Genomic DNA, 72,089 nt, shown 5'->3' on the forward strand with positions numbered 1-72,089 from the left:
GATCTCATTTTCAATGCACAATTCTTTGAAAATATCAGATGAATATTCCCCCCCTCTATCGGTTCTAAGGACTTTAATTTTCAAGTTGGTTTGATTATCTACCTGAGCTTTATATTCTTTGAATTTTTCTAGGGCTTCTGATTTTGAATGAATAAGGTACACATGGTCATATCGCGAGTGATCATCTATAAAAGAAATAAAATATCTTTTTTCACTTTTGGTGGTTACATTTTATTATTAAGCTTCGTCTTTTTGTCTATTGGGGTAGACATGGGGTTACACATACTCATATCAAACTTTTCTAATATCTTTTTACAGTTGGTTGCCTGAGAAAATTGAATAGTCTTCTCTCTCATGTTTCTTATTATCTTGATTCCCAACACATATGAAGATTCTCCAATATCTTTCATATCGAAGTGTTGTGTAAGAAAATTTTTCGTCTTTACTACCATGACAATTGAGCTATTGATACTTAATATATCATCTACATATAACGATATAAAGACCACATCACTCCTACTGACCTTTTTGATATATGCAATAATCTTCATTATTTATAGAGAATCCTGCAAGAGCAAGAGTATCTTGGAATTTTATGTACCACTGTCGTGATGCTTGTTTCAGGCCATAAAGAGATTTATTAAGTTTGCATACTAGGTTCTCTTTCCCTTTCTCTTCAAATCCCTCAGGTTGGGTCATGGAAATTTCTTCTTCTAAATCTCCATTTAGAAAGGTTGTTTTGACATCCATTTAATTAACCTCAAAGTCAAAATGGGCTGCTATAGTTATAACGATTTGGATGAATGGAAATTTGGCAACAGACTTCATAATTTATCCCTTCTTTCTGGGTGAAATCCTTTGCAACCAACCTAGTTTTGTATTTTTCTAATTTCCCTTCGGAGTTCAACTTTTTTTTGAAAATCCACTTACAACCAATGGCCTTACACTTTTGAGGTAGAGGTATTAATTCTCATACGTGGTTTTGGTTAATGGAAGCGTACTCATCTTTCAGGGCTTCTACCCAGTATTCCCTTTCAGGACAAGTCAAGGCTTCACAGTGAGTTCTAGGTTTTGAATCTGGATCTTCCCCAACCTTATCAAAATGTTCTCCAAGGTAGGCAAAATGTTATAGGTAAAAAGGTGGTATATTGACTCGGTTACTTCGTCTTAGTTCAAGTAAATGTTCACTTTCTTTAGGGAGTTCAGGATCAGGTGAGTTGGTTTAGAAGTTTCAAGTTCAGAGTCTCGAACTACATCTTTGTTTTTGGACTTCTCATAAAAGTCGATTTGTTTTCTACTCACCCTTGCTTTGAGGAACTCTTCTTCGAAGAAGTGAGCATCGCAGCTTTCAATAATTGCACATGTTTCAAGGTTATAGAATCGATACCCCTTATCATGATATGGGTAACCAATAAAAATGGTTTTGACAGTTTTGAATTGCAATTTGATTCTATTTTGATGTGGGATAAAGACATGGGCTGAGCAACCCCAAACTCTCAGGTATTACAAGGAGTGAGTACGACCTGTGAAAGTTTCGTAAGGAGTAAGTGGGGTAGCTTTTATGGGAGTCCGGTTAAGGATGTAACATGTCTTTAATATGACTTCTCCTCAAAACTCTAAGGAGAGATTTGCATGTCCCGACATACTCCTTACAATTTTCACTAAGGTCCTACTCCATTCTCAGCTACACCATTTTGTTCAGGAGTATAAGGCATGATGTACTGATGGACGATCTCATTTTCAATGCACAATTCTTTGAAAATATCAGATGAATATTCCCCCCCTCTATCGGTTCTAAGGACTTTAATTTTCAAGTTGGTTTGATTATCTACCTAAGCTTTATATTCTTTGAATTTTTCTAAGGCTTCTGATTTTGAATGAATAAGGTACACATGGTCATATCGCGAGTGATCATCTATAAAAGAAATAAAATATCTTTTTTCACTTTTGGTGGTTACATTCAGAGTTCCACATATGTCATTATGAATGATTTCTTATACACTAGTAGTTTTTTTTGCCCTGGTGATATTTTTTCTTATTAATTTTCCTTGCACACAAGAGTTGCACACTTTCGATAAATCTCTCTTGTAATTTTGAAGAATCCCGTCCCTTTTTAATATTTCCATTCGTTTGATATTAATGTGTCATAACCTCATATGCCATAGGGTAGCATCCAATTCATCAGGGGACGAGACATAAACAACATTCTCTTTTATTTCAATAGTAAATAACCCATCTTTTATTTCAAGTTTGCAGATCATGTGCCGTCCAGTCATGATCACATTTTCCCCCTTTTTGACCAGCACTTTCACCTCAATGAAAGTAGTTATAAATCCAGCTATAGACATCTTAGGAACCGAAACCAAGCACTTCTTCATATCAGGAGCATAAAGTGCTTGCTTTAGGATCAAAGTGCTCACACTCTTCAGTTTCAGCTCAAAATCACCAACTCTAAGTACACCAGTCTTCTGATTTCTTCGCATGTACATATGTTGTTGTCTTGGCCCCATAGGAGTGAAAGAATGAAAACCATCCTTAGTGACATGGGCCGTAGCCCCCCTAGTCAAGACACTAAGAGACTCCTTTGGGTTCAGCCAGCATAGACTCAAAAACCACACATACTAATTCCTTGTTGGTCCCTCCAGCTTTTTTGAACTGACAATTATTGGCTATATGACCCACCTTCTTGCAAATAAAGCAAGTTTGAATCTCTTTCATTGCTCCCTTATTTCCAAAATCTCTCCTTTTGAAATATCTTTTCTTCCTAAAATAATTTCTACCATTTCTTTTTTTAAATTTAAAAGAGGGTGGAGATTTTACCATATGTACAGCATCTCTTGGAGTTTGCCTTGAATTCCTCCTCTCTTCTTCTGATTTGATTGTCGTGATAAGCTCCTCCACTTTTGATGTCTTTCTTCTAGCATAGAGAGAAGATATAAAAGTCTCTCATGAATTAGGAAATGAAATAAGATGAATCACTTGCATAGATTCATTAGGTTTCATGCCTATGTCTTCTAGCTCTATGACTAGCGCCCGAAAGACGTACACATGATCTGTAAACTTGGTACCTTCTGTCATCTTTAACTCATTATACCTCCTCATAGTCATGGTTTGCTTCATAAGAGAGGGTTCAACATACTTTCTCTCAAGTTTATTATAAATCTCACCTGCAGTATAGATTGACTCATACTCAGAAGCATATGAGTTAGTCATGGTAAATAAAAAAATGTGTTTGCATCTCAGATTCCTCCTCTTCCAATTGACGTACTCATATTTCTTGAGATGAGTCGTCAGTTAGACGACGAGGTTGGTCCTCAAATAGTACCTCATGCAAGTTTTCCTCATAGAGCACAAATTTGATTTTTCTTTTCCATGAAGCAAAGTTGGTCCCATCAAACTTTTCGGCTTTCAGAATCTCTGAGATGAAAGTACGAGCAGCCATACTTTCTATTCTTAAGCAAAGAAAAATAAGAAAAGACTCCTAATGGCAATAACGTAAAACCAGCTCTGATACCAATAAAAGAAAGACCGATGTGATATTTTGACCAGGAATACAATTATTTTTTTTTTAATGATAATAATTACCCCTTTTTATTTTGGCAAAAAGATCACTTACAGATGATCTTCTTACAATCAATAAATATTTCAAAATAAAACAGTACAACAATAAAATAAAACTCAACCACTTGATGCTATTTATTTAACTTAATATTATGCTTGAGAATATAAAAATAAAAGAGAGCAAGTAAGTAAATGAGAAGATGTTGGAGATTACCTCAACCAGGCTTATTACACCTCACACCGAGTCACCACATCCAATGTCACGGGATCAGCGGTCTAGCTTCAATTTCGAACAGAAAAAGCTAATTTCGGCCAAACTCAGTAACCACCCTTAAATCTCTACAAAACCCTAACCCTAAAATTAACTAAAGCTTTAACCTTAATTTCTCAAACCCTTAGTATCTTTAGGTCAAGAGAGAGAGTAGTAGACCTAAGGTTGGGGCGTGCCTCCTATGGAACTTTTAGAGAGAGAAAGTTAAAGAGAGAAAATTTTGAGAGGAGAAACAGAGGGCGTAGCCCCTAGGGAGGAGAGAGAGAGAAAGAGAGAGAGAGAGAGAGAGAGAGAGAGAGAGTTTATGGGAGAGAGAGAGGTGTATAGAGATAGGGGCACAACACCCCTGTTTATAGTGAAATTTAAATATAGGGTTTCTCATAATTTGCCTTTTTCTTGATATTGAATATAAGCCATGATCAAGATGACTTGTGGGGTAAGAGATTTGAGTCATCCATACCATAGATGGGTCATCAACATTATAGAAGGTGCATGAACCATTATCCCATTTTCCTTAAACCGTTTTCCCATCAATATATTTAAATAAAATAAATGTCATGCATTCCATAAAATGGCATGATCCATCTCACATATTCCATAAGGATATGTCAAATATTATCAAGTTAATATATACTACCATATTTAAAAAAGAAAAGGTCAATGTTTACTATGTACTCAAATTGACCATATTCCTTAAAGATTTGACCACATGCTAAAAATCAAAGTTACCAAAACTTAAATGACTTGAACACAAAACAATCAAGAAAGAATCCAAGGGGGTGGGGTGTGCCACCCCTATGTGGCGCATGTGGGCCCCCACCCACATGCCACATGGTGAGCCCATATGCACTATGGGCTCCCATGGAATTTTATAAATATTTTTTAAAATTAAATAAAATAATTTAATATATATTTGAATTTTTATAACTTTATAAAATCAATAATTGTACTTTTATAAGTCCAAAAATCATAAATAAATTATTTAGATATTCATAAAAATTCAAATAATAAAACTAAAATCATTTCAATAATAAAATGAACACAATTAAATTAATATGATGGAAAAAAGATCCATATGGTTTTAGGAATTCAATCTGTAATTATGAGGTACTTCACCTTCAATTACGGACTACAAATCACACTTGCTTTATCAAACTGACCCAGTATTTCCCATGACCCACATTCCAAGCAGCGGCTCATTAGACCAAAGTCTGCCCGATGAGTCAAAGCGCCCAGTCTGTGGATTACAGGTCCTCCCCTAGAGACGAGTCAAGGTCACCACAACTTGGTGCGACCACAGCTCTATATTGCATAGGGGTATCTCTCGCACATGCATACGCTTCACCCAAAATTTGAATAACTGGCTTTCCTGAATGATCTAACGATATGCGTATGATGGAACATGAATGAGGTTTTGGCCCCCGTCTCTGTAGGCCTACCATCACACACAAGGGTCACATAGTCCCTCGGCTCACTCATCCAAGCATAAGCTCCGACCTCATCAATGGCTAACCCAAAACCCTTCTCGGTTTATTCTTCATGACCAGGTACCTTGAATTTTTCAACCGACTGGCCTATATCGTCAAGTACAGTCCGGTATCAGCAAACATCATTTGCTTACTATAGTCCTCGAAGGATCAGACTCCCACTGAGTTTATGTTCAACTATAATAAATGTTTTTCATTACACACTCATAAGGCCTTTAAAGGCCACATAAACCCAACAATTTTGACGGAAAAATTTTTTAGAATTGGCCCAAGAATCTATATTCATCTTTAATTATAAAATTTTAAACTCCAAAAGTGGTTCAAATCAAGTAGATCTATTAACACATGAAAATCTTGAGAATGGACGGTCTATATAATGTGTTGCAAGAAGTACCATTTTGGGACTTAATTTTTTGCTTTTTTTTTTCCTATATCTATACATCTCGATGTCAAGATGATCAATGAGATAGTTTTTCCATAACAAATGCCTTTTTGAGGTGCACCTTAATTCCGCAATTTAATTGTCATTCTTCTATAAACTTTTCCTAAAAGAAATACATATAGCATGGCAGGGAAGGCGGGCATCGAATGGAGTGGAAAAGAGCATAAAATAGATATCAAGTTAACGAAACAAATTCAAAACACAGCTGCATACAAGCCAGTACATAGCTGCAAATACAAAAAAGAGATTTGAGGGTTTCTAGGATCGGACCTTGCAAAAGTTAGCGTCATCATTGAAAGAGAAGAGAGAAGGTAGTGATATTAAGATAAAATACGCAAAAGAAGTTGGTCAACCATGGAAACTCAGAACCATTTTTTCGTGCATATTTAGAGAAATTTACATACGGACTGGAAACAAGATGCGGTAATATCGCATGACCTATAATTCGGGAGAGAGTCAAATAAGGTCCTATTAATAAAAAAAAATATTTTTAAATAAACTGGCCAAAATTACAAGAAAAAATTTGATTTATTTGGGCAGCTTGAAAGTTCAATAAATACACAAAAAAAAGAAAAAAAATGATTGTTAGGCGGTTCGAAAATCCAACCTTGCCCAAATATAATCAAAATTTGGATTTTGTAATAGGCAAGCTTTCTATGTTTCCCCTATAATATAAAACTTAGGTAAAATTTTGTATAGAGCCATATTTCTTCGTATTATTTCATAATAGACCCTCATTCCATTTTTCTTTCAAGTAGCATAAGAAAACCGCTAAAGATTTCATCATACCCCTCATCTCTTATCTTTATCTTTTATTAACTTTTGATCATAAAAATTAGCCCCAATAAATCTTTTTATACAATTTCAACCCAAATTGTTTTTTAATGTGTGGAAAGGGAAAAAAAAGGTTAAAAAAAATTTTAGAATGAAATGATCTAAAAATATTTGTTGGGGCTAATTTTTATAGTCAAAAGTCGATAAAAGAGATATAAGAGATGAGGGGGTACACTGAAATTCTTAAGGATTTCCTTATACCGTTTGAAAGAAAAACTGAAAGAGGGTCTACCATAAAATAATATGATGAATTAAGGTTCTATATGAAATTTTTCCTAAAACTTATATGCTTCCCCTTATCCAACCGTCCCTTCTGAATGGAGGGCTAAGAATGTCCCAATCACAATGTCACGTCTCTATACTATTTTATTTTTTATTTTTTTCTATAAACTATTTTGACACCAAATTTTATACGTCCAATCCTCTATTAAACTCTCACAATTGAAAAAAAAAAAAAAAAAAAAATTATAATAAAAAATAACCAAAATGCCCCTGAAATATTCAAAGGGTATTTTGGTCATTATATTTTATCGAAATTTTATTTTTAATATTTTTTTTATAGGTGTGCCCCAATGAGAAGATGACACGTATCAAATTTTATATTCATACAATTTATATAAAAAAAAAACTAAAAATAAAATACTTTGAGACATCGGATCTAAGATCAAATGATGAGAGGCTCTCTTGATCAAAATTGGACGGCTGGATGGTAGGGGAAGCATAGATCTTATATGTTGTAGGGGAAATATAGAAACCTTACCCTTTTTTTAATAACCCAAATACATACATTTTCTTTGAGTTACATTTTTAAAGTGAGAGTAAGATGGAAAAAAAATTAAAAATATTTAGGCAATATGTCCTAAATTATAGATCTTGTCGTAAAATTGTATCTTTTTGAGGTGTGCAGACCAGTGCTCAATTGCACGAACCGACCTTAGCCCAGCCACGGGCCGGATACAAGTAACCTAGAACTAGTCTAGGTAATCAGCCCTAACTAGGCAGGTCCCGACCAGGCTAAAAAGGGTTTAAAAAAGTTTTAAAAAATTCAAAAAAATCCCAAGAATATGAAAAAAATATTTAAACAAAATAAATCTATATGAGAATAAAAAAATAGTAAAAACTGGATTTTGAAAAATCAAGTTTTGCCTAAGTGTATTTTAGAAATGAAAATTGTTTCATGCGTGCTAGATCGCATTTCTACAATATGCGGTTCAGAGGTATAAAGCATCCATCTTAAAGCCGGATGCAAATAGGTGGTCCATCAAGTGTATTTTCTTAATATAATTGTTATTTCTATTTTTTTTAAAAAAAATCATATTCATGATCTCCATGTTAAAGATTATTCTCTAAAAATTAAGATGAAATTATATTAAAAATATATTTATTACCAAGCCCGCATTTCTAAAATATGCGGGCTGGTCGCATAGAAATAATGTTCTTTTAGAAATAATTCAAAAAGTATGGGAAAATGTAAAAATACTTTTTAAGGCTAAAATACTTCCCTATCTTTTTCAAAAAAAAATAAAAAACATTTAAAAACCTATTACAAATAAATTTCTTATTTTTATATTTTTTAAATATTTGGTTTTTCAAGAGCACTACAGAGCTCCATGGGCCCTCCACACGATAGCAACCAATTGCCAACACAGACTTTTTAGATAGTAGGTAGATCATTTATCACATTTATCTCGAAGCTAACATGATAGCAAATACGCCTGCCAAAAAGGGAATATCTCTTTCTGACGCTATAGTATGGCGATCTAGACTTCGGGATTTTATTTTTCTACCTTTATTTCATGATTTGGCATAATCGTCCTACAGTAGAGTTGTTAAAATGTGATATATATTTTCTCCATCTTCATTTAATGAAAAACAGGCAGGAAGTCTTTTCCCCACTGATTTACCCAACAAAAGTTCCGGCTAAAGAAGGCCATGGCTAGTGGCCAATTCTAAGTAACCCGACCGGTTCCAATTCAACCGCTCCCGGCCTGGTTGTCAAGCACTGTGGGCACATTCACCCATGACAAAGTAACCAAGGGAGATGTGGGTCAGATCCAATCTTTGTTTGCAGGGTCAAATTTTGGCACAGTACTGTGCTCTTTATCCGAGAGAATATACTGCGTTGCAATTTCATACTGTTCTTTCCCAAGTAGTGACATGTACATGTTTAAATGTGACATTTTGCACTTTGGAAATTTATATTGAGAAAATTACAAAGAACTCAATAGTACATATTCTGGAAATTTATATTGAGAAAATTACAAAAAACTCAATAGTATATATTCTGTGCCACTTACCCCCAACCAAACTTTTTTTCTCACTGTTTTCCCCAAAATATACTTTCTATGCAAATACCCACCAACCAATGTAATGGTGCGCTTTGGCAGTACTCAGTTTTTGTCCGGTTGTTGTCTTAGGGCGGTCCAACACTCGCGCGCTCCGGCAATGTGATAGTGCATTGCGGCAATGTGCTACTATGGTCCAAAAATCAACATCAAATATGGCCAAAATGATTTTTGTGTATGGTAAAGACATTTCCATCTAAAAAATGAATTGTTTCCCTTGGGGGTATTTGTGTAGAAAGTCTGTTTTGGGAAAAAAAGTGAGAAAAGTTAGGTTGGGGGTAAGTTGCATAGATAGTGTGGTCTTGGTTTTTTTTTTTTTTTTTTGTAAGTTTTTCATTTGTATTAGGTCCATATATTGCCAGACTTTCTGGTGCATGAACGACATAATTATCGGACTTTCTGGTACATGAACGATATAATTACCAGTGACGTGAGTTTTGGTACATGAAGGTCACAATTACCCTAAACGTGAGTCAACACCTTGAAAGGCATTAAAAAATTCGAGAAAGTTTTTTTTTTTTTTTTATTATTATTATTATGGAAGGCTATAACAATTTCAACCTAGAGATGAACCTCAATAAATATAAAAATAACTCCTAATTGTGCTTTTTGTGTACTTGAAAAATAAATATAAAAATAACTCCTAATTGTGCTTTTTGTGTACTTGAAAAAAATAATGTCCTGAGATTGACCATTCAATTTTTGGATGGTAAGATATAAGTGTTAGAAAACTCACATTTCAAATTTTTTTTTTTTAGAACAATCGTCCAATATTTCTCTTGTAGCTCCCAAAATTTAACTTGAAAAAATCCTCCCAATTAGGTCGTCTAACCGAGGGAGTAGAAGTTATACTCCTGAGGGAGCATAGTATACATGTTCATAGCTAAAAAAGATTGTGGCCTCTTTACATCAGAAATAAAGTCTTATTCTATGCTTTTCTATTTATCTTTTATTTTAAAATAATTTGAAGTTTACATTCTTTTAAAATAGATCTTTTATTTTAAAATAATTTGAAGTTTACATTCTTTTAAAATAGTTGTTTCCCATAATGCAGCTGGCCCTGAAAAACGCTCCGAATATTAATACACTTCAAAAACAACATTATCTAAGTACTTTTAAATGGAATGATTGGTTTACAAGTAAGAGTTGTGGGTTGTAGATGTCGAAGTAATAGAGGCTAATACAATTCCAATGGGTTTGGTTGTTGTACTATGGCATTTTGTGCCGTATAGATATGCTACAAATTTAAGGTCTGTTTTTGTTAAAAGAACCAGTAGTTATGGAACTTTAACGAAATACATGGAAATATGCTATCTCCAATTTTCATATTGTTAGTATTTTGTACATCTAAGTTACTCATTACTATCATTAGTAGTCCTAAGGTTAAGAAAAGTTGAATGAAATAAAGAATTTAGATCTATATGATGCATATATAAGCTCGAATCCATGGTCCTATGGAGAAAATTCTAAGAGATTTTCAAGACAGATTGATTATTTTGTCAAACTATTTTGTGTGGCTAATTAAGTTAGATTTATAAAACTGTTTTCTATGGCCTTGAATCTACATGGCACTACTTAATGTACATAGCGAGAACAGAAAGAGAGAGAGAGAGAGGCACCTGAAAATGGATTTTTATTTTATTCATATGCTATGGAAAGGACAGGAACTTGATGTGAAGCTTCCTCTAGAATGAAGAATTTAAAATGTTAAGTTAAATTCAACTAGAACAGCTTTTACTTGAAGTCTTGAATAAAAATTTGGCCTTATACGGAGGTGCAGCTACAAATGGAAGGATTATTATGTGTATCTTAAGTATTATAACCTTTTCCTTTTATATAAATTTCAAATTTATAAATAATAAAAAATTACAAGAAATTTCATGTCGTAATGGCGAAAGATCATTTTCTCTATTTTCTTTTAGGAAAAATTGTGTCCGATCCTAAATAAAATAGGGAAATGTGCAAATTTTTGCAAATTTCATGTGGAGGTCCTTTTTTTTTTTTTCCAATTTTACCTTTTTGTCCAATGTTCCAACATTGAATTGCTTTTTATTTTACTTTTTAAATTTTTTTTGAAGCGTTAGAACCATAGTCAGCAAATCGCTGATTAATTGCCGATTTTTTGAAAAATTCAACATTTTTTTTAAAAAAAGTTTAAGATGATGTTTTTTTGAAAAGTTCGTCAAAAAATCACGTTTTTTTTCATTAAAATGTTAAAAATGCATTTTTTTGGAGAACGAATTAAACGGGCCCAAAAAAAATGTATTTTTACAGGTATTTTTTTTAAAAAAAAATCCTAATATGTGTAATTTCTAAAAAAAGTATCATTTCGATTAAAAAAAAATCCTAACAAAGAAAACCCATGCTCATACAAATTTCATAATCTTCATGTTTTTGAAAAAACGTATTATTTCCATCAACAAACGTAATCTTCATGTTCCCGAAAATTTCATAATCTTCATGCTCCTGAAAACCCCCATCCCCAAGAACCCCATTTGATTTTTTCTCTCTAACAGAGAAAACCCCCATCCCCAATTTTGAGCTTTTTCCAAACTCACAAAGCAAAACCCCCATCCCCAATTTTGAAGAAGCATACCCTGTTTTCAATGAAACGCAGGTCTTCCAAAGACCTTGTTGTTCTATCGAGCTTCCTTATCAGTGAGATAAGGGGAGAAGAGAGTTCTATCGAGCTTCTTCCTGTTCTTAGGTCTTCAACGTTTTTCCCAAAAGGCTTCAAGCTCACAAATGGTTTCCAAGAAGCGTTTTTCAATGAAAAACAACTATATCAAGTATAGAGTAACCTTTATATTAACCATAGTTATAAGTGACTTAACCATAGTTAAAGCATTTAATGATAAAAAAAAATTGTGCATGTTTTTGGGTATATTGATATTTGCTAAAAGTACTTAAGTAGATTTGGGTTTTTAAAGTCGATTTTAGGTATGTTGATATTTAAGTAGATTTGATATTTGTTGATACTTTATTTTATTTTATTTTTTTTTGGTATGGTGATATTTAAGTAGATTTGATATTTGTTGAAGTATTTAATGTAAAGATTTATATGGTGTATGTTGGGTATGTTGATATTTAAATAGCTTTGATATTTGTAAAAAATAAATTGTACCTTTTTTTGGGTATGTTGATATTTAAGTAGATTTGATATTTGTTGAAGTATTTAATGTATTGATATTTGTTGAAGTATTTAATGTAAGGTGTACGCTTTTTTGTGTTTTTTAAGTAGATGTGATCTTTGTTAAATTATTTAATGTGAAAATTTATATCGTGCATTTTTTTTTTTTTTGTATGAAGTAGTTGTGATCTTTTTTAACTTATCCAATTTTTTTAGCGCAGTCTGATATATTGGTGATATCTTTACATTAAGTATTTGTGCCGATCCGTATTTTATATCTGATATTTTCATCCGACTTTTTAAAATAAAAATGATTTTTTTTTCTATTTTAAGGTAAGCCGATTTACTGAAAATCCCCGACTTGCTAACTATGATTAGAACCACTCTAAGGTCTAGATCCTTAGACCACTTCGCTTGCACAATCTACGCAAAAGCCAAGCAGTCAAGGTTTGGAACCTCGGTTCGGTTCCTCCACTTCAAAAAAAATATATTAAAATAAAAAATATAAAAAAGCCATCCAATGTTTGGAACAAATTTTTGAAGAGAAAAATTGATAGAAAAAAAAAAGGTGGCAAAAAACATAGCAGTCCAATGTTTAGGATATAGGACTGGTGGACCTCCTGGTAAATTTTAATAAATTTTAGACCCCCGAATAATTACCGTATTTAAATATGGTACAATGTTAATTTTTCTTTTCTTTATAATTATTTGGGAATGATCCTGTCGTATTATTTCATGCCTATGATCCTATATTTCTATAATATCTTTCTTGTTAGATTTATCCGAGTGTTTTGAAGAATATTTAATAGAATTAAAAAAAAAGTTGAATCTTTCAGAAGAAATGACACTGAGAAATTCTTAAGAACAAGATTCAGCATATACTTTTATTTTTTGGATGCCAATAAAAAGTTTCTCTTACCCCAAAAGTTACATAGCAATTACAATGAGGACAAGGGCTCCGTAGTGGATTTTCTTTGAAGCTTTGCCTATCGAAAGTTAAAACTCACATGGTCTCAAAGGGAACACGACAACTAGATGTGAGATCTTCTTTTCACTTTATCATCAATCAGGAGTCATCCTCTCAATGTAGTAAGAGAGAGCACCTTATCAACAATCAGCAGTCATCCTCTGAATGGGGAGAGAGAGAGGAGTCATCCTCTCAATGGTGTGGGAGAGAGAGAGACGCAACCTTTGCAGACATTATAAAAGACAGTATACAAAGTAACAAACACACAGGAATTACACACGTTTCTTTTATTAAATACAAGCATACTTTAAAAAACTCGACAAAACATGGGGATTGCAAGAAACGTATTTTAGGAAACACAGTGAAGAATCATAAGGGGTCTCACTTTAGTTGTGAACATAGAGATTATGTACTCAAAATTTGGTTGAAAGTAACGTCTTTCAAGTAAAGAATATGTTTTAAGGCTCACAAAAGGAAGAGGTGCACCCAAATCCCAGCTCCCCGACAGTCGTGGATTTTGAAAACTGGGGATTGTATACAATGAGATCATTTTATTTTTTATACAAAGAAGTCACAATTACTTACAACCATCTGATGTGAATTTTAATAGCCTGATGTGCTACAAAGTTCGAAAAACTTTCTTTTAAAGTTTGAACTCTGTCAATAGAACAAATACATCCACTTAATTTCACAAATAAATGGTCTCATATGTTATGGACCTTCCATTTTCAAGTGTTTACAAATCCAGTGCTTTAAGTTGCATAATCAGGAGTCAAAATAGATTTTCAAGCCATATGACAAATATTTTCAAGGCCAAAACTACATTTCATAGGAATACAATGTTAGTCATGGTTTTATGCTATAATTTCATCAAAAATTGATTCAATTAATAAACAAAGAGCATTACAAAATTATGGTAATGAGAGCAAAAGAATATATCCCTTCCGAAAACCTTTGGCTTGGGCTCATGTTTCAAACACGTGTGGTTGGTCAATCTTAGGTTCCTTTCAACAATAAAAACGAAAAACACGTAGACAAAAGGTTAAAAGGGCTGCCTGCATGTTCATGGAATCCAAAATCTAGGGTTTCGAAAAAACTAGGGCTTTTTCAACTTGAAAGGTTCATGGAATTCACCTCTTTTGTCAAACCCTAAAAACCATATATTAGGATTTCCTAGGTCATGGGGGGTGGCCACCAAACCCTAAAACCCTTTCCACACCAAAAGAAAACCCTAAAGCTGTTAAAAGAGAGAGACACGTCCCATCACCACGTATTCCTTGCCTTATCCAATCCCCAACAACCTTTATCACCATCAACGAAGCAACCTCGATCTCCATCAATGACCACATTACCCCCTCCAATATTTAACATTTATTTTGTTTTTTTCGATGAGCCCCCTACCCTGATAAATATTGAGCCTCAAACCATCAAGCAACCGATTTAGCCCGACCACTTATTCAACAAATTATTACACCCTTTCCCTCCCCAACTATCTGTTCACCCTTGTCTCTCTCTCATTCGCTCTTTGTTTGCTTTCTCATTCTGCTCCACATGGGAAAAAGTGAAAAGGCCCCTTTTTGTATTAAGAATAATATAAAAATAACAAATCTACAAAGTAAATCCTCGTTAAGGCTGGCAACAAGGCCAAGCCAGCCCTAGCCTTGCTCGGCCCTAGTAACTCGAGGGCTAGTTTGGCTTCGGGACCAGGCCAAAGAGGCCCGAGCTTTAAACTAAGCCGAAGAGGCCCGAGCCCAATCAAGATCAAGCAGGGCCTCGTTAGAAAAAAAAAACAAAAAACAAAAATAAGGATAAAAACTGGGCCTAACAGGGATAGGCTAACAAGCCCTTGCGTGGCCCTAGCCCAACCCTCAAGCCACCAGTTCTAGTTTTTCAATGCCAGACTTCCACCCCCTAAAAAAAAGTTTAAGGTATTTAATTAGATCCCAAGAAATGATGACAGTTATAACATAAATCTCTCTCTCTCTCAAAAGCTAGCACGTGCAATGCACGATAAAAACCTTAAAAAGAGAAAAGAAGTGAGACAATAAAGGCAGGTATTATATGAGAGAATTTATGTAGAGAAGGTTTTCTATGAGTAGAGGATGTATGCATCCCCTCACCGTGGAACATCCTTCTTTAAGGTGGAAATTGAGAAAGGATGCACTTTCTATAAGGCCTAGGCGTAGGGCCTCGCATCAAATCCATGTCGGTATAGAAATTTTCTTGGCGGCTCTAAAATCAATTTTCAAAGCCAATTATGAAATTTGAAGCTCAAAAAATAATACAAATTTTATAGATCAATGAACCCTTACACTATTTTTAAGGCTTAAAATCGTAATTTTTTCACAATGGTAATTATAATGGTCAAGGCTAAGATGATCGAATTGAGGGTGTTCCAGAACTACCATCTTTGGTGAGTTTGAAGTCATTAAGGAAAGGGCACCAACGCAAAATATGAAATAGACATTGCAAAAGAATTAAAACAAATTACTTTAGTATTTTATTTTTTTTCTTCATATTCATTATTATATGGCGTAGATCATGAATATCCAAAAATTTGGACCCAAAATCCATCTTTAACATGGAGGTTAGAGGGGGAGTGCTTTCATGTGAAGAGTCAACTAAGTCATGGAAACCCCATCCATTTATGTATGGATGGGGTTTATATGAAGCAACAACCTTACTTAGCAACGTTACTTATAGAAATAATGTTACAGTATTTTACACCATACATTTTAGTTTGATGGTATGAATTTAATATGTTTTTTGGACCGTTTCAAAAATTGACATGTTTTTTAAGAAGGTGCCAAATTTACCCCGTCCAATTAAAATTTATGAAATAGATTACTACAACTTCGCTTGTATATGATGCATATATAAAACCGTTGTTACAAACTGTCCATCTCAGCCAACAAGAGTGACGCATTCTCTCGTTCTGACAACAAAAATCACACAAAAGGAACGAGAGAAAGACATCAAAAGGGAAAATTCATAGACGGTGCCGAGGTAGTTAGCGTGGCAGGTGCCACAAAATGACGTCTAAAACTCCACTCTCACCAAGTTCCGAGAGAAGTTAAAATAGATGTTTCAAAAAATGAACTCAAGAAGAATGACATTTCTAAAGAAGACAAAGGAGGAAAATGAAGAACAAAATATAAAAGATGACTAAAATAGAAAATTGGGGAATAATAAAAATTTAGAAAATACCAAAAGCATAATAAAATTGAAACTAGAAATCGACATATAAGAAATTTTAAGAAATTTAAAAAAATAAGAAAAATTAGGAACATTAAGAAAAAGAAATGCAGAGTATAGTTGAATCAACTTGAATACAAAAGGGAAAGAAACACTAAGCATTACCAACTTCCTGGAATAGGACCAATTAGGTTTCAAACTTTCAATCATACATGAAAGAAGAAAAAATCAAGGAAAATATAAAATCAAGATATAGAGCGAAAAGGAAAAACAAAAACGAATAGCACCAAAAGAAGATTAAATCAAAGTGATGCAAAAGAATAAGGGGAATGATTTCATGCAACAAAGGACCCACATACAAAATATAATAATGCCCTTACAAGTATTATTAAAAATTTAAAAGAAAAAAAATAAAAAGCTTTGCCATTGTCCTATCGAATCTAAATCGCTTCTCAAGTGAACTCAAAATCTGACCATCTATCCAAATGAATAAGGCGGGATGGAGGGTAGGCATGGAAACAGGCCGACCCAGTCCCAGCCGAAGCCCCGCCTTGATTCCCATAGGGCTGGCCCAGCCCAGCCCAACCCAACTAACAGGGCCAAAGGCATTGGCCTAGGGCCGGCCTTGGCCCTATCCAAGCCAGGTCTGGCCATATGCAAAAGCTGACAAAATAAAAATAAAATATAAAAAACGAAAGGGCCAAACTGAGCTGGCCCACGCGGAGCCTAGACCAACTTCTCGAGCTATTGTAGCCCGGTCCTCAGGCTTGGCCCAAGCCCTAATTTTATGGGGCCAGGTCACCCGGCACCGTCCTTCTAAACTACAGATGGCATGACACGTGTCAAAGAACAAGAGTCACATCACTAAACTATTTAATCGTACTCTCTTTAAAATAAACTCATTTTGCATCACTATTTGGTCAATGATCGAGGGTAAATCGGTAAAATTCCCTTCAAACATCAAAGTTGGCGTCCCACTCAAGATAACATTAGGCCAAAAAAAAAAAGGGGAAAAGGATGGGAGAAACTTAAAGAGTATATAAACAAGTGACTTGCAGCCACAAATGACCAAAACACAAACCAACACGACACAACCAAGGCAAGGCAAAATAGTGACATTCTCCAAACAAGCAAAGAAAGGCAAAGGATTCCCAAGTTTTCCCTCCTCCACTTCCAAACTTGGGCATAAAAAGTCTCCCTCAAACTTCCATTTCCATGGCTGCCATAACCCCTGTGCTCTTCTCTCTCTTTCTCATCCTTGCAGGTACTCAAACTGCATTCATTCTTGTAATCTTATTAGCATTTGGATGTCATGTGTTATGTTGATTCATTCATTTTCCTTTTAGCATTTGGGTTTTTAGAAGTTAGTTGTGATGAGTTATGTTTCTCCTTAGCTCTCTCTCTCTCTCTCACAAGCCTTCATACATGCATTCTTCTCTCTCTCTCTCTCTCTCTCTCTCTTCTAAAATCCTTCATACATTTGCTCATCTAAACCACATTAGCAATTCAGTTTATTGTTTTATGTGCATTCATTCATTTTATTGTAATCCATCGAATGAAATGCATTTTATCTTTCTATCTCATCTTTTCATGGGCTAACCTTCATCCATTCCTACATCCTTGTAAATCCCATCAACATTAGCATCATGTGCCATCTTCATACATTCATCAGTGCTTTTATTTGAGTTAATTATTTCCCAATGGATGCCTGATCCTATTTTCCTCTGTTTATGAAGGTTTTTCATATCAAGAAGGAGCAACAGCCTTGGGAATCAACTATGGCCAAGTAGCCAACAACTTGCCATCACCAAACCAAGTAGTGTCCCTCTTAAACTTCCTCAAGATTAGCAAGGCAAAGATCTATGACACTAACCCTCAAGTCCTCACCGCCTTCTCGAACACAGGCATCGACCTAATCGTCACACTCGAGAACGAACTCCTTTGGACCATGGCCGACCCTGAACAAGCCATCCAATGGGTCTCAACACACATCAAGCCTTACGTACCGAGCACCAAAATCTCTGGAATTTTGATAGGAAATGAGATTTTCACGAATGGAGACCCTACCCTAATGGCTAACTTGGTGCCAGCCATGGTAGGTATTCGCAATGCCTTAGCCCGCTTGGACCTGGCCTCTAGTATCTGGGTCTCTACAGATCATTCCCTAGCAGTACTGGGAAGCTCATATCCCCCCTCTTCAGGATTTTTCCGACAAGACCTAGTCGGATTAATGACACCATTGTTGGAATTCTTGGCTGCAACAAATGCACCATTTTGGATCAATGCCTACCCTTATTTTGCCTATAAGGACGACCCATCAAGAATTTCTCTAGAATATGCCTTGTTTGAGCCTAACCCAGGAATGTACGACCCATACACCAAAATTTTCTATGACAACATGCTCTATGCACAAGTGGATGCTGCCATTTTTGCTCTCTCCAAGTTGGGTTTTGGAGGTTTGGAAGTTAGGGTTTCAGAGACTGGGTGGCCTTCCAAGGGGGACCAGAATGAAGCCGGTGCAACTTTGCAAAATGCCCAGACTTACAATAGGAACTTGTTGCAGAGGCAATTACACAATGAGGGAACCCCATTGAAGCCTAAACAAAGGTTGGAGATCTACTTATTTGCCTTGTTTAATGAGAATTTGAAGCCCGGTCCAACCTCTGAGAGAAACTATGGGATTTACCAGCCTGATGGAACCATGGCTTATAATGTGGGGCTTACCTCTTTAGAAACTTCTTCAGCTGCTTCTGCTTCCTCTGATGCCTTAGCCTCTAATGCCACCAAGGTAAATGGGACTCCTTCACTACAGTGATCAGAAAACTTTAAAGAAATTGGTGCATGTTGCTCGATGGGGTAATCGGATTAATCACATGCCACCCCCATACATACATACATACATTTCATGTATATTGTTGGCCGAATTTGTAATAATTAAAGATCAAAAGAAATATTGACAAAGTTATACATGTCATCATCATCGTCAAAACCTTTTTCCAACTAATTGGAGGCGGCTAAGACAAAGTTATACATATATGTGTGAATGAATTGCTTGCATACATACACATGTAAATAGTAAATAAATTTGTTTGTATGCATGTAAGTATGAATGAGATAACATCATCTTGCAAACTTATGGATGACTTCTTGAAATTAATTTTTGGGGTTATGTGGATTGTGGAACAGGTAAGATGTGAGATTGGGAGCTTGGGGTTTTGGATTGCTGCATTGTTATTGTGTTTACAAGTTATGATGAGAAGGCAATTTTAGGGGCTTTAGAGGTACTTGGGGCATCATTGTTATGGACTTCTCTTAACCCAAACACTAATCCCTAAGACGCAACGAAGAATTTGATTGAAGGTGGAACTAACAATCCCAAATATGTGATGCTTGTAATCGTGGCGTAAACTCAGGTATGGATCCTTTAAAAGTACTAAAATACCCTTTAAAAAAATCATTGTTTTCATTTTTAATATTAATGAGTTACATGCAAATAATTCATGCTTTTATTTTTTTATTTAGGAAAAAATTATTTAAGGGTTTAAAGCTCTTTACAAAATCATTAAAGATGTCAAAACTACTCAATTATTTTATAAGATTTTTTTTTTTTTTTCCATTTAACTCAAGTATCTCCTTAAAATATCTTCAAAAAATACCCAAGTTGCCCTCCATAATTTTGCCCACGTAAGAGGCTTCAACCAAATGAAGTAACCCTGCTTGTTTAGGGTAGGTCAAATTACAAAAATTTCCCCACTTGTTATAGCTTCCCAAATACCAATTTGCACACTTCTCAAAAGATTTTTTCATGAGCTAATGAAATAAAAATAAAAAATTTCAGAAAATAAGAAAAATCCTTAGATAAATCTTAGAAATTTAGGAAAAATCTGGAAAATTCCTCAAAAATATTGAATTTTGTAAGGAATTTTCACCCTTTAATTTAGATATATTTTAATAATATTGCAAGGAATTTTCACCCTTCAAAAAGACATTTTCCGTTCTACTTAATAACTCTTATCTTTCTTATTTTGTATACATCTTTTAGGGGATGGCTGCTGAGAGATCTCATGGCATGGCATGTGGTGGATCAACTTTGGGAGGTGGAATGCATTTTGGGGGCTTGTGAAATGCTGCTATCCCTGTGCCTCTTTTCTTTTTTTTTCTTTTCTTTTTCCTTTCTTCATATTATTAAGCCCAGGTCTGAGAAGGAAGATGGGCTGGTTTGTTGGTTCTTCATGTGAACAAATCCTGCCCTCCAATTTAACATTTTAACCTTTTTTTTCTTTTTCTATTTTATCCTTTGAGTGCTCCTTCTCACATGATTCAGCAGTCCCAACTTTATTCTTGTGTAGAAAAACCATGCAATGAAAGTATCTTTATAGTGGAGCTCTCTTTCTATATTGATAAGGTATTAGAATGGCCACTAGATGGCGTAAAGCCCCTTTATTGATTAGGCATGCTACAAAATGTTCTTCCAAATATATCCCCATTGTGTCATAACAAATATTTATATCATTACATGCCACCATCGCATTGTAAGAATATGAGAATAAATAAGAAGGTTCAGCCCCATAATATCTCTCTCGTTCTCGTAGTGTTGTTAAATTCGTTTCGCTTAGGCCGAAAGGCCGACACCCAAACCCAAATGAATCATATCACATGCGATATTTTGGGTATACAGAAATATTTCCATAATAAAGGCCGTCTTAAAATATCTACGATTTTTGTAAAACAGCATGTGTACTTTGTTCTATTTACTCCCTCGAGTGAAAATACTACCTCGGAGGATTTCTGGAATTTGAAATTTGCACTAGGTAAATCTTTTCAAAAAATAAAATTTACATTTTGAGTTTTTTAACGCTTAGATCTGGCGGTCCAAAATTGAACAGTCTACATTCACTTGTCATACTTTAATTTCTTTTCAGGCTCACAGAGTACAGCTGAATTTTTTTATTTTTTTTTTCTTTCTTTGAAGTCAGTCACTAGGTTGAAGAAAATCCGTCCCAAAATTTGGGGTGGTAATAATACCTCTATATTAAAATTTAACTAAGGGAATAAAGGGACAATGTGCTCCTATGGGAGCGTGAAGTCGTTTGAATTTGTAAAATATTATATATATTTAAAAAATTTATCAAAATACACTTAAGATATAAACTAATGAACATTCTACCCATTTCTTTTGATTTAATTTCAAAATCTCGTCAAATTACACGTGATCATGTTAGGAATACTTGAAAATCGGTAAACTGTTAAACTAGTTAAGTATGGTCTATTTTGATAAGCTCCACACATATTTTTTGAAAAGAGGAAATAAATGAAAGCTGCCTAGGTTTATAAACTTTTTAAGGCTTTCTGTTTAGAAAAAATATACAACGAGATCATTTATCTTTGGTATAAGGTGGTCATGATTAATCTTAGTCATTGAAAGTGAAATTTGATGGCTATAACTATTCTATTGACCAAATTTTTTCAAGCTTTGTGACACACCTAAGCTATCATATTTCAAGTCGGATAGTTGTATTGACCTCCTTGTATCAAAAATAAATGGTCTCATTGTATATAATCATTTCTGTTTATATGAAAAATACCGATAAACTTTTCCTAAGATTTTTAATTATCAAATCAACCGGCCACAATAAAGAGAACTTCGAAGCTAATCTAATATCTCTCTATTAATTGAATCAAAATCAAGGTATATATTGGTGTACAAACAAAAAGAAGCCTTGAATGGACAAATCATAAAAATTAATGGAATTTGGAACCAGTGCACATGGGCCTTTTCGTCATCAAGGGTACCCCCGTAATTCTTGAAAAGCAATGACCTTTCGGAAATCTGCCCTTTAAAGCATATTCCTTATGTCACCACTATGAAAAGAAAGGGGTGTAAGGATTCCAAACTTCTCTCTTAATATAATTAATAATACATATAAAACAAATAATTTTATTTATTGAAGACATCATTTTGCTTCCTCTCAAATTAAGTCTTTTCTTACCATTCGGGCATCATGGGCCCCACACTCTTTAATGAAGCGAAGGTTGGGCTTCTAATACAAAGCATGCGCATCAAACTAACACTAATATATTTATCTTAGAATTAGAAGAATAAGATAAGGTGTGTGGTTTATACAAGGTGGCTACCTTATTTGGAGAAGTAACGTGGTAAGGCTATCGGTTTTAGTTGAATATTGTAGATTTGATACGCTATTTGAGACAATATAAAAAAATAATATATATGTTAAGGCAGTATCAAATCCACACAATCTAAATAAAATAAATGGCGTTTGCAACATTACTCCTACAGCTAAGATTGCATCTTATATAAAGTGGATTTTATAGAAAGAGAACATCCCAAATTCTCTAATGTAAAATCAAAGAGTTGGAATTTGTCTTTTTTTGCATTAGGTCTTAAAAGGATTTTCAATGGAAAAAAGTATACAAACAGACTATTTACATTTAGGATTGTATACTATGAGAGTATTTATCATTGTTACAAGAAGGTCACAATCACTCCTAACCTTTAAATGTCAAATTGGATAGCTTCGGGTAATGTCTAGAAGTACAAGAAATTCTTGAACTTTGAGTTTAGTCAACTACAGCTTACAACCACCCGATTTGAAATCTGACAGCAAGAGTTATTGTGATCTCCTTGTATTAAAAACAATTTAAATATGATGGACAGGATTTATTATCATCTGCTTATACAAATAGATTATTTACTTTTAGTATAAAGAAGTCATAATAACATTTCTCCATCATATTTCAAATCGAGTGGTTATGAGTTGTTATTAATTAAACTCAAAGTTCAAAAAAATTCTCGAACTTTGTGACACATCCCAAGCCATCCATAACATCTAATATCTTGGAGCAAGTGCAAACTCTTTGTAACAAAGATAAACGGTCTCATAATATACAATATTTGTTTTATATGGAACAACGAATGACGTGCTCCCAAAAACTCATAATTATGACCTTTTTGTACCAAAATAATGATTTTTATTATTCTTATTATGCACTATCCGAAAAAGGATATTACCTAAATTACTGACAAAGAACAAAACGATTTTTGGGTCAATCTACCCAATAGTTTATGTCTAATATTACAAGCAAATATAGTCTAATCGCCCCCAACTTTTGACTGAAATTCGGCTAAGTTTGAAAACATGGTCTAATTGGTCAGTTGCTCCCAAAAAGAAGATGGGACCTCCCACTAAAAACAAATGAGAGCCAGTCTTCATTTTATCTTCCGAATACCTATAATATCCATTTCAAAAGCAACGGTTTATCGGGGTCCTCTTTATGTCGGGCCAATTTGCCAATCCTTGTAGGGACATAATTCTTCTAGGGTCATGGTTTCAGACCAAGGCAAAAAGTTTGGTGGTATCCCCTTTTTCCATACTGGGACCATGAATCATCTCTCTTTAATGATGTAGTCTCTCTCTCTCTCTCTCTCTCTCTCTCTCTCTCTGTGGCCACTGAACCGACCAATGCCGATCAAATACTCTCTAAAGGAACCTGTTGAGGAACAACGGTTAAGAGGATCACCCTTTTGGGTTGTGAGGGTCACCCTTTTGCAATGTTGGAATGGTGACTCAATTCTTTTTTGTAACATGATGGATTGGTCACCATTCTTTGTAGAATAGTTGGGAGGGTTTCTTATGAAAAAGCCCAAGTACAATCAGCAATCACCACCCATGTTCCCCCCTCTCTCTCTCTCTCTCTCTCTCTCTCTCTCTCTCTCTCTCTCTCTCTCTCTCTCTCTCTCTCTCTCTCTCTCAATACAAACTACTACAAAAAGCAGTCAGCATTGCAACCCTGAAATTGCGAGGTTCCAACTTAACTAAAAAGAACAAGATTAAATGAAAGCAAGCAAATGAGCAGATAAGCATGAAAGTTCTCCATTTTTTGTCATGTAATTAAATTGAGAGTATATGACAACCAATCCAAAGCCTGATACCCACATCACACAGAGTCCACAAATGAAACAAAATAGAAATGCCCATTTGGGTTTGTGAAACAAATAAATATTCCTCAATTCCCATAGGTCTCTGACCTGCGCCGCCCATGTATTGAGCAACCAATTATCACCAAGGGAATACCAAAATCATACTGTTCTAGTTTCCTAAGGATCAGTCCAACCTCCCAAAAGGCCCCAACAACCTTCTTACCATCTAGCCAGAGGAAGAGACCCACTAATAGATAGTTTGATTTGCTTCCATCAAGGGAATTTAGAGAATGAGAGAGAAACAGGTGTAGCACTAAGCTTCCGTTGCATCCATCATTTTGGAAAACAATGAGAGAGAACGGCAAAAGCGAAAGATAAGGTGGGTGTTCAGTCATACAAAAACGTCCATTGCCTGTGAAGATGTACTCCTCAAATAATGGTTTCCAGGAACCACCCAACAGAAGCCACAACAAATCTTTGGATAATATCAGTGCGAAAGGGCACGAGGTACACGAGGTCTAACCGGTGTCTTTGAAGGGCTTACCCTGAAGCAACAATCTCAACATCAGCAAATGAATTCATATAAACCAAACTAATGATCTTTTTAAGAAGGAAGGAGAGAGCTCACCTAATGGGGAGACTTGCCAAATACACCCCACTGCAACCTAATGCCATTATGGCACTCTCTGCCTGCCATTAGTGAAATAAATGGTCAGAAGAGATAAAAAAATAAAAAGAGAGAGAGTCCCAACCTTCAAAGATTGTAATCTAAGCATATTTCATGTCATGAATGGTCTAGTACCTAGAAAAGCATCATTAAAAAAACTGTAGCATCGAAATTATAAGATTTGCAATTAAGGGACACATTTAAGCTTTCATACGAAACAATTCAAGGTCACCAACCCTCCTTCAATCTTGTATCGGGTTAGTAACTCTTGTGTTCTCTTTAACACTCTTAACCACCGGCTCAGAGAGCCAGCCCTATTGGGGTGGGGCTCTCTTCGTCCAAATACAACTTGTAAGTCTTTAGAGTTGAAACCCTTTATTAAAAGACAAGAAGCTGCAAGGCCATATGTACTGAGATAAGGGGTAGGGGCCTTCTCTCGGGATACATGGCCACAATCCCTTTCCTAGTAGCTAGCTCTCCAATGGAAGCCCTAGGTTGCAGCGACATAAGAGGAAATGTCTGAGCCTTACTCTTTTGGATGCTTCACTCGTGGCTCAAGGACATAGAGACCTTTATAAATGAACTACAAGACCTCTAAAGCTAGCTTTGTAGGGCCTCTAAGCTAGGAACTCATAAAAAAGGAGCCGCTAGAAGCCATAGAATAACTTACTGCTATCCTGTTACTGATACAGGGACAGAAGATGGCTCCCTAGAAGAACAAGCGCTTTACAAAAAGAGCTATTATCAACTAATTACATGATATGATACCTGGAGATAAGTCCCTGGCAAAGAATCCATTTTAACAAGATACAGCAAGCATAACGCCATAGAGTGACAGCACGGATACAGCTTGATACCATAATCAGTCAGAACTGTCCACTAAGTTTGCTTTATATATAACTGTGGTAATAGATGTATATATGTAGTTATGCATGTGTATGTTTATATACATATATGCATATCTGCATGCATGAAGATGTCAAAATGCCCAGAAGAGATGAACTATTTAACATTGATCTAATTTCAAAATACACATAAAAAGAAACACGATCATGAGTTGGAATTGTTGCAAATGGATAAGATATTGAATAATTCATCGCTTATGGGTACTTTGATAAATTTCCCTAGATAGATATAGAGATGCATATGCCTAAGTCTATATTTGTCTAGGAATCAGTTTAACCCATTGACTGCCACTATCTGTCCCATGTTTCTCAAAATAAGTTTTAGTGAACCAAAGTACTAAAAACTGGTTTCCCAACAAATTTTGTACGACTTAAATATATTTGCATAGTTCTATTGATTCATAGCTGTAGAAAGATTTTCCCCACATTTCCAATTCCATTCTAGTTCAGATATAGAAGCTAAGCAGAAGCATCTTCTTGTAATGGTCTTCATCCACATACAAGTTTGGTAAGAGACATAACCTATATAACGGTCTTCAACAAAGGTCCTAGTGCTATGAGCTAGTGAAAACATTCAGGGATTCTGGTTATTTGGAGCTTATTTTGATGCTAGGTCACAAACAATCAAGTCCAACCACATATAGAAACAGCAGAATGAGAAATTCGATGCTGTCAAAAAAAAGGCATAATCATATACATGTATTTGTACACACACAAACACGTATATATCTAGGGTGAGAGAGAGAAAGAGAGAGAACGAGAGAGAGAGAGAGAGAGAGAGAGAGAGAGAGAGAGAGAGAGAGAGAGAGAGAGAGAGAGAGAGAGAGATAAACTGCTAGCAATCTCCCTTCTAATTAGGTGGCTTTCAATCTTTATTTGTTTTTCTAAAATTTCACCGTATTGCCATTTAAGAGAGTACGATAAGCTAAGGGTAATAAAACCAAACATGCAACCCCGAATTCAAGGGGGTCAACTCAACCTGCAAAGTCAATGGGTCCACTTGTCCACAAATACATTAGTCATAAAACCTACCAAAGTTTCGTTCTAAATCTATCATATACTAAAACAAGTCTCGAAACTAACATTCACAAATCTATTGTTCACTGACTACTATTTTCCACTCTTCACCTATGAGGGATGTCTTTTTCATCCCTTGCATAAAAGGGCCACATATAACTAGCTAATAACATAACACACAACTAGAATAAACTTTTCTCCCATAGGAGGCAACCTACTCAATGTAAACAGATTTCCAAGACAACCTACATAAACGAAAGATATAGACACGTATTCAAATGCAATCACATACACCTAATGTGAGTTCTTCAAGCCTAAATCAAAAACCTAAATGGGTATGTTGGCGTGTGTGCATAGATACCTTCTAAATGTGAGTTCCTCAAGCACCTAAATGGTATGTTTGTGTGTGTGCGTAGATACATTCTAAATGTGAGTTCCTCAAGCACCTAAATGGTATGTTTGTGTGTGTGCGTAGATACATTCTAAAATGTGAGTTCCTCAAGCACCTAAATGGTATGTTTGTGTGTATGCGTAGATACATTCTAAAATGTGAGTTCCTCTAGCCTAAATCCATAATTAGATGGAAACTTCACATAGGTTTCGAATTTGCTAACCCATTTCATAGGTTTGGAATTAGGTTAAGTTACCCTCTTCTATTTCCAAAGAAAGCTAGGTTTAATTATCTCATGTTCTAATGAACGTCTAGTTCTAGTTAACCTTTCTTATTTCCATATGTTGCCTACATTTCCATTTTCATAGGAGATAATCTCTCCTTTTTCCATGATACACCAGGTTTAGCTAACATCCGTAGTTTCCATAGACCTTTTTCTCTCTATTTCGATGGGACGTTAATTCTTTGCGTTTTCTCTCTATTTTTTAATATCAATAGTAAGAAATTTTGATTAATTATTCCTTCCTACGAGGGAGAGAAAAAGGCAGAGCTCTCCTATTTCAAGCTCCAATTTTAATGGGATATAAAATCCTTTCATATTTTACACAATTGATACCATTCCATACCATTGATGGAAGGAAGTTCTCTATTTATCAAAGTAACAAGGTTAAAGAAAATATAAATTTTATTCATAAAAAATGTTTTAGTTAATTAAGAAAATAAAATCTAATTTACATTCCCATGACCCACAAATTAGAGCCCAACAAATAGCTTTAAAGAATTGAGCCTTCAATATTAACCATTTTATCAATTAAAATCATCAAAATGAACTATACTGCAGTGGATGTACTACTTTTTCCATTACTTAGTTTTGTGAATTCTTGTATCATAGATTTCGACTTTTAGGGAGTATATAAAAAGTAAAGTGTGTGCGCATGCATGTGTGAGGGTGTGTGTGTATGTATCTACCTTTTTTAGTAAAATTTGGAGATAAAGTTACGTATAAATTACAAAAGATAATTGTTTTTTGCACAGTATCAAAAGTATATTAATTAGACGAAAAAGTACAAATTATATCTAAGTATTACAAACAATCAATCGTCTCAAGATGGTAACTCAAAGGCCTACTAATCAATTTCTATATCAAGAAAGGGTCTCAAGAAACCCCTTGATTCGTCAAGGTGTATGCTTCTTTATTGGCCCCCAGAAAGACATTCGTGGGATCAATGAAATAAAAAACGATATGCCTTCCGCCTAGGCAACCACCCCTCCCTACCTAGGGGATATGGATGCCCTGCCTAGGCATAGGTGGTCCTTTACAAACAGACTAGCCCTAAAGAAAGTTTTGAAAAAAACAATCACATTTCTTGAGCATTTTTAAGGTTCCAAAGGTTAAAAAATGGGGGGGAAATGTCAAAAAAAAACTTTTAAGTCAAACATGGCCCTCGTCCAAGAGTATTTCTTCTCAATTAGGCAAGGGTGTGACCTAGGCGTCCTCCTAGGTTTTGGCCATTAGGTGCCACTTTACTTTTTTGAACTGGATTCATTGTGAACCACAAAGAGAAGTTATAATGGGAATTTAATGTGGTTTAGAGGTTCATAGTCATCAAAAACTCTTAATATCGAAGATAATGCATCTTTTGTATTGCGGTTTTCAACTTCAGATTTTTGCCAGTTTGGGAATTGTATGGACTATGGAGATTGGAGACTACGAACTATGGGGTATGGATTTGCAGTTGTGGTCTTGAATTTAAGTTATTTAGTATTTGGTCATTATGAATATTTGAGAGTTTATGGATAGTTGGTGGAAATGCCTGGGAACCTGAATCGTTTTAGGAACCGGAATCGCGTAATTGTGACTGGGTAGAAGATTCTGTCTTAGGAATCGTTGTCCATACAATGGGGATCGCCAGGAACGAGATTCCTAGTTTTTAAGAATCATGTTTCAACAGAATAGATCCAAGTTTCATCCACCTATGGAATCGAGATTTCGTCTTTCTTAGAATTGGGATTTCCATCCCCTTGGAATCGACACTTCAGGAGTCAAGATTCTTTAATATGCGGAATCGAGTTTTTAAGAATCATGTTTCAACAGAATAGATCCAAGTTTCATCCACCTATGGAATCGAGATTTCGTCTTTCTTAGAATTGGGATTTCCATCCCCTTGGAATCGACACTTCAGGAGTCAAGATTCTTTAATATGCGGAATCGAGTTTCCGACATCTATGGAATCGAGTTCCTAACATATGTGGAACATAGATATGTTGTTGTTTCGAATCGTGATTCTAACATATTTGGAATCAAGTTTTTAAAGTATAGAAATCATAGATCCATGCCAGTTTGAGATCGAGATTTACAATAATATGGACTATGGAATGCGTTTGACGACCCCTACCAGGAATCAAGATCTCATTTTTATGAAGAAGGAAGCCACAAGCACATCTTGAGCCTCATCAACTTTAGAACCTATATTGGGTGTCTCTTATTATAAGGTTTCTCGAATTTTAAAGTGATTGTGTTGACTATTGAACTTATGGTCATTATATACAAAAGACAAGTATTCCTAAATTGTGACTTTGACTTCATTATTATAAAGACAAAATAGGATTATGTCAACGCCATGGTCTTACTTTTAATTGTATGTGTTGTATTTACTCATTATATTTTAAATTTAAAGTAAAGGCCATCCAGGGTGGCACAAGTAAAATAATGAAACCCTGCAACCACTAGAGGCAATCGAAGGAAGATTTCTACTCCAATTGACATGGAATCAAGATTTAATCCTCGTTAGAATCCAGATTCGATATATCTGGGAACGTCTACCCGCAATTTATGGGTTCAAGTTTTCAAAGATGTGTTGGATCGATATTCCGAAATTAAGGAATCGAGTTTCCTTGGTTTTGATAAATGGTTTCTAAAGATGTGTTGAATCGTGATTCCGAAATTAAGGAATCGAGTTTCTTTGGTCTCCGAAAGAAGGTTTCTAAAGATGTGTCAAATGGAGATTCCGAAATTAAGGAATCGAGTTTCCTTGGTTCCAAAAAATGGTTTCCATAGAGATTCCTTAACGGAAATGCGGAATCGGGTTTCGGAACCGGAAACGCGAGGTTGGTGGAGAGATTCCGGTAACTATGGTTTTATGGAATCCTGGATATCATTTGTTATATCTTTTGATTTCTTACAATTTTGAAAATTGATTCAATGATTTCAATGTGATTTCATTGTTCAAGCACATATAAATGAATATATACTAGGTTAGAACATATATAATGAATAAATGTACAAAAATGATACATACATACATATGTATGTACATGCATCTATATGTGTGTATGCACATTTAGGCCACAAATATATGTATACATGTCTATCTAGGGTGCCTCAAAACCTGAACAACCGCTAGCACCAGAGGGCCACCCCCCGAGCTGCCGCCTAGGTGTCCCTTGGCATTTTTCTCAACCTGGCAAAGGATAACTCTCTTGAATCACATTTGTCAAATATCTCCTAGAAAATACAGCCACAAACCATGGAACTGAAGTGTCTTTGTGGACCCACTTGATGACATTTTACCAATCTCGATTAACTACCATCAGAAGCTAAAAATGGGACAGACCGTCCATAATTCTATCAATGTCCATGGGCCTCAGCAGTCGAATCAGATCTGAATAACTCATCAACTTTCTTCCTTCTGCATCCCTAAAAATACCACCTCCACCAGCTCGGCCAGGGTTTCCCCAAGATAACCTGTCAAAACTATGTTGTATGTATCCTATCCTTGAACTAGCCCACACCACTTTGGACTGTGGTACAGATGAGAACCACCAATGTCCAATGCATAAAAAGATCAACAACTTAGTCTGAACAACACCAAATCTATATATATACAATCCATTGATAAAGGATCACCTAATGCACTCAGTAGCACTACAAATGAGAACATTTTGTTCTTTCCAAATGCACCAATAAAAAATGAGATAATCCTATGTAGACCAAAAAAATCTAAAGGGAGAATGCTTTATAGATCATTAAATATTGCTACTACTTTCTTTTGCAACTAACCTATATATTCACGATACTGTTGTAGCTACCATAATTAGTAATATTACCATATTTCATAATATTGTTATTTCAAGAGCAGCGTTATTATATTTTAGTTAGTATTTTTACCTAAAAAGATTTATAATAACAAGAGTATTTTGGTAAAAATAGGGAAGTAAACTACAAAGATGTGTGGATGGAAAAAGGAAATACACCATAATTTTATGTATCTTTTTTATTGGATAAAATGATATGATCATCCCTCTTAGCCTTTTATTTTGCATGTAACATGCCATTGTGCAGTGTGTTGCACATGCCCATTGCTAGTGGGCATGAATGTATGGCTTTTCTGATGTTATACTTAGATTGAGTATCATTGACTACTATATATACTAAGTTTCTTGTGATTTGCGTTTATCCGTCAACTTTCTTGCTTATCGTTTCTGTTTGATTTAGCAACTCCTTTAGGTCTTTGCTCCTCTACTTACAAAGTACGAAACTCTCCTTAATCAGGTTACCTTGCATACCTCTTTCTCCTTACACAATAAGAATCTCTCTTTATACTAAGGTTTCCTTCCATGTAAAGGATTAAAATAAAGTTTTATTTTTTATTTCTAAGTAAAAATGAGCAACATACTTTCTTTATTTTTTGTTTTCTTAAATATGAATTTCTATTTAAACTTTCAGTGATAATTTAAAACTTAATATTATATATAGAGTTCAAACAAGTCAGGTTTAATTTCATGCATAACATAAAAATAAATTCTCAAATTTTCTAGATTCTTGAAGTTTTCTATATTTTAATGAAAATCAAGAATACGAAACCTTTAAAATCTGTTAATTGAAAATTTTTATCATTTGATATACACTGCAGCAATTTATATTAAGATATTCAAAAAAGAGAAGTCATATAATTTGATTGATTGTGTTTGTGCATCACATGTCCTGTCCAATAATATCATCTATGCAACAAGTTTGGACACTTAATTCCTCTTCCCTCTTAATGCAAAATATCTCCGTGGGGGGAACTTATTTATATAATAGGGACACGAACGAATTCAATGCCAAGGGAAAAGTTGTTTCTTGATTACTTAGAGGGAACGACACAATACACCTATGACAGTTAACGATTACAAGTTCCACGTGCCTTTGTCCTCTATCAACAATTTCTGCTCCATGACTAACAAATGACATAAAGTGCCACCCATCAAACATATTTTGCAATAAGAGAGTGCAACAACAAGCTTATAGCCACACATAAGCCGAGCTTCAAAATACACGTCTTCGATTTGAAAATAAAAAATTTCCAAGAAAAACAAAAGATTGAGCTCTTGAAGTCCTAGATCGGCCATCCACCAATGAACAGCCAATGTGCCAAAAATAAGGGCTCGCCAAGATGAGACCCACATGTGCATTTTAATTGCCTAGATGAGACCCACAAGTGCAAAATTTAGAGACAAATGGAACCGAATGCAAAAGTGGCTTACACTACAGTATAAACTCGTTCGCTTATATAATCTTTCTCCATGTCACACACACACACACACACACACATTTTCTTATATAATCTTTTTCCATCACATTCTCACACGCACACGCATGCAATTATGCACATATGTGCGCATGCGCACAGACACACATACACGGGCAATGTGGTTAATGGTCAAAATTCATTTTCTAGGACTTATATATATATATATATATATATATATATATATATATATATATATATATATATATATATATATATATATATATATATATATATATATATATATATATAGACACACACACATATGGTTAATAGCAACAATGCATTTTCTAGGACCTAACACATAGGTAAACAGACATGCACACTGTGATGAGTGCAAAAAGCCCCTTTTCTAGACCTTCAGAGAATATGTGTGCATAAGCATCTTATTCCACTCTCAACTAAAATTTACATGGCAGAAACTTTTCAACATATTACAAAAGCTCAAGGTTTTCACTGCATGCCACCTGTTTGTTCATGACAACTTGGAATCATCTTCCCCAATCCATCAAGTCGAGGCATTTATCTATTTAGATCTGCCAAAATCTGAAGGCAAAGCTCCTCCGGACTCCAGGTGTTTTAAGAACCCCACATGGAAGAAGATTCCATCAAGATTTTGAGAACTCTCTGGACCTAATTTTCTGCAGAACTTTTTGTGGTCATCTGAATTCTAGACTTGAATGGAGCGGTCACTCATCATAACTACTGCCCAACGCATAAAAAATCGGATGATTATAAAACCTACTAGTGGGTGACACACTGTCCTTCACTTCTTCCATTTCAACAAATACTTCTGTATGGAGAAGACAATGAATTGAGTCTTAAACAAACGAGAATGTCAAAGGAAGCCTGCAATAAGCTAAAAGGTGACTGCTAGAATCTTACAAAGAGAGAGAGTGTAGTTACTCGAAGAGATCACTTCGTGAACTTTAAGCAAGAATTGTAGATGAAGATGCTTATTAGCTTGAAGAGCAGGAATAAACAACTGGCATGCAAGTACTTGATGCATGCTCTCCAACATTAGTCTAAAGGACAATTACAACCAAACTTTATAGGGAATAAATGTGACCAAAATTCCACTTACCCATGTAACCAAAAATAAGAATATCGAGCCATCCCTCACCCAACCAATAATGTCTAGGAAATCAACTTACACTGAAGGGGGAGCCAAGAATTGGAAGAAGGATTTGAGGCCAATAAAAAGGGCATTTGCTTATGCAGTCCTCGAATCATACGCATTCTTTGAGCCAAGAATAGCAGTCTCGTCATATCATCGCAAATGTCTCACAACACCACCCAAATCAGAAGGACCTGAGCTTTCAAAGGAGCTGGAGGGGGGAACCCACCAAATGTTGGGGCAATATATTCAAAGACTTCCATTCCGATCACCAACAACTAGCCTCTCTCATACAATCTGGAACTCTAATATGACCTTTAATAGCAACCCCACATGCTAAGGCCATTGCAAATCTTCTCACCAACTTTTGACACCACGGAAGAATCACCATCCAACATCTGTCTACCATGCTCCTGCAGTATGCCTAAAAAGCTAGAGGGAACAATATCAAAAGGAGGCAACCATGTTATGATTTGGAGCTCATCAATATGAAATCGAGATCAGCAAAACCATAAAATCCAAAAGAAACTGAAGAAGAAAGAATTGCTGTAACTGGAGAAAGGATAGTTCTAGTGCTTAGGAGTTCCCTTTGCCTCCATGCATCAGGAATAATAGTTGGGAAATGAACACCAAAATGTTGGATATGCTCGCCAATGACAACCTTGTCACATCCATCCGGAAGCTTGGAAACATTAACAATCAAGGGTAAACCAGACACGAAAAACCAACTCCTAGGGGGTCTAACATAACCACATCGAAACTTAATGCAAGACCTCAAAGAAAATAAATGGAACAGATCCCAAACTGAAAGAAGTATATCGTATCCTATCCAAGGAATATGCCTTACTATAATCTACAGATTAAATAAAATAGCCCATCACTCCCACACCCCCTTTCCTCGAAGCAAGCTTGAACTAGAGAACCGTATCTGAGATAAACACTGGGAGCCCACGAGAGTTCTTCGTGCAGAGTAGCCTCCCCAAAGCACAGATCAAAAATGAACGCTACTTACCCTCCACACCAACCCCACCACCCCCAAACCACATATTCCTAAATTCAAGACGATACACCCTGATCCAGAGGCCATATTTGACTCCACCTAGGTCCCTAACATCCCAACTACATAAAGTAGTACCAAAATTGCCCACAGCTTGGTAACACTAAAATCTTGATCTTGGTCCTTCACTTGTCATTGCTCCTTGTTCAACAATATTGTGTACATTCGTCTAAATTATATTCTACCAAGACTACGTCGCTGCCTAGGATTATAATGTTCTCCAATTGGATCAAATTTGATTTCCTCATTCACATTTTCCTTGCAATAAGAACTCTCTCTCGATTTTTTCAAACCAATAAAGCCAGTCCTTCTGTCATATGGAACAAGGACATAAGAAGCCCTGGGATAATTGAGAGTGCTTTCTTTGTTCAAGGCAATTCTGATCTAAAAGGGCAAGAGCTTCTAGAGAATTTTTCGCAGAGTTCAACAGATCTATAAAAATCATTCCATGATTATTTAATCGACATTGTTTCTATTATTGAAGATGATCCCACTGATGTGCTCATTGGAGACAAGTTTCATTCTTAATTCAGAAAGACATTGGATAAGGTCGCATGTTCACCAAGAGCATATATATATAAATGGGATTATATACCATGCTACAGATATATACCACCATCATGTCTCAATGAAAAACAGTGGAGATGAACCATTCCTCCACTCGAGCATCCCATGACAGAGGAAGAGTGCATCTCTACCGTCCAGCATTAAGAATGGAATGTGGAGACCTACATTGGTGTAAAAGTAGTATACAACTCAAGTATGGAAGACTTTCACAGAAGCACATACACAGAGTCCAGAAACAGAAATTGTCTTAATAACAGGATGCTATGGAAATAATAATAGAAAATCGTATTTACTCTAGGAATTGTTCCCATAGCCTCCAAGCAATCAGCACATATGTATTGAAAATCTTGAAGCATTTTGTAATATTCACATAAATCCTTTCTAATTCTGACATATCCATGATAGGATGCACCAATTCCTCCAAAAACTAGAAATATAAAATATATATATATATATATATATATATATATATATATATATATATATATATATATATATATATATGTCCACAGTTCTTCAAAAGAGAACATCACATAGAGAAACTAGATAAAAATGCAATAATAGATTTCATCTAAAATCATGTTACTGACATGTAGACAGTTGTCATTATCAAAACAGAAAAAATAAATTTAAATGACAGAAGACATTTATGACGTTTATAGATCAATATGCAAAAAATACTTCTTAAGTAATTCAATTCATTAATTAACTTGACTTATTCAGAAAAAAAAATCCACTTGATTAGCTGTTTCCATCAACATTTCTAAGACCATGACAAGCTCACACAGTTTGGCTGGTGCTCAGAGAGAAACTTAACTTGGACATTATTCAACTAAACTCTGAAAAAAAATGACAGGCAATTGAGCTGGTGAAACAGGATTGCAACAATGCTGGAATAGCTAAAATGAGTTATAGAACCAACAGTCAAACCAGCGATAGTACAGAAAAAATTGGCAAGGAAGGCAGCAATGTGCGCTAGATTGAACCACTAAAAGGGAAACAACAAATTGAACACTTTCTTATTCAACCTTCGGTTTGATTACAATTACATCGTTTTCTCTTGTTTGCCAATGCATATGCTACACAGGTTGGCAGGCAGAAGAAGCTAGGAGAAACTTGGTGGCCAAGGTCAATCAACATCGATGACAGAAACCAGGAAAAACTTATACGAGCCAATGCCAAGGACATATGCATGCTATATGCAGGAACCCTAGAAACATATAAATATAAGCAGGCATCCAGTACAGAACCTTTTTTTTTTCTTATCATACTGTGCTCCCCAATGTTGTTACCTGAATTAACAGACCAAATTTTTTCAAGAAAAACTGTGGTCCAAGGCTTTACACACTTAACTGAGATAAACCAGTCATTGATGCATTTTATCCTTCTACCCTCGACTATCAGATGTTTGGACTACAAAAAAAACCCTCAGTTTCCTATTTTTGGTACCATACTAGTGAACCAGATTGGTAAGAAGGAAAAAACTTGACAGGCATAGGTGCCTGCTTGGAGTTGAGATTTCTTGGAGACATGAATATCATATGCAGGGGTACCAGGAATTATCCCATATCTTTTCCAGTAAAAATTGCTTCTACAGACTTCAATAGGAGAGTTATCAACCATGGCAACACTGTATAAACTGCATACCATTGCAAACTCAACAAATGCAATACGTGTTGAATGTACATGATCCCCTAAGAGCCTCAGCCTTGAGACCTGCATTCAAATATAGGCCACCGCATTTTATTAGTTACCGATCTATAAAAATTTTGTGAAAAATTGTTCGAAGATATAGAAAATGAAAAGTACCATAAACCAATGGAGTATAATATTACACTCCAATGGGACAACTATTATTCATTCCCAGTGATGGTTGGTGGATATTAACTGTACCTGGATCAACTTTGGGGTGGGCCCCACTCTAGTTAATCCCTACTTTTAGTCATCAGGAACAAATCACAGATGCCCATTGAAATATAGCATACTCATTTCGGTTACGGTATTACTTTCCATGTACCAAATCCAAAGATGATAACTGACCTGACCACACAGCATTTCAAAGAAATTTTTGACATCTGCTTGAGAAACCTGCAATTGCATCCAATTGAACATAATCAGCATATTTGTTCAATTTTCAGAGAATAAAATACAGAAACTGCTTATAAACAGCATAAAACTAGATTTTTAATGAGTTATTCTATCGGAAGGGGTTTTAATCAGATACCTTCTTATCAATATTTGTACAATAAACTGTCCGCGCACACATTTCTCGCTCGTCTTCAGACTGTAACAAAAGTTGAGTACTAAGTCCTCTGCAATAGAACACACACTACCACGAAGGGGAAGTATATCATACATATATTGTGCATGGTGTATATAATACACAGCTGAGCCATTCAACCACTGTGAAACAGTGGAGATCAACTACAGTCCCAAGGAATGACCATCATGGAAACTACAGTTCATCTCCATTATACACCATTTTCAGTTGTGTATCATGTACCGTGCACAAGATGTATGTGTTCTAATTTCCCCACTAAAACCACCACAGAATGATCAATTCTGAGGAGAAGAGAAACAATTTATAAAATGACACAAATACCCTTGGTAGAAATGTCGGGTTCACAGGCAATATAGCAGTCTTTGAAGGTAAAACTCTGACAGGATAAAACCCCAGCATTGTGCCATTAAGGTTTAGTGCTGCTTTTGCACCTTCTGTTAAGATCAATATTTAGCACTTCTCTTTGAAAGTTTATGAACCAAATATCACAAAACAAAATATCCAATATATAACTGCAGAAATAAGCCAGAAGGACAAGGTCTTTATAGCCAACTTACGCTCGGTTGCGAACTCTATAAATGCAAACCGAAGAACTGAATTTGGGTCCCCGCATACGCGACAATCAACTACCTTCAGTAAAAGCAGAGTAAAAGCTTTAGAAAATACATTTTGCAATAGCACTAACAAACTCTATTACATACACATATTCAAGGACACATGCATATGTGCATAAATGCATAAGTATTCAAATTCACATTCCAAGCACATAGATAATGTAATCATGCATCAAAGCCAATCCCATGATCATTTTCACCATCAAACAAGAAAGTAAAACACGTCACAAATTAAACCAAAGTATAGAATAAGACCTTTTCCCTTGATAGAGAAGAATGGTAGAATAGGATTCGTATAGTCGACCCCAGATAATTGGGATAGGGATCTGATAATGATGATGATGATACAATTGGACCTTTTACCTTTGGTACAAGGAGGTCAATCATTCTTGGCGCTTAGATTTGAAATTGGGCAACTGGGTTGTGCTATTGGCCAGGCTCAAATTTCAAAAGAAAATTTCTCGAACTTCATGACACACGCCAAGCGGTCAGATTTGACATCTGATGGCTAAAGGTGAATGAGACCTCCTTGTACCAAAGATAAATGGCCTTAAGTATATGACTCCTAAATAAAACAGGTTTGTAATGCAAATACGAGTCCATACCCCTTGGCCAAACCCATAAAAACATGCTCAAACACTTACAACATCCAATTATGAAAAAAAAAAAAAAAATGCAACCAAATTAATAATTATCAACAAAATGTCCTTTAACAATCAAAGAATTTCAAAAAATTTATAACTTCTTAAAAGTGAATGGTGCGTATTTGAATTTAAAATGTAAAACCCACAACCAGAGACTAATTAAGAAGAGAAACCAGGTCAATTTCTTCAAGTAAATCCATCGATAACAAAAATCAAGATAATAAAAATCTCGTATAAGACATTCCATCTAAGAGCATAAGGGTTTGATTCCAGATGAAACAAGATAGAAATCTTTAATGTCAAGTTTTGAATAACTTGGCACATTCTCATTTAGCAACCAGTATACTATTCTTTATGGATTACTCACTATTGACGAACAGTACAGTTGCTCACCGTATTTTGCAGGACAACCATACTCTATACAAAGCGACATAGAGAAACCTACTAAGTGATTCATGTCCATATTGCCTTTCAAACTGTAAAAGAGCAGTTACATCAATAGGGAGAGGGTCCACAGAGCCCCTTCAGTTTTCCTTGTAAAGGAGGGAGAGGAGGTATGAGCTAAAGCAAATATTCATGTATGCATGATGTGCACATGCATCCATAATGCATGGGGTGGACATGCATTCACAGTACACGAACATTGGAAGCATGCATTCGTGCATGTGGATAAAGAAGTACAAAGAAAATGAATTAGGGTGTACGTAGATTCCTGCATAGTGTCTATTACCTACAGCCTTTACAAATGGACATGCGTGCACACACACATAGGTATACAATGAAATCCTGATATCCACAATGAAGGCCCAGGATCATAATATGGGGAGTCCAATAGCGATTGCAATGTGATCTCATGATAGTCAGTAGCTCAGATAGCAAAATAATACTTATGGATCATATTAAATCAATTTTCGGATCCCTGCATGAAAAGCAACCAAGTCATTGTGCTCTGATGGGTAATGCATCACATGGGCACATTATGTATGTGTGTTAAAACAAACACACATACACACACACACACACGCACACTCACAAACATGCTCGCACGCATGCACACACACACACTATGTATGCGTGTTAATACACACATACACTCCCACAATGTGTATGAATGTTAACAATGTATTATGTATGTCTATATTTGTCCATGCATGTGTCAATGTGAGTACACACATATTACCTATGTAAGCCTACCCACACACACATTTACCTATATAATAGGGGGGCCGGGGGGGGGGGGGGGGGGGGGGGGAGGGAGAGAGAGAGAGAGAGAGAGAGAGAGAGAGGGAGGAAGGACCCTCCTATCAAACGAAAAACAATGCAGCCCCTCCTTGTCAAGGTAAAGGCCCCCATGCAGGGCACCCGCAGTCACTGTCCCAAGAGTGCACAAGGCCCAAGAGTGTCACAAGGGGTCTCTCTAAACAAGACAGCCACCACAGATGGCCCAAGATTCCCTCGGAATCTTCCACCGAAAATGAGTTTCAAACATTTGTCAGTGTTTTGGTCTAGAGAGACAACCGCAAGGAACCAACTTCTACTCGAAATCTGATTTGCTTCTCACTATCAGAAAATAAGATTTTGAATTCTATGAAACTAAAGATTTCTGTAACTGAAAAGCACCCATAATTCTTATGCACATATTATAAGTCCAGTTGAAGATCTTGGTAGTTATTTCCTTCCATCATAAATGTTCTTGTAAATATTTTGCATATACTTGTCCTCTTCAACCCTAGAATTATTTCCTTTAGTTATTAAGATGACAATAGTTGAAATTTAATGCTGGATTAGAGTGTGCCATGAGTTTTTCAGCATTGATATATGCCTCTATAAGATTGTAGAACATACATCAAAAAAAGAGTCTTCTAAAATGACTAGTGTGATGATTTGTTGAGCAAAATAACGCACCAACAAATTCTAGGAAGTGGGAGAGCTAGGAATTCTAGATAATTTTTTTCCCTTGATCTATGGATTACCCAGTGGAGTCACCAGTTGGTCGGCCTTGGATTTATTTAAAAACCTTAAAACCGTGATTCTTCTTTTTGGAAAAAGAGAAATGTGTGCCGCGCCCCCTTTGGTGCATGCGCATGTGAACACACAGCATATAGACTGAAACTTCCTGCGAGGTTTAGGCTCCATCCAGTGTTTCATGCCAGTTGCCTTAAGCCCTATCATCCAGATCCAAGTGATGAATCGAGGAATACTTAAACAAGGGCACCGCCGAACATGACCACTTAATTTGAGAAAGAGGTGGCCGAAAGAGTAGTCGTCGAGGTGCGAAGCCCTTCTTAGCGCTAAGGTAAGGCTACCAGAGAGTAAGGCTAGCTGGGAGCGGGACGCGACTCTTTGGCAATTCGAAGACAAAGTCCCGATGTGTGTGCCCACTAGGATAAGGGTGGGCGGTGCGGTAAGCGGTTCGAACCAACAAAAGAAAGGAACGAGGTAAGGCTTGCCTCGAGAAGAATGCACCCGGGCAAGTTGCCCTCTTAGATGCCGGCGCTCTGACACGCCTGCGAAAAGCCCCCCGGTCGTTAGTCGACGCAGCTTGGACTCAACCCCTTCGCAATCCTTGGCCCAGTGCTCCCTTGGGAGCTATGTACATACGTATGGTCCAAGTCATATAGACCCTTAGGCTTGTCTCTTCAGTTTGGAAAAGTCCGGATGTAGGCTTGGTTGGGTGTGAGGTAGGATAAACTAAGCTAGGTTTGAACTAGGCTTGGTGTGGTTCGGGGTTTGGGTCAGGTTGGCTCACAATGGGTTAGGTGGGCATGGCTAGTGTGGGTTAGACGAGGCTAGTCTGGGTTGGTCTAGACAAGGTTAGACGAGGTTAGGCTAGGTTGGTCTAGACTAGGTTAAGGCTAGACTACGCTAGGTTGGGCTAGGTTGGTCTAGGTTAAACGAGATTGGGCTATGTTGGTCTAGATTTGGTTAGGCTAGGTTGGGCTAGGTTGGTCTAGACTAGGATAGGCTAGGTTGGGCTAGGTTGGTCTAGGTTGGTCTAGACTAGGTTTGGCTAGGTTAGGCTAGGTTGGGCTAGGTTGGTCTAGACTAGGTTAGGCCAGGCTAGGTTAGGTAGGCTAGGCTAGTCATGCTAGGTGTGCTAGGCTAGGTAGGATAGGTATATTAAGGGGTGAGATGACCACTCAAAAAATGCTATGGCCCTTCAGCATCACCTCCCCTAAGAGGCAATACCGGCTACATGGGGAAAAGGTACTAGGCACACGGCTTAAGTACCCCAAAGACTTTTGATTAATAAATGGCCAACCCATTTTAGGAAAACTAGACCTAGAAAGGCCCGTTTGGCATGAAACTTGCTAGTCATGGGTTTTTCGGCCTTCTGAAGCCATTTGTGGTGGTCTGGAGACTATATGATATCACCTTCAGGAAGTTTTGCTATGGTGCACCTTGAATGCGCTCTATACTCCAAACTGTATCTTCTTCTTGTCTCTTCGCCCCTTCACCTGCTCGGGGCGAAACTTAGGGAAGGACTTTGGGATGTCAAAGGCCACTCTTGTACACCTTTTGAGGACGAGATGATGCCCTTGCAGTGGCTCTTCAAAATTGAGCGTATTCCGTGCAAGCTTCCGTAGTCCCTAAGCATATCTCGCGCTTGTGGGCTATGGTTGCAGCTGCGTCCTCTTTTATTCGCATAAGATGCATCAAGAATACGCGCCAACAATGAGTTTTATACATGATTCTTAGAGTTTACTTTCCATCCTTTCTTTTTGTTTACAGGGATGATATACCTTCATTTCAAGTGTTTCACTATCCATGATGCCAAAACACCCACACACATTCTGATATTTAAGACATAAATAAACAGTAAAACCATGGAACGCTGATCATATATGAGTAACCATATCCTGGCATTAGAAATCATACTTTGAAGCATGTTGTTGGGAAGTTCCTGAAAATGTTATAGATGGAACACAAGTGAAACCTCTTGCATTAGAAGCTAAATATATACTTTGAAACCCGAAAAAATGGTAGACTGGCAAAGGTTTAGTGATTGGTGACTGTGGCTCTCAAAAATTCAATATCTCTGGCTGGAACATCGCTTACCCCATGCATAAATTTTGGTGTTGCTTAGAATATTTGCATTTCCAAGATCATTCGACAGTTCAACCAGTTGGAAGTTGGAACAATCTCAAAAGAATGGTTCCAGCAAGCACCCTAGCTAACTAATAACATTCTAATAAACTACTAACAGAGAAAGAAGCTGTCAAGAAAATAAACTATCATATAAACTATCAAGAAAATAAACTGTCATAAGAAAAGACATAAAAATCACAATCATATGAAAAATGGAAAATAATGTCCCGAAATAGCCAAAGAGGGTAACAGCACCATCTGACACATCCAACCATATGGAAGGCAACTGTAATTCTTATCATCATATTATACAGCTAAATCCACACATATTCAGTTGCTGATGCATCTCAACTCTGGATTAGTTTGTTGGTTTGAGTCTTCTTCCAAAAACAGTTCTCTACAGTAAGGCATCTTCATAATGTTACGTTAACACGGTCTATCCAGGGATCTCAAATTCTAATTAATATGAAAGGTGTGGTTGTGTAGAATTCCAAAGTAAAAATTCAAAAAGTTTTCTGCCTTATATTGATAACTAGAATTTCTACTTACAATTGCCACAATATAATGCAAAACTTAACTTACTACAATCTAGAATCTTTAACTCTTACTGCCAAATAAAATTTTTATTCAAGAACTGAATTCAAATTCAAAAACTTAATTCAAACTACAATATGAATTTTAATAAAATTAAGAACTTAATCTAAGTAGGAGTCCTAGTCCAAGTCGAAATCCTAATACAAATAGGACTCCTAATACAAATAGGATTTTCTAAACAAGTATGAATCAAGAACCAAGAATAAAATTAATAAACAAAACTGGGAAGACTTACTAAACCTTCGCTTAAGGTTACCCCTTTAAGACTTAGTACATCCCCTGCTCATTTACAAACTGATGGAGCACTTGATTCTTAGGTCATGCTGCTGAATTGGGAAGTACCTATGGAATACCCTATCACAAAACTGTTGGACTAAAAGCATAGGCTACTGCAATTAGGGTTTCTTTAGACCCTTTTCCAAAACTTTGGGGCACGCCACTGTGAAAACTCCCCTAACCAAAATTAGGGTTGAGCATGCCCCCTCTCTATATCCTAGGTGGTGCATGCCACCCCTAGGTCTCTATAGGGGGGCATGCCACCTAAGAGGGGGAGAGAGAGAGAGGTGGAGTGGAGGAGAGAGAGAGAGAGGTTTGGAAACAAGGATGAAAAGAACAAGGAGAGGACTCCTCCTTATATAGGCCTTAATGGTCTTAGGGTATTCCACTTAGATCATAATTCATTTTGACCAAAAGATTTCTTGATAATCTTGGAGGTAAGAGAGAAACAAATAAGAGTCATCCATTTCTAAAATCAGCCTTATGATTTAAAAAGGAATCTAGGAACGTTATCCACTAAATCTTTGAACCCATATCCACTTCTAGTCAATCTTGGATAAAACCAGTCAAACTCATCTATTTTGACTAAAATTTCTTTTCCCTGAAAAAGACAATAGAAATTCAACGTCTATGAGTCTTGGTCAATTTTCAAAGACATAAAACATAAAATATTCTCTCCTTCCACAAAATATTCCAACAAAAACTTTTCCAAATCATATTGGATCCCCCACCATATCTCCCAACTTATTGGGAAATAAGTGGGCCCCACTTCCACTCCATGCGGACCCCCCCTCCAACGTGCGTCCCATCATTCCCCTAATAAATTCATATATTACATTACTACCCTTTCAAAGGGATTAAAGCCATAAAATAATTTATTAAAATTCTGAAAAAATATTTAAAAATCACATAAAGATGAAAACAATATTTCTGAAGTTCTTAAAAATTCTAAAATATTCAAAAATAACTCTAGAAGTGAATTAATACGAATCGAATAAGAAAAGTGATAGTCAGGGCACTCCACCCATGCTAGAAACCCATGACCCACAGTTACTCATAGGGGCTAGCCAGTAAAAATATGGAACCATGGTCCTAGTATGTGAATTACAAGTACCCCACCAAGAACAAGTTACATGCACATATCACTGTAGTACAAGGGCGATTTTCTCTATGCACATGTATACATATCCCTTTACAAGGTTGCTTTCCAGAATGCAGTTGTCCTATGTACATATCGTGCATAAGTTTGTTGAGGATTTTGGCCCTCGCTCTTACAGACTTTACAACCACACACAGAGACCACGAAGATCTCGTGGTCCCTGAGCATCTCTCCAACCTCAATAAGGGATGATCGTCCTGAAACCCTTAACAGTAGTGTCTATGCTCAAAGAAAAAGGGTTTTGAACATGACCTGAATTGTAGACCACGTAATCCTAGGTAAGTCAAACAACATACAACTCCCCTAGAAATGCATAATTCAATATATTTATTATATTTACACGCTCTCACATGCTTTAAAGGCCACAAAACCCAACATCTCCCACTTGGCCTTTAAAGGCAGTACAATTACTCCCTCATACTCTCTTTCAAGCCCATTCCATGTACATGCTTAGCAAACGCATTTTCCACTATCATTTAGTCAAAGGATTTGCTAACATAGCCTCTATCTGGAGATAAGTGATCTCGATCTCCCCTTCTCAGATCTCGTTGTGTGTCTAGATTTCTTGTACTCATGGCAAATAAGAAGTCTGATCTCGTCCCTAACATGGCATGCATCAATGACCCAACTGCACTTCTGCATTGGATTCTTTGCATGGCCTTTTTTTCGTCTGTCGTTGTGGAACACATGGCTAACCTTAACTTGGTCTTCTTATCAATAGGGGTTAATATGGGCCTACGATTTTCCATCTCAAATCAATCTAGTATTTTCCTGCAATATATCTCTTGAGCTAACTGAATGGTTCTCTCACTTTTATTTCTCGTGATCTTGATTCCCGCAACATATGAAGCATCTCCAAGATCTTTCATATCAAAATGTGGTGACAAGAAAGCTTTTGTTTCCAAAATGGAAGTCATTGAACAACCGCAATTAGCATGTCATCCACATACAGGGAGATGAATACAGCATGACTCCCACTAACCTTGACATATATGCAATAATCCTCCTACTTGGGCAAAAAACCAGCTTTTAGACAACGTCTCATGAAACGTTATGTAATACTGTCTTGATGCTTGCTTTAAGCCATAAAGAGGCTTCTTAAGTTTACACACTAAGTTTTTTTGTCCCTTCTCTATGAAGCCCTCTGGTTGTTTCATATAAATTTCTTATGTAACTCCTCACATAAAAAGGTTGTTTTTACATCCATCTAGTGGAGTTCAAAGTTGAAATGGGTCACTATAGCTATAAGAATCCTAATGGAGAGGAAATTTAGCTACAGGGCAGAAGGTCTCATCATACTCTTGGCTACTAATCTGGCTTCGTACTTTTCTAGCTTTTCTTCCAAAATCAGCTATTTCTTAAAGATCCATTTATAGCCTATAGGTTTTCTATCATGAGGTAGGGTGACTAGGTCCCCTGTTTGTTGGAGTTCAGTTCATCAATCATTACTTCTTTCCATTGATTCTTGTTTAGTCAGGTTATGGTTTCATGATAGGAACAAGGTCCATGTAGGGATTCTTTGTCAATCCGCTCATAATACTCTCCAAGGAAGGTGAAGAATTCAGGTCTTCTCCTAATACAGTTACTTCCCCTAGGATGAGGTGGTTTTGGATCTCAGTTCTCACATATGTCACACACTATTTCATAGATATCAGCTTACTTTAAGTGGCACGCCCCTCAAGGAACTCATCCTCAAGGAAGTGGGCATCCTTACTCTCTAGAATAGCCCCTGATAGAGTTATAAAATCAGTACCCCTTACCATGATGTCGGTAGCATATGAAGATGCACTTAACTGTTTCAGGTTCTAATGTTATTCTATTTTGGGTAGTATTATGATATCAAGTGAGCATTGTCACACTCTTAGGTGGTCAAGGGATGGAGCACGACCAGTGAAAATCTCATGAGTTGTTAGTAAGACAGCTTTCGTAAAAGTCCAGTTAAGGATGTAACCGGCAGTTAAAATTGTTACTAGAGCTTGGCATATCCCATCATGCTCCTCACCATTTCTACCAGGATCTTATTCTATCTCCCGGATGCCCCATTTTGTTGAGTAGTGTATGGCATAGTATACAATACCATGCTCAGTGCAAAACTTCTTAAATAACATTAAGGAAGACTTCTTCTATCAGTTCTAAGGACCTTAATTTTATTATTTGTTTATGTTTCTACCTCTGCTTTATACTCTATGAAATGGTCTAAGGCTTCTAACTTTTCACTCAATAGGTATACATAGCCAAAACAAAAGTGGTCATTTGTAAAAGGGATAAAGTACCTCTTGCTGCCCTTAGTAGCCACATTCATAGGTCCATAAATATCACTATGGACAACATTTTTAAAATACTAGCAGCTCTCTAAACTTTTTCACAAAAGGTTTCTTAACTAGCTTTCGTTGAACACAAGATTCGCATACTTTGCTTAAATCATCATTTTGGTTTTTCAATAATCCCTCTCTCTTTAATCTTTCCATTCTCTTGTAATTCCCCAATCTCATAATGTCATATGTATGCATTATCAACATCACCATAACACAAGACATACCAATAGAATTCGTTTATTGCAATTGAAAAGAAACCATTTACAAAAAGATCATTAATGACTATTTCTTTACCCAATTTTACTTCCACCTTATTGCCAATAAATATGGAGGTATATCCTACCTTAGCCAACCTAGAGACCAAAACCTAACTCTTTCTCATGTTTGGAACATATTTAGCAAGTCAGGGAATAACAATATACAGGCTCACCACAAAATCAAGATAATTGGTGTTGGTCCAACAAGTCGGATAGAAAATTTTGGGCAAAAAATACGGATCGGCAAAAATACTGTAAATAAAAACATCATCAATATAATGGATTGGGATCAAAAAGAATTTAAAAATAAATAATTTGCAGTAACCATCAATAAGTAATGCATCCATGAAAAATTTACTAAACTAATTTAATTAAGTCAATTAATTTAGATGTCTCATCCCATAATCAAAACTTAAATGCAAAATAAGTATAAAAAAAATAAAATCCATTAGGCATAACCGAGTCACTAGATCCAAATTTAAACACATGAAAAGCGACATTAAAAATTATAAGGCATGATAGAGTCATCAGAGTTAATAGAAAGGTGAATTCTTGCTAGATAAAAACTTCAAATCTAGGATAAAATGATTGTAAGAGAAAATCAAATAATGTATAAGCCAAGACAAATAGAATTAAGAATTGAAATGGCTCCTAAAATTAGAGAAAATGGTAGTAAAAAAAAAGAATTAAGAATTGAAATGGAGGCTAAAATTAGAGGAAAAAGATGGTAAAAAAACAAGACCTGTTGCATCGACCTTTTCGTGACCATGAATCACTCTCCTCTATAAGGAAGCTATTGCTCCCTAACGATAATCTCGCCCATCATCCTCTTCTTTGTGATGGTGTTTTTTTGGTTTTGGAGATAACAAATTTTTTTCTAGGGAATGTAATTTTTCATAAAGTGTTGGATTCAATTCCCTTTGGAGAATAAGATTTTTCAGAATGGATAAAGATAAAAAGTCAAAAAAATTTGAATTGGATTTGAAAGTCTTTTAGAATGTGTTTATCCAAAAACACTCAAAATAGAAGGGATAAAGAAGGCAAGTTCCAAAATATTGAAATTGGATGCACAAAAATAGGAAAGTCTTTTAAAAACATTTTTCTTTGGAATAGAAGGAATAAAGATATATAACTTTCAAAAAAAAATGAATTTGGATGCAATAAATGGAAAAGGTAAGGTCTTTTTTTAACCAACTTTTTGAAAAATCCATAAAAACGCATTTTTAACGTTTTTATCAAAATAAAGCAATTTTTTCGACATTTTGGCCGGGTCAACTTCACTCGTTCCTTCTGACTCCGCCTTTGCCTCTGCTTGAAAGCTGCTTTTCTCCCAGGCGGATAATCCGAAGAGACGCCTAACTTAAACTGTATCACAAGAAAAACACCATTTTTTTGAAAAATTCACATTTTAAACAGTGACTTGCTAATTATGGTCTAGAGTATAAAGAGTTTGCTTTAGGACCATGCTCTTTCCATTCTCTAGCTGAAGGATATAATCACCAATACCCAAAAAATTTATCTTTTGATTTCCACCCAGGAAGATATGTTGGTTCCATGTGGCTACAGGCTTAAATTTTCAAAAACCATCCTTGGTGTTGTTAGACACGTGAGCAATGGACCCCGAGTCAAAATACCACCCCCAGGATTAGTATTGTTTAGTGCCTTGCAATATTTTTCTATGTGCCCATACTTATTGCAATTATAACACTTGGTATTCTTTAATACCTTCTTTTTTTTAAGTCCATTATCTTCCTTATGATTTCATCTCTCTTATTCTTGTTCATGCACTTTTCCTTCTTTTTCTTGAATGAACCAAAGTTGGGTTTCAGGTTTACCAAATTCATGGAGTCTCTAGAATGTAGAGCATCATGCAACATTTTTCTATCTTCTACTGCTTTAAGCTTGGTGATTATCTCATCTAACTTTGGCATGTTCTCCTATGCAGTGAGGGTTGAGGTGAGGCTTCCCATGAACTTGGTAAAGTGTTGTGCAGGTGGCACACTTGGATATTCTTGTCGGGATTTACTTGTGCTGCCTCAAGCTCTTGGCCATGTGCTCTGAAAGTCTAGATTGCTCAGCCAATCATTTTTAAGACTGAGTACCGCTTCATAGCAAGTATCTTTCTAGTGAAGAAAGGAATGGCATCATCCTCTCAAGCTTATGATGAATCTGCTTTGCAGTCTTTAGGGTTTTGTACTCAAGAGCATGGAAGTCATCCATAGCTATTAACAAGAGATGCTTAGCCAGGGTATTTCTATGCTAAGCATCCCTAATTGGTTGCCTCTCATAAGCACTACCTCTCGGTTCAAGTGGGAGGTTCTCTATGAGTAGCTCACTGAGCCCTTCCTCAAAGAGGACATAGTCTATCTTCTTTTCTAATTTGCATAGTTCTTTCCATCGAACCAATCAGTCTCAAAGGTTCTGCCATTAAGCCTTTGGTTGCCATGTTCTTGATTTAAGAAATACAAAAATTCCAAAACTATGGCACAAAAAAAGACCTGCTTTAATGCTAATAAAAGGTGTGGCTATGTAGAATTCCGAAATATAAATTCAAAAAAATTTCCTCCCTTTGTTAGTAATTGGATTTTTACTTACAATTGCCAAAATACAATGCAGAAATAAATCCACTAATCTAGGATATTTAACTCTTACTACCAAATAAAACTTTTATTCAAAAATTGAATTCAAACTCACAATATGAATTCAAATACAATTAGGAATTTTAATCTCATTAAGAGTCCTAGTCCAAGTAAGAATCCTAATTCAAATAGGAATCCTAATACAATAAGGACACGACTTCTAAACTATTATAAATAAAAACTGAAAATAAAATCAATAAACGAAGCTAGGAAAACATCTAGGGTTGCCACCTTAGGACTTGGCACGCCCCACACACAATTACTAAATGATAGCACACTTGATCCTTAGGTCCTTTAAAATCAACTGAACTTAGAAGCACCTCTGGAACACCCTATCACAAAACTATGTGGTTGAGAGCATGGGGTACTACTTAGTATTCCTTTAGACCCTTTTCAAAAACTTCCACCTCCCCTAAACAACATTAGGGCCTAGATCTCTATGGAGAGAAGAGAGAGAGAGAGAGATTGAGTGGAGGTGAGAGAGAGAAGTCTAAGAAACAAGGGTGAAGAGAATGAGGGGACTCCTTATATAAGCCTTAATGGTCCTAGGGTATTCCACTTAGATTAGGATCCAATTTGACCACAAGATTTTCTAATAATATGTGAGGTGAGAGATAAACAAGTTAGAGTCATCCATCCCTCAAATCAGCCATCATGATTTAGGAAGGAATCTAAAAACCTCATCCCCTAAATCTTTGACCCATATCCTCTTCTAGTCAATCTAGCATAAGACCAGCCAAAACTCATCTTCTACTTTGACTAGAATTTCTTCTCTCACATAGACCTAGTAGAAATTCAAAGTCGAAGAGTCTTTGCCAATTTTCAAAGCAATAAGAATATTTCTCAAAACACACAATATTCTCTTCTTCCACAAAATATTCTCACAAATTCTTTTCTAAGTATTTTCCAAATCTTGCAAGATTCCCCACTAGATCTCCCAACTTGCTGGGAAATATGTGGGTTGTCCCACTAAGTGGGGGGTGTGATCCATGTGGACCCCCCCCCCTCCAAAAAAAAAAAAAAAAAACAAAAAACATGGGTCCCACCATGCCTCTACTAAATTCAAATTTTCATTACTATCCTTTCAAAGGGCTTAAGTCATAAAAGAATTTTATTAAAATTCTGTAAATATTTAAAAATACATTAACATAAATAAAGATGAATATAATATATCTGAAGTTCTTAAAAAAATTCTAAAACACTCAAAAATAACTTTATAACTGGATTGGTACCAATGGGCTAAGAAAAGTGACTATCAAGGCACTCCACCCCTGCTAGAAACTGTAATCCACAACTATCTTCTTAAACCAACCCAACCCAACAAGACCTGACCCACAGTCATGCATAGGGGCTAGCCAATAAAAATGTGGAACCATGGTTCTAGTATATGGATTACAAGTTTTCCTCTAAGAACAAGTTCCATGCACTTATCACTATAGTCTAAGGGGGACTCACTCTATACATATGCACATGTATCCCTCTAGAGGGTTTCGTCCCAGAATGTCATTATTATATGTACATACCGTGTGGAAATTTGTTGATGTATTTGGCCTTCGCTCTCACAAGCCTACAACCACACATCATGAGACCACGAAGCTCTCCTAACCTACAAACCATTCCTAGGCATCTCTCCAACCTCAACAAGAAATGACCCTCCTAAAACCCTCAACAGTAGTCCCTATGCCCAAGGGAAAAAAGTTTTGGACATTGACCCAGGCCATAAACTGCCTAACCCTGGGTTAATCAAATATGCACTCCCACTGAATCGCACATTTCACTATATTTACTATATTACATGCTCAAACAAGCTTTGAAGGCCACAAACGCCAACATAATATACTTACTTAGAATTCAATTTCTGCCAAAAACACTTCTCTCTAATAAAGAAAAACCATCATGGATTATTAACATGGTTTCTATTAGATGATTTGCCAATAGTAACTGCCAAATGAATCCTTCTAATGGTTGTGAGGGAAAAAAAGTGTACACCAATATGGACACCATGGCATAATAGACTAAGTTACCGTATTCAACTATTTTGAACAATTGCTACCTCCTAGTTATTTTATTCATTGATTGTAACTCCTTTTTTATACTAATTTTATTTGCTAATTGCACTGGCCTTCATGTTTTCAATTGATTATAAAAGCCAAGATGGTTGCTTTTCCTTTTTGTTAATTTTCTTATCTAAGAAAAATAATTTGTTTAATCAGATATTTATGTGCCTGCTTAGCTTTCACTGGTGCATATTCAGTGCACCGCAGATTCACTTATAAAAGTCTTCAACCGCTCTATTTAGTTCAATCTGAAACATGGATTTCTGGTAGAAAGAGAATGCGTGTTCCATGTGAATGTTCAATTTATTCAAAAATAATACAAAAGAATACAGAGAAACCATCAATATGCGATTTTTAAAAAATAATACATAATCATACATCAAAACTTAGTTCTTCACAACCTCACCAAAAGGGTGCGGCTAATACAAACAATTTCAAGCAATGTCACATAATGGAAACCAAACTTCTTGACATTAACAATGGCCATGAGGATCTCTAAGCCACATTTAATATAATTTTCTTCTTAATTCATAGTCTCTAGACTATTAACTTTTAATACATGATGCCTACAACTTGGGTATTCAATAACAGTATCAAACTCAGATTCTTGCTCTAGTACCACTTCATAACTCAGAAACTCACACTCCTAAAACTTTTTTCACTCCTCAAAAGGTGTCCTTACCAACACTTTATCTTTCGTACTTCCACTCTAACATAAATGCATGCACAATATCAAGAATGTGCACTTTCTTTTACACAGCCAAGCCCATTTTGTCACAGTTGGACAATGTCTAGCAGAAAATGGCATGTTTTGCCAACATGCCCCTTAAGGCATGTGAGAATAAAAATGAATTTCAAGTTCAACACTTCAATTCAATATCCACATTAAGTTATATTCTAAGCTATCCAAGATGTTTTGAGAAATCAAAGCCACATATCTAGTGTTCTGTCACCAACAGATATGCAAAACAAGAAAACCAGTATTTAGCAAGCATTTGAACTGGGACACAATCCATTATAAGAATGTACAGCTTTGAAGATGGAAACCACTTGTTACATGACTAAACCAATGACCAAGGTAATGGTGCCAAATGAAGAGCACATTAGTAGAAATAAAGATGTAATGGGAGTAGCAGCCTGATATAATGGTAGTAACCAGTATCTCACTACGTACTCCTTCCTCCTTATTAATCAATATAGAGGTGGTCAGGTGGCAGATATCAAACCTTGGCTAATTTTCCTCCACCCTGTCCAGAACCACTCCACAACAAAAAAGAATCTTTACATATGCACAGGAAAACTAAGTGCACTGTTTGGGAACTCCAAGGAAATAAAAAATAAAAAAATATGCTGCCAAGTCTCCCATAACCGACTCATCAAAAAAGAAAAAAAACAGTTTCCAACCATCAAATACCCAATCCCTCTATGAAGTCTTAGTGTGCAAAAATGACCAAAACTAAGCTAACTTTTAGTCAATAAAGATGAAGAAAAATAGCATAAAAGATAGCCGCTTTGGGATAAAAATCTCCACATAATGTTGTTGAGATGATTCCCATACACAAGCTGGGCAATGTGCATTGTCAAAGTGCACTGAGTTCCATTTAGAGAAAGGCAAAATAAGAATACTTTAAGTACAAAGTCAAAAATTGTATAAACACCCCAAGACCTACATTCCAGCAATATATAGCCAGGGTTTTCATGCTTTTCTGTACGGACCAGTCAATTTAAAAAAATCAACTTCATTGATGTCTCATGGCCCTTAAATTATTATAATGTATGACAAAATTCAAGCACGCTCTGGACAAAATGATTGAACAACATGGCATAGGCACCACGCAATCACATGACAAATGAAAAACTTAAAAAATCGGTGCATCTCAAAGTGAGAATCAACATATTTCTTGAAAGATCAGGATTAATCAGCAAGTTTATAGATGTTTGACAAAGAAAACCAAACTGATCATCTCCACTATGACCTAATCTCTAATGAATATGTAATTCACTTAAAATGGTTTGCCCCACTACATACTATTGGATGTCATGAACTACATATGGCATGTTAAAGTCAGAGATAAAAAAATAACAAACATCATATCTATCCCCATAACTTATACATGAAATTCTGCAAATATATTGTGGTATCCAGTTTTCCTATGATTTATCTTGAGGAGATAAGTGAGAAAAAAGAGATAACAACCTGTCCACAATTGATAAATAAGGCAGCAAGTTGCTCCTCCGTAACCTAATTATCATAGTAAAGAACCCCATTATTACATATACTACTTACTGAAAAATATTAGAACATTTATTCCAAAATTGACAGTATTAACTTTTAGACAATTTGAAGAGAATTAGTTTGCTTGCTTACATTCTGATCAATATCAGACACATAAACAGTCTTCCTGATGCTATCATCTCTTTGCGCTCTGAGAGCTCTACCATTTAATCGCCTCCTCCCTTGACTGTAAATATTCTTCCTCTGGTAAAATCAATGATGGAATAAGAAAACCATGACCCAATATTCAAAACCCTACACATAAATAAGATATTGTTCCTTCAGTAGGTCTTTTCCACATTTAGGGAACCCATCATCCAGTTATTTGTAAAACTTGCCGAACTAGAGTTATCAGGGTAAATACATATCCTACATTTTAGAGAGACAGGGAGATTATCTTCACTATTTATTTTTCTGATAAAACTCAAATTGTTTACAACTAACCGCCTCATACTTGTACAAAGGCACAAAATTCGCTCAAAATTAAACGAAATATAAATGAAAAGTAAATAGAAACGAAAAGTGAAACTAAAACTATAATTGATTTGATTCAAATGCAGGAGAGGGAAAATAGCATGGAAATGAATTGGAGGTTGGAAATGCCACAAGAGAGACAAGGGAGACCAGTAAACTAAAATCAAAACCCAAAACCCAAAGTCCATCTCAGAAAACAAGCTCCATCGAGTAGGTGAGTGAATGAGAGAGTGAGAGAGAATGCCCTCCAAAAGAGTAGATTTAGAAAAGAAAAATCAACAAAACAACGCCACAATAAACTAAAAACTAATCCAAATGGGAGACTGTCAAAGACTCAAAGCTGATCATAAACTTCTCTTTTGTAGAAACTTCCTCCAGAACCCCAACCAATTCCAAAATCAAAACCCATTTCTCACGCATTTCCCATAAGAACCGAATAACAAACCAAAATGTTATTAAAAATAATAAATAAAAAACCAAAATCCATTTCTCACGCATTTCCCATAAAAAAACTCATAATAAAAACCGAATAACAAACCAAAATGTTATTAAAAATAATAATAAATTGTTAGATCAAAATCTTACCCGTCTATGGTTCATGGAACCATCGTTGCCCAAATCCTCATTATTATCATTGAGATCATTCGAGTACTGGCGATTAGTAACAGAAGAAGGGAAGAATTCTTCAGCAGATGGGTTCAATTTAGAAAGCAAATCCACAAGCTCTCTCATATCTCGATTAAACTCAGACTTGCTATCACCAACACGTTGATCACCAGAATTTACTGCATTTTCAACAACCGTCATCGTAGAGATGGAAACAAGAGAAAACTCCCACGGATCAAAAACAATCGTTGGTCTCTCTAGCTGTATCTAAAACCCAATTCTTGAACAATTGGTCAATATTCAGCAAACGGGTGAAAAACGGGGCAGGAGCAGAGGATCCTTAATGGGTTTCCTTAGAATAGGCTTTACTTTTTTCTTCTTCTGATTCCAGTTGTTATGAATTTATGATTTTCCCTATTTGCCTGTCTCTCTCTCTCTCTCTCTTCGCCCTTTCTCTCTCTAAAAAAAGTTTCTCTGTCTTCAACGTCTGCAGCTCACAAAGTTGAAGCTTTTCAATGGCGTGGCACGTTAAAAATGGAGAGAGGTTCAGAGAGAGAAGACATCAGAGTGACGTCAATGGTGAATGTTCGTTTCCTGGTGAGGATAGAAGGAGTGGGCCTTTGGCTCCTTGGGATTGTGAGAGAAACTCTGGGTTGGTGGGTCTACTTTGATTTTACAAAACAATTGGTGAAACAAACGCCCTTTTTACAATACTAACAATCTCTTGTTATTGTTTATTTGTGAAGGGATTATGTGCTCCCTCTGGACCATTCTCAAATTAACTAACTCCAGTAAAACCCTAATTAGAAAAGTATTACTGGGGCTCAAATTTCAAGGAGGTAATTTTGCTCTGTCCAGGTCGTACTCTCAATTAAACATTAAATCAATTAATCTCTTTTTACTTTTTTTATTCATGTCTTTTTGAGTCTTTCTATTAAACTTTCCACTTATCTAAATGGTGTTTATAACCGGTCTTGTTCTAAGTTGGCAACTCCCCCTAAGTTTGCTTGTTGAGGTTTGCAGCTTGCTGAAGTGTACTTTCTCTATTTTTCTATTTTTTTGGAGTGATCTCTTAGTTATCATGAATTTGTTCATTCTTAGTTCTATTATATTTTTTCTTTCACATCCTCTCTACAGTTCTATTCATTTTATGGATATCTTACCGGTACTTTATAAAACCTTATTTTCAATTTCATTAGTATACAACGATCACATAAAACTCCATAAGCATATCTCCGCTTTGTACATGGGCAGCATAGTGACGCCTTATAAAACCTCATTTTCAATTTCATTAGTATACGATAATCACATAAAACTCTAGAAGAATAACTCCACTTTGTCGAAAGGCAATATTGTGGCGCCTTGTAAAACATCTTTTTCAATTTTATTAGTATGCGACGATTACATAAAACTCCATAAGCATATCTCCACTTTACCCATAGGCAAAATTGTGACGCTTTATAAAACCTCTTTTTCAATTTCATTAGCATACGACGATCACATAAAACTCAAAAAACATATCTTCACTTCGCCCATGGGCAACATTGTCCTTGATCTCTCTATTCTCATGGATTATGGATCCCATATATCTCAAAAAATCTCTTTTAGGTACTTCTTGACGCTCAATATTGACTACTACTTTTGTTCCTCAATATTGACTACTACTTTGTTTCTGCTTCCAGTATAACTAAACTTCCATCCATATAATCTTAATCTCGGCTAATTTTAAAACTTGTCACATAATAAATAAATAAAATCATATATACATTGTACATGCATTTGAATATATAAAATCTTAAAATTGAACAGATATGTGGAGTTTTTGGAGATCTAGAGGGGTGCAGTTGGCATACGAATGCATCAGTGTAGGCGTAGAGGTAAGGTGCACCTTCAAATTTTATCATGGTATATAATTTTGATGTAAAATGTTCTTAAGATTATCTCAAAATCTATTTTTATATCTAATTATAAAATTTTAAATTTCAAAAATGGTTAAAATCAAGTAGATCTATAAACATATGAAAATCTTGAAAATGGACAGTGCAGATAATATGTTATAAAATGCACTATTTCTGAGACTTAAAATCTTTTTATTTTTCATAGTAATACATCTCGATGTCGAGATGATCAATCAAAGGGTTTTTCAACATTAAAACTATATTTTTTGATGGATTTTTGAAGGGTATCCGTAGTTCTACATTATAAACTTTTTCCATTTGAAGAACTCAAAATATGATGTAATATTTTTAATACTGAATTAGGGATTCTAGAATGGATTGCAAAATTGTAGATCCATAACATGCTCTTGATCATGTATGTATTTAATCAAAGCCCAATTATATTTTTCTCTAATGGCATTCTCTCTCCATGGAATGGGGATCATAAACTAAGGAGAAGTTATCTCTCTTGGATCTAGTTCCCCTATCATCATGTGAGATCACAAGTCTGTTGAGATATCTTCCTCACCCTTATCATCATATGGGATCCAATTCGTTAGGCTCTCTCTCTCTCATATGTCAGTTGCACTCTTACTCATGCGGGACCCCATCTATGTTTGTTAGAACTATAAGGCCTCTCTCTCTCTCTCTACACATCTGAAATCCTATATCTCTCTCTCTCTTCCTATGTTTCTTTGAAAAAATGGTTAGATTTCTGTCTTGTATTTATCCATTATCTTGGCCTTTTCTCAAACTAAGGAGTATCCCTTGAAGAGCAAGCGAGTGAGGCCCAAAACCTTGCTTTCTTTACACACCACTTTGTTTGGAATCTATTGAATTACACCCATGTTCTCTTCCCTCACCATCCATTGCAACCCACGTTCCTTCTAATTTTTATTATGTCATATGCCGTTAGCCTTCTCCTTCCCCTTCTCACATTTTCATGGGGATCCTCTCTCTCTCTCTTTCTTTTTGTATAGGCGGCCCCGATCGGATCCGACTTAAAAATTAAAATATCTTTGTATTTAACTATATTTCACATATTAGGACCCAAAAAATATTACTTCACCATTTTTCCCCTTTTCCCCTTCATACTTCTCATATTTTGATGGATTCCTCTCTCTCTCTCTAGACGCCCTTTACCTTCCAATGGATTCTCTCTCTATGTCTTTTCCCTTAACCTTCCCTATGTCATTCCCCACACTCAAACTGCATTTACCTCCTCACATTTCAAGGGACTCCTCTCTCTCTCTCTCTCTCTCTCTCTCTCTCATAATCTATGTGTGCCCCACACATGTGATGCTTGACCCTGCCAACCGAATATAATAGTTTATATTCCCTTATATTCTCTTCTCTTGACTTGCAACTAACCACCCTTCCCTAATATAACCAGGGTCATGAACCGTTTTTCTACTAGAGTTGCCCATTTATGTTAGTGTCAAACTACATTGGGTCTCAACCACTTTTAGGGCTTTTTTTCCATCATGGATGGATTTTTAACCACCTGGTGATCGTATTTATGATGACTAAAGTAGACTAGCAATTCAGTCTATCAGTCCAGTTCAAAGTAAAAATTATGTTTGATAACAGCATGTCAAATTTAGTATTTCACTGGTTTTGGACACTCTAACCAACTAGTTTCACCAATACTTAGCACACAAATTTCGACTTTTTTAATATATTTCATACTTTTAAATAATTAAACATATGTTTTTATATTTTAAATATCCAAACTAACCCATTCAATTGAACAATTTGACTGGACCAAATTTCTCACCAATTCGATGTTCATATCCTGATAACATTAGTAGTGATTATATGCATGCAACAATAATATCTCTATTCTTCACCCTTTGATTTCTCTGCCATTATCTTTGTTTTTCTTCCGATTTTTATTCATTATGGTTTAAAAGGTCCCTCCGATGGATGCTTTTTAAGTTAAAAAGAGCGGTTACGATATCGCAACACTTCGCTCTAAGTTGCAATTACTTCACAACACATGTCCAAATCGACCACTCTCGTTATCAAGTTTTTCTATTTTTTGACTTTTTAAAAAAAAAATATTTCAAAACATCACGAGCAATGGTTTAAAAAACGGATCGGTGACCCGGATCGGGCTTTCAAAAAACCGATCCGGATAGGCGAATTGGAGATTCGGATCGGGAATCGGGTGAATCGGTCAGAATAAAGCTTAAAAAAAATTCGAGAAAATTATTAAAATTCATTATAAATATTGTTTTTTAGGAATTCAATAAGAAATGAGGGTACTCCATTAAGAATTTTTATGTTTTTGAATGAATATGCGAATATTGATATGTTCTTTCCCGGCATGAACCGCCATTCAGCATTTAATTTACATCACACAAAAGGATGAACATATAATTATCATGGAATAAGTATATCAACATACATGGACTGCAATAAAGCATAAAATTAGTAATATATGATCTAAAAATAAAATGATAGACGACGTTATTGTTCTTATTGGTCATGCTGGTGCCATTGATTGAATTCGTTTAACAATTCATTGATTCGATCTAAAAACGAATCATCTATATTAACAGGCGTTTGACTATTCCCAAATCCCTGAGTGTTAATGTTTTGTTGTATTCCCAATCTAAAATCCCCGAAGATTGTCCATCCTTCATGCTCACCTGCACTGTCGTGTTTATCCCTACACTGTTGCTGTTGGGACTCGATATGTGAATAATATGGCTGGGATAGGGTGGCCTCAGAATCATCATCTCTCTCATTTTCTCTTTGAATAATATGGATTAAAAAAAAAAAATAACAAATTTTCAAAAAAATTGATCATGGATTAAAAAAAAAAAATTACAAATTTTCAAAAAATTCTATCATGGATTACAAAAAAAATTCGATCATGGATTAAAAAAAAAAATCACAAATTTTCAAAAAATTCTATCATGGATTACAAAAAAAAATTCGATCATGGATTAAAAAAAAAAAATCACAAATTTTCAAAAAATTCAATCATGGATTACATAAAATTCGATCATGGATTACATAAAATTCGATCATGGATTACAAAAAAAAACAAAAAATTCAATCGTGGATTACAAAAAAAGAAAAAAACAATTCGATCATGGATTACAAAAAATTCAATCATGGATTACAAAAAACTCTATCATGGGTTACAAAAAAAAAACAAACATTTCGATCATGGATTACAAAAAAAAACAAACATTTTGATCATGTATTACAAAACATTCAATCATGGATTACAAAAAATTCTATCATGGGTTACAAAACAAAAACAAAAAATTCGATCATGGATTGCAAGAAAAAAAAGCAAACATTTCGATCATGGATTACAAAAAATTCGATTATAGATTACAAAAAATTCTATCATGGGTTACAAAAAAAAAAAAAACAAAAAATTCGATCATGGATTACAAAAAAAAAAAAAACAATTCGATCATGGATTATAAAAAAATCGATCAAGTATTACAAAAAAATCTATCATGGATTACAAAAAAAAAAAAAAAAAAAAAAAAAAAAAAAAAAAAAAAAAAAAAAAAAAAAAAAAACCCGTACTTGACTCGCCGATTCACTGTACAGACTCGCCGATTCCATACAGTGAATCGGCGAGTCACTGTACAAAATCGTCCGGTTCTCTCTAGAACCGGACAATTCCCATTTTTTTCGCCGATTCGATCCGTCCATGGCGATTTTCGAGTCGAACCAGGCGAATCCGGTTCGACTCGGCGTTTTTTTAAACACTGATCACGAGTTTGTAAGCGGCCCCTGCTAGGTACAAACCATATGCCCCATATGACATGTACCCCATATCAAATATTACAAGGTGATATGGATGGTCAATGTTCACCGGTGATCTTGTTGACCGGTGATCGAAAATCGGCCTCAATAGTTTCCACTAGGCTCGGGCCCTTGCCAAACTAGAGTTGTCTCGATAGTTGGATGTCCAATTCGAGGATATTAAAAAAAATAAAAATTCAAAAAAATTTTAAAGAATATAAATTTATTCGAGGTATGTTTTTTATGTTTTTCTATCATTTTGGTAAAACTTGGAACGTGTTTTGGCCATAAATACTTATTTTTATGTTTTTTAATTTTTAAATTATTTAAAAAATACGCATTCACAAGTTGATTTTTAAAATATATTTTTTACTAATTTTTTAATATTATTTTGAAGTGTTTTTTTTTTCTTAATCTTACTTTAAACATACATTTCCTATTTTTTGAATTTTTTATATTTTTATAATTTTTTGAATTTTTTTACTGCTACAGTACTTGGCACTAATCGGGTCGAGTTACTTGGACTCAGTCCGAGTAATTGGCTCTGGACATGTCTGATTACTCGGTCTGAATCACACTTTCTAACACTACTGTTCACAAAAAATGGCACATACATTTCAACATACATTTTTATTTATATCAATTCTTTTATTTTTTTCTTTCTAGCTAAGATGAAGCATCCATATGTGCAAAATTTAGGGTCCGCCAGATTCAAACTTCAAAAAAGAAAAATTTTAACAAGCAATGCCAGGTGTCTAAGTTTAGGAGGTGCATTTGGATCCGGCCTATACTATTCATAGGTGGGGGCGGATCATATGACCTTTTTTTGTTTCCATTTTTTTATAATTTTTGTTATATTCATGTTTGAAATCTCCCAAATTTTTACTTATATAGAAATTCAATTTTTATCATTATAAAAAAACTAAATTTTTTTTGCAGATATACCAAATTTATTTTAATTATCAAAATTTTCATCTACTCTTGCACTTCTTGGTCCTAAGGATGATAGCACATTGGCTTTAATTATCAAAATTTTCATCCACTCGTGCACTTCTTGGTCCTAAGGATGATAGCTCAATTGACTTTGAAATTTGCAGATATACCAAATTTATTTTAATTATCAAAATTTTCATCTACTCTTGCACTTCTTGGTCCTAAGGATGATAGCACATTGGCTTTGAAATTTAAATAGAAGCCCAGTTATTTCAAATGACTAATTATATGAAACACTCAAATTGTATTCCCTTCTTTCAAAAACTGATGCCTAAAAGGCTAAAACTATGAACAAATTTGGTATAAGAGCTTCTAATAATTTAAAAAGCCACATATTTAAAGCACTTTACAATGGATTTCCAAATTCCTCAATGTGTAGGTGCCTCACCAAATCTGAACCGTCCATTCAAATAGGCACCTATGTGGATCTCATCGGAATAGTATTTCATCACACGTCACGTGTGCACAGCACGTGTGGCCCACAAGAATAATTTAATAAGATTTAATGGAAAATAGACCCTTATAAATTAGAAAAGAAGCTTTTACCTACTTTTCCTTTGGATTCTTGTATGTTTTATATAATTTCCAATACTACTTACCCAAAAAAATACATAATTTCCAATACCTTGGTAGGTACACATGCTCGACATGTACAGCCTAACAACCACATACAACGAAGGACCAAGATTCAGCTTCTTGATGTGATGGTCTGGGAATAAATTCACAACACTAGTCTTTCAACAATCCGAGCTCTCAGATGAGAGAGAGGAAAAAAAAAGTTTGGTAGGTAGAGCGAGAGAGGATACTTGCCGGTAACCTCAAACTAAATTTTGGCGGCAGTTCTTTGGACAATCTAGAGCCAGCTGGGGTCGGAGAAGAGTTAAGAAACTCAAATGGGCAAATATTATGACCTTCTCCGGCCCTGCACAATCTTGCTCAGCATAGGGTCAGGCATTGCTGCATGGCCTCCTCTTGCGTGATGCTTACCCACAAGGTCTTATAGGTGAAGGAGATTCTTCCAATGTCATCAAGTGGGCAAAAGGAACTCAACAAATACCTCGAAGATTATTGCTTATTTTTTTATAATATCAAAGAACTTGTTTCAAATTGTGAGTTATTATTTGTCAGTGTTTTAGAGAATGTAACTCCTCTACTAATACTTTGGCCAAACATGGTGTCTTTTTGTTGGAAAATTGGATTGATAAAATAAGGGTAAAAAGATAGTATGAAATCAGAAAATATAGCTTGAATCTTTCTTGTTTATAGGTACGCATGAGCGCTATTTTAAGACGATATTTGCCTCCATCCATATTATAATAGATGTGCATAAGAAGAGCAATTCATCCTCAAGATACAGGAAACTGAAAGGTCTCTTTTGATGCTCCAAAGCTCTATACACCCGAGTTTGAAGCCCACAGTAAACACTAGAATCATGAATTGTTTAGAAAGAGAAAAAGGAAAAAAAACGAGTAGAGAGAGGCATGAGTGCTCTATAATACTCTCTGAAATTTCACAGAGAATGGTGTGAGAAAAATGTATTGATAGTCATTTTCATATGAGAAAAAAAAACCACTTTTGTAGAGCTCCTAGAGGCTATCCATTTATTGTAGGAGTGGTTACATATACCATCCAAAGTCATAAGTTACATGCATGCCCTTAATCTCAATTGTTGTTGTTACAAACCTCCACCTCTTCAACGGCTAGTGACAGTTAGATATCCCTCATGAACTATGCTCACAAAACGATATCGAGCATCGAGCCCGACTTGTATACGTGCTCGGGACAAGAGAGAAGAGAGAGAGAAAGGGAAAAAAAGAAAGTTCAGTTTGCAGCCACTGGTCTTCTTCACGATAAAGGAAATTGTTTAAAATCACCCTAAAGGAAAAATAGCTAAAACGCTCCTCATTTTCTTTTTGTCTTTTCCTTTTTTAGGAAAATGCTCCTCATTTTCACTTTGCAAGCGTACAATATAAGCATCATACTTACCTTGAGAACCTAACAAAATAAAAGAGTAAAAGAGATAATCCATTTGATATCTTCGTTTATTTAAGTTTTTTCCTTGTGACATATAGAGAATAAACATATTTTAGGGAAATCCAAATTTTATATTCAAGAAAACATAATGTAGGATAATTGCGAAGAATTCAAGATATGACCCCATATAGCATACTCCATCAGGAGCACATTATATCCTTATTCCCTGGGGGAAAGAATCCTGTTTAAGGTGACTTTCTGCATTAGAAATATTGGGGTCCATTTGCCATCACCATATGAGTAATTTTAAGAAGAAAAAGTGAGTTTTAAATAATTATATCTAGCTGTCTAATATTTAGATAGTATCCATTCAATCTTAATATGCTATCTTTTTTAACGTATAAAGGGTATATGATTTATTTTTGTTAAGGCCAATTGCTAGTTTGAGGAGGTTACATCTTCAAATTTTGACGTCCTAGAAACACTCCAAGACAGTGTTCCATCTAAGGGAGTGAATGCATTATATGCTCCTGCTGAAGCATATATTCTTTTGTCTTTGGATAAACATTGCATTTTAGTATATTTTTTCCCTTTTATTATTCTGTGTATTGTCTATAAAGAGATCACTAATCTTTTGTACTTGAAAGTTACAATCATTCACACTCATTAGATGTCAAATTGGATGGCTTGGGTGAGTCATGAAATCCGAAAAAAAAAATTTGTAACTTTGTGTCTATTCAATGGCACTCTTACAACCATTCATTTTAAAATTTAAAGGACAAGAATAATTGTGACCTTCATGTACGAAAGATAAATGGTGACAATCCCTTCTATAAACTTTCTCATAGTTTTCCTACTTATGGATATGTAAAAAGATTTTGAAAAATCTCAAAACAAATAACGAAATTTGGAAAATTACCAAAGAAGCACCCATTAAGAAGGTCTCCAGAAGAAACACGTTGCTTACATGGAAATGTGGATGGCTCCCTTTACCCCAAACTAAAACACAAAAATGACTACCATCAAGGGCCTCATGGAAAATGTGGATGGCTCCCTTTACCCCAAACTAAAACACAAAAATGACTACCATCAAGGGCCTCGACTGGGTTTGACCAGCTTTTAAGAACATCTCCAACTATCAAAAAATATAATTATTAATAAGTAACTGTTATCAAAAAAATATAATTATTGATGGAAATAATTGTTTCTCAGTAAATTATTATGTAACTCTAATGCTTTTACCATTTACCTGGATATAGTTTTCCAGTAAGATTGCGCATTCAGCTGTTTGAATTCAATATCTGGGGCAGAATTTTTTTTACCACAAATCATTTTTTCCCCAAAATAGAGAAATTGTTTTCCTCTCTAAAAGGACAAAAATTTAATGTCCCAATCAGACTTTGTTATGGAACCAAACAAAAAAAGCTTAAAACGTGCTTGTAATCGTTGGGCCTGGACAAAAAAGAGCAATCTCATCGCATCTTTCTTCCTCGCCCTCTCACTCTCAATGCTAACCCATCTCTCTCTCCCTCTCTTTCTCAATACTAACCAAACGAAGCAATATTAGGACCATTTGTTTGATCTAAATTTTAAAATATATATTCTTTTCATTTTAATAAACAATCATTAAAAAAAAAAAATTAAAAACGAAACCTCGAAAGTAATTTCTTATCCCGATTAACGTAAGCCCTCCATTTGATATGATGCTTAGATCAATGCCTTAAAAGGATTTTTTTTCTTTTGTAATTTTTTTAGATAGTTTTATTATCATTAGATAAACAATTTCGTTAAAAAATAAAGAAATGATTATGAGTTTGTAAAGGCTCGTTAAACCACGATAAGGGCTACATCCACGAGCACCGCAAACTGAAATCCACTATACCAATGAAAGTTACATCAAAACTTTTGGAACATAGAGTTATCTCTCTAACCCTTGACAAAATTCAGTCGAGCAAACCCTTTTAAACCACTCTCACTTCCTTCTATTTACTTCCAGCGACTATTACCGACAACTCTAGATAGAAATATGAGAGCAACGAGAAACTGATTTTCTCTCTAACTAAAAAGGGAACCATTTTAGCAACCATTACCGACAACTCCAGATATAAACGCGAGAGCAACGCGAAATTAACTTTCTCTCTAACTAAAAGACGAACTACCCAAAATCTCTATAGGAACCGCTTCTCTCTAATTAAAAGGAGAAACCGCCTAAAATTTCTATAGAACCGCTTCTCTACAAGAAACCAGCCTCTCAATCTTGAGGAGTCTACAATAGGCACCATTGCAAAGTTTCTCTACATATGAAGTTATCTTCTCTCTGAGAGGAGACCTTGCATCTTATGCATTAGATGCTCTGCCTCCCTCTCTCTTTAGAGTAAACCACCATTCCCAACCCAAATAAGGCACACAAATTCTTTGCACTTTTATCTCATATATATAAGATTAGGAATCCACACTACATAGGAAACTTCCTATTATGTTACATATATCTCAATAACCAAAAGATATATTTAAGAGTCCTAATCTTTTTGGATTTCTATTTCATTTAAAAAATTTATCAATCTCAATCCCACATAATATGGGATTTTTTTATGTGGCAATTTTGGATAGCACCAAATCCAACAAGGTTAAGATCTTCAAATTTACCAAATGAATTGTCTAGATTCATTGTTAGAAGGGACTCATTTTAACCATATCTAGAGTTCAAATCAAACTTTTTTTTTTGTGATTGAGTATTGAAATGAAGAGAGTGTGTTCAAAATTTTGGGTCATACAAATACCACACACATGGTTTTTTAGAAGTGTGGTTGCATTATACTATGATACAACCATTGCATTAGATTACTGCCCATATATATATATATATATATATATATATATATATATATATATGAAACCTCTTAAAAACGCTTATAGGTGAATTTGAATAGTGTTTTTCCCCACCACAGATATGCTATATCCATTGCAGTTTTGCTTTAAAAACCGCTACGGATCTATGGGAGCCATGGCGGTTTCCAGTGTTTTTTTGCATGAAAAAATACCGCCACGAACATGCTATGTCTATTGGAGTCTTTTAATCTATGCCGTCCAAAAAAATCATACGGTGCCAAGCTTATGGGCGAAAACATTGTTCATTTTCACCCATAGGCATTGCGTTGTTGGCTTTTATATATATATATATATATATATATATATATATATATGGGGTGTGGTTTCTATAAGGTTGCAACCTTAAACAATCCAATTAAGGTGCACCTCCAAATTTTATCATAAAATGTAATGTTGATGTAAAAAAAATTATGATTATCTTAAAATCTATTTTTATATCTAATTATAAAATTTTAAACTAAATAAATAGTTAAAATCAAATAGATCTATAAATATATGAAAATCTTGAAAATGGACGGTCTAGATAATGTGTTGCAAGATGCGCTATTTCTGGGACTCAAAATCTATTTTTTTTTATATTCATAGATCTCGATGTCAAGATGACCAATTAGCGGGTTTTTCAACAATAAAACAACATTTTTCGATGGATTTTTGAGGCGCATATGTAATCCTACATTTTGTGCAACCTTATGTAAACTTTTCCATATATATATATATATATATATATATATATATATATATATATATATATATATATATATATATATATATATATCCATTTGTAGAAATCTCTTTCAATTCCATCTTTTTCTTGACATTTTATTCTCTCTTTATTTCTACCATGTTTTCTTCCCTAAGAGATTAAAAAAAAAAAAAAAATTTCTTTAGAGATTCCTAGCATTTAACTCTTTTTCTAAGTAAAAACATAATTTTCAAATTGGATCCATATACTATTCAAACAACAACAACCCATTTTGCAAGAAACAATTTTCATAATATATATATTACTATCATAATAGCAAAAAATTATGGGATACATGTTAAGGGAAAAAGTTTAGATAAAGCCATCGCTTTACGATAAGATGGTAAAGCTGCACAGTAAAGACCTACTAGAAAAAATGCTTTGGATATCGGAAAACTCTCCAAATAAAAGAAAATGAATTTCAAGTTTTAAAAAATAGTGTATCTTATAACATATTGTAAAGACGATATATTTTTAAATGTTTATAAATCACCACATCTATACTAATTTTAGAACTTCAAATTTCATAATGAAAAGCAAAAACAACATGGACTTTATTGGAATTGAAGAGTTTTGATGTGTTATGCTAACAGCACCCTATGCTACACGGAAATCCAAGATACCGTTAGACAAGTTACTACCAAAATGACACAAAATTTATGAGAATATATGCCATTCATCTAACATGAATAGTATAGAATCTATATGTACACACATTGCCTCCTCTACCGTTCGTCATAGAAGATGCACGATGGAGATTATCGGTATCTTCTCTTGATGGACCATGCTGATTTTGACCGGAAGGCAAGTGCCATTTTTCATGGTTTCCCATAAGGGATCATGGAAGAGGGATACACCGTTAAACTTGTGTATAGTATTACCTTTTCGAAATCTTGATTGGTGGAGTAGATAGTCCAACCCATAGATTCAAATCAAATCACCATATCACTAATCTGGATTGGATTAAATCAGTGATCTTGATTAACATTTAAAATAAAATAAAATCGAGATTTATAAGAGCACGAGAACATTAACATAAACTTAAAAGAAAAGAGAATAAATTATAGGGTGTTTTTGTTTCAAGGGAGATAGACCGGTAATATATATATATATATGAAAAAGAGATTTTATAGACTTTTTTTTATTTTACAGCTTTTTGTTTTCTTTTATAGTTATAATATAGTAAAAAAATAAAATATGTTACGAACTTCTAGAATCTCATGGGATTTTTGTAAAATCGATTATTATGGGTGTTAAGATGGATTTCATTGAGAAGTCCAATAACAAAAGAAAAAGACTCATTAGCTCGTTATTCAATACGAACCAAAAAAATGATAGTATCAGTCAAAAATTATTCAACAGGCTGTCCCGGTTGGGTCTCAATTGGGTCCCAGCCGAATCCCAATCTGAATTTACATTTCTGATTCCAATCGTTAAGTTTTAAGACAACGGTATTGCTATAAGGAGTAACACAGTTATTATACTTTCTCATAACAACGGTTTTTTTTTTTTTTACAAGACAAAATAACGGTTATTACCATTTTCCTTTACAGCTTCCAAAACAGTAGCCTCCAGGTCGGTCACATCAATCGTTCATCATAATGAATGACATTTGAGATGATGTGCAAGTTACTGTATGTAAACTAATTGCATCACTGCATGGGAACCAATAGTTATTGTACTTTAAACAATAAGAAAAAAAAAAACAGATAAAATCAATTGTCATAAACAAGGAAAAGATCCTGTACCATGGGGAATCTCTCTCTCTCTCGATTATCATGATTTTCACCAGGACAGAATTTGGTGACATTTTAATTAGAGATAGAGAGAGAGAGAATTAAGTGTGAGAGAGAGAGAGAGTTTGGTTTGTTTTCTCATAGACAATGAATGCAAAATCGTACATCCCAAAACCATTGACACATGTCATTTTGGGGAATCGCAATCAGCACACATGGGTTTGCAAACACTCCCTACTTGCAAAACCAGAAACATGGGTAGCAGTAATTGCGAATGGCTCTGTTTTTGAGTTAGGGAATTAAGGAAATGGAATTTCATTTCTCCTCTCGCTCTCTGTCTATGGGTCATGGTTAGGTAAAATTGGTGGTCCGTGTGCTGGTTTTAAAAACTACGTGCTTGGACTGACAATCCAATTTCTCTCCCTCAGTTCAGCCATGCTTTTTCTCCCTCTAAGTTTCAAATTTGTCCGAACATAATAAATGATTATATGGGAATTTGTTGCATAAAAAAATAGATTTTAAGGGAACCCCAATCATTGTTTGGAACGTCTATTCCAATTTTGTTTGGAATAGAACATGCATAGTCTTAGCTGAGGGGAAGTCACATGAACCAAATTCATGCATTCGTTCCCTCGTGTCGGCTCTAATGCACCAGATCTCATCTGAATTCCAAAGTTAAGCGTGTATAGGCAAGAGTAGTACTTTTGAACTTCGGATATAAGCAAATCACAAAGAGAGACTGAATGTAGAGAACCAAGTTCTGATACCATATGAGAAATAATCTTTATGTATTCAACAAACTAAATTAAACTACAATACAATTGTAACTATATAATCGTAAATTTATAAACAGAGTACAGTCAATACTTGTTAAAACTATAGGATATAGTTTTATATGAGTGTAGTATATAAGGCACTTACATATTTCAATATCCTCACTTATATACCCAAAAAAATTACTACTAATTTAAAAACTGAAGTCAATGATTCGCCACAAGCGTAGTATGGATACTCAATATTCCCTCTTGTTTCGTTTGTCGACAAGTTCAAGTACATTATGAAGCTTTTAGAATTGTAACACACACAGTTGTTGATTTGTCTCAAGCAAATGAAGCGTCCATTCCTGGGGATAGAACCCACGACCATTTGAGGAAGACATTGCCAAAGATACTGAGCACCATGCCATTAACTTGAACTGTACCATTACAAAGTGAAGTCCACTGCCATAAAGGAAGGTACATTACTGCATTTATTAGATTCCATATTAACAAAAGTGAAACTGCAAAAATAATACATCAACTGAAGATTAGAGTAAGCTTACGCCCTTGAGAATTCTCCCTCTAATTCGGTTCTCTCTAAGCCATTAACATCTCTTTAACCCATGAAACTTTTCATAATTTTGGGCATCTCTGACGATAGCATCTCTCTAGTTCATCTCAACCCATTTCCATCTCTCTAATTGGAGTTAAAACCAGTGAAATTCTTCATAAATGGTGATTCTAGACTTCCTCTAACACTCTATGTCTCTCTACAGTTTTAAAGAGAGCTCTGTCCCCAACATGACGAGAACAGGCTTTGCACATACTGTTTGTGGTGTTTATCATAATTAGGGGGTCTCCCAAAGGCGACTCGAAGAATTTTACGTATCCCCAAAATACATCAAAAGAAGGGGTTTTCTTCCCTTATGCTGCAGCAGGCATCTAAAATGGAGAGGCTATTATTTACTTCAATGATGCAGTCTCTACAATGGCAAAGGAGGTGAAGGACCCTGCTAAAGATATACCAATTGGGGTGTCTGGTTAGGTTGTTCTCGTTACAGTGCTCTACTCTTTAATGGATGCTGCCATGGCCAAGCTAGTCCCCTATGATGAGATTTTACCAATTGGGGTGTCTGGTTCGGTTGTTCTCGTTACCGTGTGGCCAAGTTGTCTGGTTCAGTTATTCTTGTTACCGTGTGGCCAAGCTAGTCCCCTATGATGTAGTAAAATCTCTAACTTGTAGTAGGTTTGGGGGTAACAATGGAGATAGAGGTTTTTGGGTAAACACCAGAGACAAAGAGGTACGGGGAATGGCAGGGGAGATAGGAAGGTGGAGTTTATACTTTACAAAGGTACATATAAATATAAAGTTTTTTTTGTTTTTTTTGTTTGGGCTAAAAAAATAGAGTTAAAGATACTAAAATTGATACAAAAGGTTAGAAGATATGTAAGATATGTTTTAAAATAGTGAGTCTCTTGAAAAATAAAACTTAAAAAGAAGGTGTATAAAGATGTTTTCTCTAATTATTTTGTTTGTTATT

The 72,089-nt window shown here is 35.3% G+C and overlaps 2 protein-coding genes across 3 annotated transcripts; one reads left to right on the forward strand and one right to left on the reverse strand.

The window, feature by feature from the left end:
• Window positions 1-17,298: 17,298 nt before the first annotated feature.
• On the forward strand, window positions 17,299-20,615 carry LOC18434915 (glucan endo-1,3-beta-glucosidase 11). The gene is made up of 4 exons (XM_020667535.2): window positions 17,299-17,496; window positions 17,969-19,020; window positions 19,419-19,645; window positions 20,275-20,615. Exons 1-3 carry the CDS (start codon window positions 17,448-17,450, stop codon window positions 19,500-19,502), a joined length of 1,185 nt encoding a protein of 394 aa, XP_020523194.1. The 5' UTR covers window positions 17,299-17,447; the 3' UTR covers window positions 19,503-19,645; window positions 20,275-20,615.
• A 3,495-nt stretch (window positions 20,616-24,110) lies between these two features.
• LOC18434913 (polyadenylate-binding protein-interacting protein 9) lies at window positions 24,111-56,236 on the reverse strand. 2 transcript variants are annotated; one of them, XM_006844974.4, is made up of 10 exons: window positions 55,722-56,236; window positions 54,756-54,866; window positions 54,585-54,629; window positions 38,301-38,373; window positions 38,065-38,177; window positions 37,687-37,746; window positions 37,503-37,550; window positions 37,110-37,178; window positions 24,800-24,861; window positions 24,111-24,716 (listed from the first exon to the last, which is right to left on the reverse strand). In XM_006844974.4, exons 1-10 carry the CDS (start codon window positions 55,941-55,943, stop codon window positions 24,659-24,661), a joined length of 861 nt encoding a protein of 286 aa, XP_006845037.1. In that variant the 5' UTR covers window positions 55,944-56,236; the 3' UTR covers window positions 24,111-24,658. The 2 variants fall into 2 exon arrangements, with proteins under 2 accessions (XP_006845037.1, XP_088728568.1); XM_088872442.1 differs by lacking the exons at window positions 54,585-54,629; window positions 54,756-54,866; window positions 55,722-56,236 and adding an exon at window positions 43,920-43,939.
• Between the last annotated feature and the right edge of the window lie 15,853 nt (window positions 56,237-72,089).

Source organism: Amborella trichopoda, chromosome 1, assembly GCF_054954075.1.
Source record: "Amborella trichopoda isolate Santa Cruz 75 chromosome 1, AtrichopodaSantaCruz75HAP2 v2.0, whole genome shotgun sequence".
Lineage (NCBI taxonomy): Eukaryota > Viridiplantae > Streptophyta > Magnoliopsida > Amborellales > Amborellaceae > Amborella > Amborella trichopoda.

What these genes read in the sequence shown, in the direction of transcription:
- LOC18434915 (XM_020667535.2), top strand. Translation starts at nt 17,448, where the DNA reads ATGGCTGCCATAACCCCTGTGCTCTTCTCTCTCTTTCTCATCCTTGCA. An exon ending in TCTCTTTCTCATCCTTGCAG is followed by an intron (nt 17,497 to 17,968) that starts GTACTCAAACTG and finishes CTGTTTATGAAG; the next exon opens with GTTTTTCATATCAAGAAGGA. An exon ending in TAGCCTCTAATGCCACCAAG is followed by an intron (nt 19,021 to 19,418) that starts GTAAATGGGACT and finishes ATTGTGGAACAG; the next exon opens with GTAAGATGTGAGATTGGGAG.
- LOC18434913 (XM_006844974.4), bottom strand. Translation starts at nt 55,943, where the DNA reads ATGACGGTTGTTGAAAATGCAGTAAATTCTGGTGATCAACGTGTTGGT. An exon ending in ACCCGACATTTCTACCAAGG is followed by an intron (nt 37,747 to 38,064) that starts GTATTTGTGTCA and finishes CTTTTGTTACAG; the next exon opens with TCTGAAGACGAGCGAGAAAT. An exon ending in CATTTGTTGAGTTTGCAATG is followed by an intron (nt 24,862 to 37,109) that starts GTATGCAGTTTA and finishes CACTAATGGCAG; the next exon opens with GCAGAGAGTGCCATAATGGC.